Here is a 60,948-nt window from a genome sequence, read left to right as displayed (position 1 = left end):
GTTTTTCTTTCAATGGCTGAGGGTATAGCTCAGTGGCTTGCCTAGCACCCATGAGGCCCTGGATTTGATCCCCAGCACTGAAAAAAGAAAATAAATGTGTTATTCAAACAATTTTTTAATTAAAACCAGTTTTATATAGCTCAAAACTACTCTGAAAATGTTCATATTACATATATTTGCTCTTCTCGTAAAACCAGAAGCCATTCTCATTTATATATTAATTTCTGCTTGTTCCAAAAAATTTAAAACAGCTGAACTCACCCTCACAGTACCTTCAGTAGAACCAAGAAACCAGCTGCCCTGTTGCCAGTTGATCTGTCACATTCTGATGTGCAGCCACACACACTGCCACACATATTTATATATGACCTTGGGCAAGTTTCTTAATTGAAAAATAAGGATAGTAGGAGCATCTACCTCATAAGACTATGAGGATTAAATGAACTAACTCATGGGGAAAAAAAAAAAAAAAACGGTGCCAGCACAAAAGCACCACGTGCAGTTATTGCTGAGGCAGATGCATCAATGACAAAGCAGCAGTCAGATGGAAAGATGCTTTCTATTTATCTATCCCTGGAAGAAACTCACCCAGAATCTGATTCTACACCTGAAAAATGGGTTAACTCAAATAGGATTTAAAATAGGGAAAAATACCTAAGGGATCTATCACCTGTGTCCAAAAATATACCTATAACTTTAAGATGAACAAGCTGTAGTTTAATTGTCACAATTTTTTTTTTAATATGCTAGGTGTTTATCGCTTCTCGGCCTTTTGGCTAAGATCAAGTGTAGTATCTGTTCTTATCAGTTTAAATATGCTAGGTGCAGTGGCCCACATCTGTAATCCCAGTGACTTGGAAGGTGGAGGCAGGAGGATCACAAGTTCAAGGCCAAGCTGGGCAACTTAGTGAGACCTTGTCTCAAAAAAACAGAAAGGGTTGATGATGTAGCTCCAGGGGTAGAGGATGGCTGGGTTCATTTCCGAGTACCACAAAGAAATCATAATCATTATAATAAATAAGTAAAACAAATAGAAATTAAAAAATAAAAAGGCCATTTAGTGGCTTAAGTGGTATCTTGTCCATAGTGTAGTTGTGCCAGGACAGTGGAATAGGTTGCAGACAAGTCAAAGAAAGTACCCAGAGACAGCATCGGAGGCATGATTTATCAGGAAAAGTTTACAAGAGATCAGTGACTGCTCCAAGAACAGTTCAGTAGTAAAAGGCTGATGGCACCTCTGTCCCTCACAGTGATTTGTCAAGCAGTGCCTCCTCTCCCTTTGTCCGGTGACATTCAGCTGGACAGATGACAGGTATCCTTTCTACAGTGCTCTCAGTTCGGCCTGTCTCCACTCGGAGAGGGATTTCATATCTTGTACTGCAGAAGCAGTGACATCATCAGCATTAGCTTGCTAAGTTTGTTTGTATGACCAGCGTTCCAAGCAGCAACTGTCTAAGTGTACTTGCCAGAAAGTGACTTTCTACAGATAACGCTAACTTGCTCCGCTTCCTAGTGTACCTGAGGGACAGCCAGTGTCCTTCAAGATAATATGTATCTGGACTTTCTGGCCCATGCTGGCTCTTTGTTTCCTTAACTTGGCTAGGTTTGGGGGACAAGGACTTGACATTCTATCTCCCCTTTCCTTTAGGAACTATACAAGTGGGTAGCAAGCTTATTCAATATGACAATAGTAAGCTCAGTATGATGACATGTGGATATCAGGAGATTAATGTGACTCTAGATACAGCAATAGAAGTATCTCAGAGATGGGAGGTAACAGCCTTGCTCAACTGTGAACAGATCAGTCCGCAACTGGGATACTGCCTACATTTCTGGGGGTCATGGTCTTCATGGGATTATAACTACATTAGCATATGTTCAGAACAGAACCACCAGGATGTTTAAGAACCTGGATACTGCTCTAAAAAAAAAAAAGGACAGGCAGAGGGAAAAGGAAAATGCTAACTTCATTTAGTCATTTAATGAACATGAATTCCATACCACATCCAGGAAAGACTGAGAAACCCTATTTCATTCTGAGAATGACCCAGAGATACAAACACGAGATGGGCTGTCACTGCAAGAAATTCCTATTATATATTCAGATGTATTTATTGGAAGGGTCAAACAGCCATGATCAGAAAAAGAATTAGATGGTTCTCCATCATTTAATGTGATACAAAAAGGACCAGTGGAAAGCAGTTCGAAAGTAACTAAGTTCAGCTCACTATAATGAAGAGTATTTTTAAAAATCAAGACTAATAAAGGAAGAGCCTGTCTACTAGATTGTAATGGTTCACTGGTTACTGGCAACCAAGCCAGGGAACACACTGAGATCCCAGCTGGCTGGATTCTGTTGCCTGCCTGCAGAAGAAATAAAAAATGTAAAAAGAAAAAAAAAAAAAGACTTTAGGCAGTTTGGTCAAAACTTGGAGAAACAGCAAATTTGCTTTCCCCCTAGTCCTATAGAAGTGATTACAATTTATAGGAAAATTTCAGGAAATAAATATATGTAGATTTAGGTAGGCTGTGCCAGCCAGAGAATGTGTTACAATTCCTTTCCTTGGTGCTAGGACATGCCAACCTCTCACTTTCCATTGTCAGGTAGAAACTCCAGAAGCAGAAAAGCAGTTTTCTGTAAGTTGCTTTTAATTTTGAAGAAGCTGCTTCATATTTACCAGGGATACTGCTGAGATGAAGCAGGTACTGACTTTGACTATATTTAACCATCCTCACATTCCACACTGATCTGTACTCTCCCAGGAAATGCACTCATCTACTTGGGTACTTCAGCATTCCAGGTTTCCCATAGTTTCTAATTCCAATTCTGTAACCTCCCCTCTGAAGCGTTTTAATTTGGAACATTTCTGAGCACAAATAACTATAATGAGAGAAAGGAAGAAAGGACCCATCAAGCAGATGGGACACAAAAATAGCAATACTGTTCCATGTGGCTTGAATTTGTAAAAAAAAAAAAAAAAAAAAAAAAAAAAAAAAAAATTCAAGGATTCTCCATCCTTTAATTCATGAATCCAATTAACAGTATTCAACCATGTTCAATTAATGTAAATAAGAATTTGTTACTGCACCTCCAGTTGGGAGCTATTTTCTTCTAACCAACAAGAAAAAAAAATAATTTTCACTTTAGTTAACTTGGAAAAAATTGTGTCCTAAATAAAAGCACATGAAAGAGAATACAAAAAGAAAAAGAAACTGGGGGAAGACCTACTCACCGAGGGGTACATCTTGCTGGTAGGGGGGAATGGCAGTGGGCCATCATGAGGGATTAGGTTTTATAGGGCCTTAGCAGAGCCAGGTCATGGGAACAGTTATTTTTGCTGGCCCTTTTGGCGGGCAGAGCCAGGTCAGGAGAGGGGTTTTGGTGGTGGATTCATTTAGGGAGGGGCTGGGCAGGTGGGGGAACTGTACCTGAAGTTCCGTCCCTGGGGCTTATTGTCCATATCCTTCACTAAATAAGCATGCCAAAACCCTCTATTCTAAGATTATGTGAAAACTGACCTAGGAATATATTTAAAAAGAAATGATTCACCAGATATAGCAGGCCAAATGTCGTGGGCTAATCAAATTGTGGAATTCTGATTCAATGGCTACTTAAGTTTAATCTACTTAAAAACGAAAAGCAAGAAAAATACAGAGAAAGACCTAGGTCGTTTACTTCTGGCTTTCATACTTTCGTTTAAGATCCTTTAAGTGCACCTTAATTTGCTTTATTTTGTAATTCTTAGACACTATATTGTCTAAATGCTGTAACTGGGTATCTAAAGAGTGTGCCCTCCAAAACGGTTCCTTTAAACTTCCTGGAAGCAATTCCTCACATTTCAGCGCTTTCTCAGTTGGAATATGATCAATGGGACAAGTTCAATTTCCAAGACTCTTAAACAACAGTTGGGAAGCCAAGTGAGGAGAAAGTGAGGCGCTTCTGGCACCACCGACCCCGCAACGGAGGCTTCCCCTCCGCTGGCCATCAACTAACTCCGCCGACCATCAACTCCGCAGTCGCTCTGCCACTTCTCAACACACGGCCTGGGCGTTTCCAGTACCAAAGAAAAAGGGAGTCCGATCTTGCCGGGACCAGGGCATCCCCTTTCGTGCCAGTGTCCAGAGCTAGCTTCCACCCCCGGGAATTCCTCTAGATGCCAAGGCAGCGCCAACCCAGGCGTCGCGCTCCAGGGCAGTTCTAAAGACCCCGAACCCAGCGCGGCCCCCGCCCGCGGCGCGGCATCGCGCGGAGACAGCGGAACCAGCGGCCGCAGCGCGCGGGCAGCAATCTGAACAGCCCCGCGGGCGACCCCAGGACCGCGGCTCCACTTACAGTGACACCATCCTGGGTGACAACAGCACTGCAACTTGAAGCACTGGAGAGCCCGTCGCATGGTTGGAGGACGGGTGTGCAGGCGGCTCCGGCTCCAGGGAGCATCTCTTCTCTCTCCACCCCACCCCGCTCCAGCCTCACCCTCTCTGAACAGGTCTCATATATCCCTCCTAACATCCCTTCCAGAATCAAGTAGAGTCCCTGGAGGGCGCACACCCTCCACGACCAGCTTCCCTTGCGTTCCAAAGCTACCGCTCTGGTGGGCACATCTCAGGGACCAGCGACTCCCTTGGCACCCGAGTTCACCAGATCCTTCCCGAGCCCACCCAGACCAAACTTGTCTAGTTCTGCAATGAGCTAGCTGAGTGCCAGAGCAATGAGCTGGGTGCAGACTCTCTCTCTCTCTCTCTCTCTCTCTCTCTCTCTCTCTCTCTCTCTCTCTCTTTCTCTCTCTCTCTCTCTCTGTGTGTGTGTGTGTGTGTGTGTGTGTGTGTGTGTGTGTGGTGGGGGGCGTGTTCTTCTCCTTCTAGGAAATGGGAAAGGGTAAAAAAGTCCAGGGCCCAGTCGCTACCTCCTCCCTTCAGGACCCATTGTGGTTGGGAAAGGATGAATGGTGGAGATGCTGGGGATGAGCTCCTGAAGGGGTGAATGTTTGCTTTTTCCTTTGGGGCCCATTGTTACTGGAAAAGGATTTACTGGGAAAAGATTAATAGTTGGCTAATTTCCCTCCTTCCTCCTGAGCCACATTATCTTTCTATTTTTCTCTGTGGCTATCTTGTAGAATTATCATTTTCCATAACCCTTCATCTCCAACCCTCCCAGGGGCGCTTGGTCTCTTGCAGAGACAACATAGCTCTAGCGCTTCCAGTGATGTTAACTGGATTGAGGCCTTTATTAGTACTACATTGCAGCTAAAATTCTCCCTCTTCTATTTTTATTTTAGGCTGGGAATTCAACACAGGGCATCCCGCATGCTAAGTTATTTTCTTCTGCCTGCACTTCTATGCATCATCTTTTACACCTCCTTGGGTTGGGATCCCATTTTAGAGATCTGTGATCTAGTGAGAAGGTTGGTTCCCCAAAATTTGGTATGTCCCCTTTGGTCCTTGCTGAGAGGTACTGCTTTTCCAATTGCTCTTCTTTCCCATTGTGACATTGTTGACCATCTCTCTGATAATGCACTTTCACTGTGAGTGCTTTTCTCTCTCAGTATGTAGTGGGCAATTTGAGGTTCAAGTATGCCTCTGAGACTTTCCTACTAAATCTACTAAATGTTGATGTAGAGTTTTACTCTCAGGTTCATAGTGGACAGCTCCCCAAACTGCTTACAACAATTATATGCTGAGTATGATATAAAAATGTGCATTCGACATAAAATTGAAAAACAGGTTGGCAAAAAAAATTAAAGGAAGAAATTGTTTTATAAGAATAGATTCTCAAAATTGCCAGTGCATCAGAATTACCTATGGCACCAAGAAAAAAAAAAAGCAAAATGAAAACAACAACAACAAAAAACACTACTTCTCAAACCCACCTGCATTAGTTTAGATTCAACTTAACTGTGAGTAAAGACTTACAGTAATACTGACCCACCCATGATAGGAGCTAGATCTCTCTCTAGTAAATGACTATGAGGGAAGGTATTTGTAGTGGCAACTATGCTCCCTGAGGTCTTTGGTGATCCATTCTTGTTGTTCTCCATTCTATGGAGTGGCCTTTGTCTTCACATTCAGTACAGTGGATAAAGCTCCAACCATCACATTTGTGTTCCAGGCATCAAAGTGTAAAAAGGAACAAAAAAGAAAAAGAATGCACATCTTTTTTTTTCCCCCTAAGGGAGAGTCCTGAAGCTGCCACAGGAGACCCCCAGATAGATTCCAAAAGGCTCTCAGACCCTATTCTAACAGGTTATCTTACACTGGGTAAAAGACAACAAATAAATACTGCAATGGAGAAGACTTAAGTTTTCTAGGGAGAAGAATGAAAAGCCCTGATTGCCAGGTTTTGTTCACAACTAAAACACTCAGGGGTCACTCCAGGGGAACTGGGCTAATTGGGCTTCGTGAAATAACCACACAAGAGACAGAAATACTTTCTTCTTTGGGGTTGCTGTGACAGCTCCTCTGACCTTAAGGATCCGCAGGGAGAGAGAGAGAGAGCATGTGCTGACCCCTTTTATTGAGGAGAAGCTATTCAAATGAGGCAGAGGGTCAGATTTCAAGGGGTTGAATCTAGCTTCATGATGTCTGCTGTCAGCAGGTTGACTGACATCTAACAAGGCCACACCCAAAGGCACAATAAGAGAAAGGGACACACAAAGGGTGTTTCCATGGAATATTCTATCCCAAACAGGGCAAGGGGTAATATTATAAAGGAACAGGTGAGCGTAGCTCCACCCATGGGATGTAGGAAGGCACACCCATGCATGAATACACAGTTGCTTGCACCCTAAAGATTAGGGCTATCATCTGGGTTGACCCACGATGTCGCACCAATCAGAAGGGGAGACAGATTCACAAGCTAGTCCAACTCCCACACCTGATCATCTCTCTCATTCTTTCTTAGGGGGCTTTGGTTGGGGAAGCTATTAAAAAGAATAAACAAGATGCAAGTTCTTCCCAAATATTCGGTACCATTGGAAACCCACTTCAAATGGAGATTTTCCCACCGCGTTGTCAATGAACATTCTTTTAGAATGATATTTACAGTAATCAACAGAAGACTTTTGGTCATGAAGAGAGAGCCCTGGACAACACTGGGTATTCCACAATGCTGAGTGGAGTCTTCACATTTTTCTATCTGAATGACCACCCATTGGTATACTATATGAATGGTGTCCCTCAGAGTGGTATGATGCATAACTTAACTGTTAAACTCAAAATATACATAAACTGACAAGAAGAGCCGATGGTACCAACTTTCCCAAGAATAATCTGTTCTCTTGTGTTTTTTTTTTCTTTTTATTAAGAATCAGTTTTTTAAAAAATATTTCAAACGTTCAAAGATAATGGGTTCCAACCAAGAATCTTGTATCCAAAATTACAACTACTTTATATTAGATTATCTAGTGAGCCTGCAACATTTCATTTTAGGATATAAACCTGAAATTTGTAGGTCTTACACTTGTCTTTAAAATAGGCAGTTAGAAATCAGAAATTTCATGGACCCTGTTCCCACTGGAAATGAATGACTACTAGCAACTATAGCAGCCATTAGCTTTATTAATTTGAGATGTATCATTAGTCTCATCTTTAAAGCTAGAGTCATACAAAAAAAAGTACAAGGATGTCACCAATATATAGTCCTCTGCAGAATCAATTACCATTAAAACACATTTTAAAAATGAGGTTTGGAAGGTTTTTTTCCCCATAAAGATGGGTAGCTTAAAAATTAACAACAGCAAAATCAGCTTTTTAAGCAAGTGCACTTTCAACGACAGGACAGAATATCCTTAAAAGCTTCATCTTATTAATACAATTATAGGTAACACCAGACAAATTAGAATCAGTTTTGCTTCCTTTGATTATAAAATAAGAATACATGAGCCCATCCTTGTTTTCCCCATTGTTGATATAAAGTATTGATACTTAAGTTTTAGTGGGTCGTAGGCCTCTTCCAAGTACTACACATATACAAACTTCATCATAAAATATTATTGACTCATAAAATCTACTCATAGTCCCTCTAGTTTCAGAACTTCAAACTAGAAGCTAGCGCAGGGAGGAAGTTTTAAGAACTCAAAACAAAATTCATTCAGGGTTGTAGGAGAAAAGTGAACGTGCCTGTCTTCTGTTCTCCTTCTTGGTAGAAGTCACAGGCTTTTTGTAGTTTCACACTTCCAGATGCTCATTCACAGCACACTTCAGAAGCAGCGTGGAAGCAGTGTGGGAGCCGAAGCCATATTTCTTGTGGCCCTTGAGCCAGCCAGGACCCTGAGCTGAGACTTGCTCCCTGGCCAGCACCAGTAGCTCAGCCACCAGCAACCGCTCCCACGACTTGCAGTTGGCTCACCAGATGCTGGATCCTGGTAGCCAGGTCTGATGGCCTGAGGGCAATCACTGCAGCTGGTGTGGCAGTGGGCTCTGCTCTGGGCACACACTGGGCATGCCATCACTGGGGCTTCAGTGGTGGAAGTAATGCTAAAATGACCAGGAGTCTCAGGGAACCCAGCCCACACAGTAGCAGTTGCTTGGTGGCCCTCGCTTTTATGAGGTAAAACAGTTTTTTGATGTTCGCCCAGAACCAGGGTGATGTTAAGCTCTGTGAGGGTTTCAGTGAGGTGCTAAAACAGTGCAGAATTTCAAATGGTTCGTCTAATCAAGAAGTTCAAATTGCCAGGCGCGATGGCACATGCCTGTAATCCCAGTTATTTGGAAGGCTGAGGCAAGGGGCTCCAAGTTCAAGGCCAGCCTCAGCAACTTAGTGAGACCTCATTTCAAAATAAAAAATAAAAAGGGCCGAGATGGAAGTGACTAAGTGGTTAAGCTTCCCTGTGTTCAATCCCTGGTATGGCAGCAGGGGTGGGGGTGGGAGTTCAAATTGAAGAAGTAGAAAATCGGCATTGATAACCAAGTTACTTTAGCATAAAAATGTAATTGATAGCGAAAGCATAAAATGTAAAACCATAAGTTAAATCTCTCTTAGTAGCTTCATGTTTCCCAATGGCAATGGAAGGATGTTTGTTTTTTTTTCTTTTTTCCATCCACCTTTATTAAAGTATAATTGACAAATAAAAACTGTATATATTGATGGTGTACAACATGATGTTTTGATACATGTATACATTGTGGAATGACCAAATCACGCTAATTAGCAAATGAACATGTCCATAACTTCACATACTTATCACTTTATTTTTTGGTTAAAACTTTTAAAATCTACTCTTAACAATGTTTAAGTATTCAATACATTACTATTAACTGTCATCACCTCACTCTATAATAGGAATATAACTTATTCCTCCTGTCTAACTGAAACTTTGTACCTTTGACCAACATCTCCTCATCAACTATTTTAATTTCATGTACAAGTAAAGTAATGTAGCACTTTTTTTGTATCTGGCTTATTTCACTTAGCATAATGTCCCCAAGGTTTATACATATTGCCACAAATGATAGTTTCCTTCTCTTATTTTTAAGAATTGTATTAAATTGTATATACATGTGTACATGATTATGTGTGTATACACACATGCACGTACACCACATTTTCTTTATCCACTCATCCATCAATGGATAATTAGGTTGATTCCCTATTTTGGCTATTGTGAATAGTGTGGCAATGAATATGTAAGTATAGATATATCTTCAACACACTGATTTCAGTTTCTCTGGACATGTAACCAGAAGCAAAATGTCTAGGTCATATGGTTATTCTATTTTTAATTCTTTGAAGAACTTCCTTACTGTTTCCTATAGTGTCCATTCTAATTTACATTCCCCTGAGCAGTGAAGAAAGGTTCCTTTTGTTTGTTTGTTTTTGCTAATAGCCATTCTATATGAGTGAGGTGATATCTCACTGTGATATTAATTTGGCTTTTCTTTTTCTTTTATTTATTTATTTATTTATTTATTTATTTATTTATTGTTGGTTGTTCAAAACATTACATAGTTCTTGATATATCATATTTCACACTTTAATTCAAGTGGGTTATGAACTCCCATTTTTACCCTGTATATAGATTGCAGAATCACATCAGTTACACTTCCATTGATTTACATATTGCCATACTAGTGTCTGTTGTATTCTGCTGCCTTTCCTATCCTCTACTATCCCCCCTCCCCTCCCTTCCCCTCCCCTCCCCTCTTCTCTCCCTACCCCCTCTACTGTAATTAATTTCTCCCCCTTGTATTATTTTTCCCTTTCCCCTCACTTCCTCTTGTATGTAATTTTGTATAACCCTGAGGGTCTCCTTCCATTTCCATGCAATTTCCCTTCTCTCTCCCTTTCCCTCCCACCTCTCATCCCTGTCTAATGTTAATCTTCTTGTCATGCTCTTCGTCCCTACTCTGTTCTTAGTTACTCTCCTTATATCAAAGAAGACATTTGGCATTTGTTTTTTAGGGATTGGCTGGCTTCACTTAGCATAATCTGCTCTAATGCCATCCATTTCCCTCCAAATTCTATGATTTTGTCATTTTTTAATGCAGAGTAATACTTCATTGTGTATAAATGCCACATTTTTTTATCCATTCATCTATTGAAGGACATCTAGGTTGGTTCCACAGTCTTGCTATTGTGAATTGTGCTGCTATGAACATTGATGTAGCAGTGTCCCTGTAGCATGCTCTTTTTAGGTCTTTAGGGAATAGACTGAGAAGGGGAATAGCTGGGTCAAATGGTGGTTCCATTCCCAGCTTTCCAAGAAATCTCCATACTGCTTTCCAAATTGGCTGCACCAATTTGCAGTCCCACCAACAATGAACAAGTGTACACTTTCCCCACATCCTCGCCAGCACTTGTTGTTGTTTGACTTCATAATGGCTGCCAATCTTACTGGAGTGAGATGGTATCTTAGAGTGGTTTTGATTTGCATTTCTCTGACTGCTATCGATGGTGAGCATTTTTTCATGTACTTGTTGATTAATTGTATGTCCTCCTCTGTGAAGTGTCTGTTCAGGTCCTTGGCCCATTTGTTGATTGGGTTATTTGTTATCTTATTGTCTAATTTTTTGAGTTCTCTGTATACTCTGGATATTAGGGCTCTATCTGAAGTGTGAGGAGTAAAGATTTGTTCCCATGATGTAGGCTCCCTATTTACCTCTCTTATTGTTTCTTTTGCTGAGAAAAAACTTTTTAGTTTGAGTAAGTCCCATTTGTTGATTCTAGTTATTAACTCTTGTGCTGTGGGTGTCCTATTAAGGAATTTGGAGCCCGACCCCACAGTATGTAGATTGTAGCCAACTTTTTCTTCTATCAGACGCCATGTCTCTGATTTGATGCTGTGCCCCTCCCCTGACTCAGGCAATGGCAAGGCCCTGCTGAGGTGGATGGCGCAAGGCGTCCATCCTCTGGAGGAGCGCAGTATATTTCTGGGAATGGGCTGGGTTTTTTTTGTATTCCTTTAATAAGTATAGTTGTGACTTCTCATATGACCATTAAGTATGAAGGAAAAAACATGAATTTCCCAATTAATGCAACTACTTCTAAAGCATAGATCTGTTTGCTCTAAATGCAATGATTCAGCTGTGGAGTGTAAATTGTTAATGTCTAATGAAAAACTCCCTGTATTCCTGTCAAGGAAGTTTTTGAGAAATTAAATTAAAATCTAGAGAAGAAAAATTAATGTTAAGAAGACAGATTAGTGCTTAGTACTGGACAACTTGTTCTTGTTCCTGTGCACAATGGTTTATGCTCTTACTTTTGTTTGATTAAAAGTAATGACAAATCAACCACTTGCCGTAACCATGGCACCGGTTCCAGTCAGTAAGTCAAGAAACAATAGTCAAGGTATAGGCCAATTGTTTGGGACATTTGTAACTATTATTAAAAGTTAACTAAGCAGAAACAGCTCAAAACAAAACTTGAACTGAAAGTACAAATGCTTGCTTATGCATAAGCCAAGATACATTCTTCTATTCTAATTGTAGCTATGTAATATTTTGTTTCTTTGAATAATGATTCCTGTTTTGTAACCACAAAGTACTGTGAGCCTGCCAAAATGAAAAGTATATATGATCAACTTCACAAGTAAAGATTGGGATCAACACCTTCACTTTGGTGTCTGTGTTGTTTCTCCACAACTCTTTCGCCAACTCCTCACCATCCGTTCGTCTCCTGAGACCCCCTGTTGGAGCTGGTCTCCGACAATTTGATATCAAGCTCCTTGATCCATTTTGAGTTAACTTTGGTGCATGGCAAGAGGAGGGGATTCAGTTTCATTTTGATGCATATGGATTTCCAGTTTTCCCAGCACCATTTGTTGAAGATGCTATCCTTCCTCCATTGCATGCTTTTAGCCCCTTTATCAAATATAAGAAAGTTGTAGTTTTGTGGGTTGGTTTCTGTGTCCTCTATTCTGTACCATTGGTCCACCCACCTGTTTTGGTACCAGTACCATGCTGTTTTTGTTACTATTGCTCTGTAGTATAGTTTGAAGTCTGGTATCGCTATACCGCCTGATTCACACTTCCTGCTTAGCATTATTTTTGCTATTCTGGGTCTTTTATTTTTCCATATGAATTTCATGATTGCTTTATCTATTTCTACAAGAAATGCCGTTGGGATTTTGATTGGCATTGCATTAAACCTATAGAGAACTTTTGGTAATATCGCCATTTTGATGATGTTAGTTCTGCCTATCCATGAACAGGGTATATTTTTCCATCTTCTAAGATCTTCTTCTATTTCTCTCTTTAGGGTTCTGTAGTTTTCATTGTATAAGCCTTTCACCTCTTTTGTTAGGTTGATTCCCAAGTATTTTATTTTTTTTGAGGATATTGTGAATGGAATGGTTGTCCTCATTTCCGTTTCAGAGGATTTGTAGCTGATATACAGGAATGCCTTTGATTTATGTGTGTTGATTTAATATTCTGCCACTTTGTTGAATTCATTTATTAGCTCTAATAGTTTCTTTGTAGACCCTTTTGGGTCTGCTAGGTATAGAATCATGTCATCTGCAAATAGTGATAATTTAAGTTCTTCTTTTCCTATTTTTATGTCTTTAATTTCTTTTGTCTGTCTAATTGCTCTGGCCAGTGTTTCGAGAACTATGTTGAACAGAAGTGGTGTGAGAGAGCATCCCTGTCTTGTTCCAGATTTTAGAGGGAATGCCTTCAATTTTTCTCCATTCAGAATGATGCTAGCCTGAGGCTTAGCATAGATTGCTTTTACAATGTTGAGGTATGTTCCTGTTATCCCTAGTTTTTCGAGAGTTTTGAACATAAAGGGATGCTGTACTTTGTTGAATGCTTTTTCTGCATCTATCGAGATGATCATATGGTTCTTATTTTTAAGTCTATTGATGTGGTGAATAACTTGTATTGATTTCTGTATATTGAACCAGCCTTGCATCCCAGGGATGAATCCTACTTGATCATGGTGCACAATTTTTTTGATATGTTTTTGAATCTGATTCACCAGAATTTTATTGAGGATTTTTGCATCTAGGTTCATTAGAGATATTGGTCTGTAGTTTTCTTTCTTTGAAGTGTCTTTGTCTGGTTTAGGAATCAGGGTGATGTTGGCCGCGTAGAATGAATTTGGAAGTTCTCCCTCTTTCTATTTCCTGAAATAGCTTGAAAAGTATTGGTATTAGTTCCTTTTTAAAGGTTTTGTAAAACTCTGCTGTATACCCATCCGGTCCTGGGCTTTTCTTAGTTGGTAGTCTTTTGATGGTTTCTTCTATTTCCTCAATTGATATTGGTCTGTTTAGGTTGTCTATATCCTCCTGACTCAATCTGGGCAGATCATATGACTTAAGAAATTTATCGATGCCTTCACTATCTTCTATTTTATTGGAGTATAAGGATTCAAAATAATTTCTGATTATCTTCTGTATTTCTGAAGTGTCTGTTGTGATGTTGCCTTTTTCATCCCGTATGCTAGTAATTTGAGTTCTCTCTCTTCTTCTCTTCGTTAGCATGGCTAAGGGTCTGTCGATTTTATTTCTTTTTTCAAAGAACCAACTTTTAGTTTTGTCAATTTTTTCAATTGTTTCTTTTGTTTCGATTTCATTAATTTCAGCTCTGATTTTAATTATTTCTTGCCTTCTATGTCTTTTGCTGTTGTTTTGCTCTTCTTTTTCTAGGATTTTAGATGAAGTATGAGATCATTTATTTGTTGGTTTTTTCTTTTTTTTAAGGAATGAATGAACTCCAAGCAATGAATTTTCCTCTTAGAACTGCTTTCAATGTGTCCCATAGATTCCGATTTGTTGTGTCTGTGTTTTCATTTATCTCTAAGAATTTTTTAATTTCCTCCTTGATGCCTTCTATAACCCATTGATCATTCAGTAACCTATTGTTCATTCTCCAAGTGATGCATGATTTTTCCTTCCTTCTTTTATCGTTGATTTTCAGTTTCATTCCATTATGATCAGATAAGATGGATGGTATTATCTCTACTCCTTTATATTGTCTAAGAGTTTCCCTGTGACATAATATATGATCTATTTTTGAGAAGGATCCATGTGCTGCTGAGAAAAAAGTGTAACTGCTTGATGTTGGGTTGTATATTCTATATATGTCAATTAAGTCTAGGTTATTAATTGTGTTATTGAGTTCTATAGTTTCCTTATTCAACTTTTGTTTGGAAGATCTGTCCAATGGTGAGAGAAGTGTGTTGAAGTCTCCTATGATTATTGTATGGTGGTCTATTATACTCTTGAACTTGAGAAGAGTTTGCTTGATGAACATAGCTGCACCATTGTTTGGGGCATGTATATTTATGATTGTTATGTCTTGTTGTTGTATGGTTCCCTTGAGCAGTATGTAGTGTCCCTCTTTATCCCTTTTGATTAACTTTGGCTTGAAATCTATTTTATTTGATATGAGTATGGACATTCCTGCTTGTTTCCAAAGTCCATATGAGTGACATGATTTTTCCCAACCTTTCACCTTCAGTCTATGTATGTCTTTTCCTATCAAATGCGTCTCCTGTAGGCAGCATATTGTTGGGTCTTGTTTTGTGATCCATTCTACTAGCCTGTGTCTCTTAATTGGTGAGTTTAAGCCATTAACATTTAGGGTTATTATTGAGATATGGTTTGTTCTTCCAGCCATATTTGTTTATTTATGTTACTAAACATGGTTTGTTTTCCTCTTTTTTTTTTTAAAGGATCCCATCAAGGCAGAGCATAGTCACTCCGACCTTCTTACAGCAAATTCCCATGTTTCTGTAATGAAATCCTCTTTTTTTAAAGAGAGAGTGAGAGAGAGAGAGAGAGAGAGAGAGAGAGAGAGAGAGAATTTTTTAAATATTTATTCCTTAGTTTTCGGTGGAGACAACATCTTTGTTTGTATATGGTGCTGAGGATCGAACTCTGGCCGAACGCATGCCAGGCGATCGCGCTACCGCTAGAGCCACCTCCCCAGCCCTTGTTTTCCTCTTTGATTATTTTCCCCCCTTTACTGTCCTACCTCCCACTGTTGGTTTCATTGTTATTTTCCATTTCCTCTTCCTGTAATGTTTTGCCAAGGATGTTTTGAAGAGATGGTTTTCTAGCTGCAAATTCTTTTAATTTTTGTTTATCGTGGGAGGTTTTAATTTCATCTTCCATCCTGAAGCTTAATTTCACTGGATACACGATTCTTGGTTGGAACCCTGCTGGGGTCCAGCCCCAGTGGGGTCCAGGGAGTCCTGAAGGAAGAGTGGCGTCGGCGAAAAGATGAGACAGGAGTCGTTCCGTTTGAGCAATCTTCAGAGAGAGAGCTAAAGCTGCTTTCTCTGGGTCCCCTTTTTATTACAATTTTTTTCATCATTATAGATTCACAATACGTCATTGATTATATAACTTAAAACTTTGCCAAGACATGACATTTCCTTAACCATGATTAAGAGTACACCAATCTACATCCTTCCAGGATATGACCCCCAGCCATACAATCATCAAAGTACAGAATCATCAATAAAACATGTCACCAATTTACATCTTTCAGATTTTCCCAAGATTTACTATTTTTCCCAAGATATGTTATTTCCTTATTAACTAATGCCAAACTACGTAACCAGACTCTAAGTCTCCTAGCCAATCATTAACCTAAAGTACACTTGTACTTTATTTTTAATCTAAAATTCCCATCTAAAAAAGTCCCTTTAAATCTTATATTTAAAATATCCTAAAGTTTATGAATCATCCTTAAAGCATATCAGAAACCTATACAACTAAAGACTTAAGAATTTCTAAACTTAGGAATCTAAATAAAATAATATTTCTAACATTATTCTAAAACTGTGTCTTATAAAGCTATTTTAATTAATTCCTAAATTTATTCTCATAAAACTGGTTGAGCTGCTTTCTCAAAGAGTTTATTTTGTTTCTCAGTCAAGGTACACTAGTTCTCAAAGAATTTGTTTCTCAGTCAAGGTACACTAGTTCTCAAAGAATTTGTTTCTCAGAGAATGATTGTTGTCTGTTATTAGGTTTGTCCACAATGTACTAAGATAGAAGAATAGCCTTTTACTTTGTCCTTGATATGCTGAGGCGTAGTAGAATAGCCTCCAAGGCATGAACTACCTGTTCTGTTCTAGCCATCTGAAATTTAATTTGTTTGGCATTTAACATACTCATGCCTCCTGTGAGAAACATAAGCATGAAAATGCAAAGTCCCAATTACATAAAAAAGGGTCTCATGATTTTGGTTACCCACCAACCAGCGTGGCTTTGCCAGCATTCATCCTCACTGTGACCCTGTCAAGACAGTGGGAGAGCGGCTTTGCCAACACTTTTTCTCACTGTGACCCTGCGAAGACAGTGAGTGGGGGATCGCCTTCACCAGAACCCATTTTCTTTCAGGGTTTGAAATATGTTATTCCAGGATCTTCTTGCTTTCAGAGTCTGTGTTGAAAGATCAGCTGTTATCCTGATTGGTTTACCCCTAAATGTAATCTGCTTCCTTTCTCTTGTAGCTTTTAAAATTCTCTCCTTATTCTGTATGTTGGGCATCTTCATTATAATGTGTCTAGGTGTGGATCTCTTGTGATTTTGCACATTCGGCATCCTGTAGGCTTCTAAGATTTAGGATTCTGTCTCATTCTTCAAGTCTGGGAAGTTTTCTCGTATTATTTCATTGAATATATTGGTCCTTCCTTTGGTTTGGACCTCTATGCCTTCTTGTATCCCAGTGACTCTTAAGTTTGCTCTCTTTATGTTATCCCATATTTCTTGGATGTTCTGCTCATGGTTCCTTAACAGTCTTGCTGAGCTGTCTATGTTCTTTTCAAGTTGAAATACTTTGTCTTCATTGTCTGATGTTCTATCTTCTAAGTGTTCTACTCTGCTGGTAGTATTCTCAATTGAGTTTTAAAGTTGGTTTATTGCTTCCTGCATTTCTAGGATTTCTGTTTGTTTGTTTTTTATTACCTCTATCTCCCTGTATAGTTAATCTTTTGCTTCTTGGATTTTTTTATGTAATTCATTGTCAAAGTGATCTTTCATTGTCTGATTTTGCTGTCTAATGTCTTCCTTGAGACTCCAGATCATTTGAAGCATGTATATCCTGAATTCTTTATCTTACATTCCATCTGTTGCAGCTATTGCCTCTTCTAAAGTTGAGTTGACCTGCATTGCTTGTGGTCCTTTCTTTCCTTGTCTTTTCATACTGCTTGCATTGCTTTCTGCTTGGTGAAACTGTTGTGTTTTTGAAATTTTCCCCCTATATATTTATAATGCTCTTGTATAGTTGAAAAGTCTCCCTTGCAGGGCGGGCAGCAGCTGTGCTCCTCCTCCAATTGGGGTGATCTGTCTACCACGCTGGTGGGCCTCTGGGTCTGTTCTGCCGGTCGGTCGCAGGTCTGCCTACCTTGCAGGCTCGGGCGGCGGCTTTGCTTTGCCCTTACTCCAATTGGGGTGATGTGTCTACCATGCTGTTGGTTCGCTGGGCCTGTTTCGATTGTGGGAGGCGGCTCTGCTCTGCACCTACTCCAATTGGGGTGACGTGAGTTCCATGCTGACGGGCCCCTGGGCCTGTTCAGGGTGCGGGCAACGGCTCTGCTCTGCCCCTACTCCAATTGGGGTGATGTGTCTACCACGCCGGTGGGTAGCTGGGCCTGTTTCGAGGGTGGGAGGCGGCTCTGCTCTGCCCCTACTCCAATTGGGGTGACGTGAGTTCCATGCCGATGGGCCCCTGGGCCTGTTCAGGGTGGGGGCAACAGCACTGCTCTGCACCTACTCCAATTGGGGTGACGGGACTACCACGCCGGCGGGCCGCTGGGCCTGTTCAGGGCACGGGCGGCAGTTCTGCTCTGCCCCTACTCCAATTGGGGTGACGTGACTACCATGCCGGCAGGTCGCTGGGCCTGTGCTGCCAGTCGGTCGCAGATCTGCCTACCTTGCGGGCTCAGACGGCAGCTCTGCTTGGCCCCTACTCCAAATGGCATGACGTGCCTGCCACGCCGGCAGGTCGCTGGGTCTTTTCCGGGCGCGGGTGGAAGGATGTTTTAACTGAGTTCACTGAGTTGATACTGAATTTGGGGCTGGGCAATTGTGTGGCCTTCTTAACCAGCTGTTTTGATGTTATTCTTAGTGAAATAATTAGTATAAGGTGATTTTTCTTCCAAAAAAATAGATTCTTTTTCTATATTAATTTGAAAACAAATCACCTTGGAGATAGTTACTTTTTTCAAGAACTTTTCCCATGATATCTTTAATTTCAAAAAGTGAACTATATAAAATCTAGTAGTATATGACTCAAAAATTAGTCTTAATTAAACCACAATTAAAGAAAAGCTCTTGGATTTTTTTAAAAAATATTTTTTAGTTTTACATGGACACAGTATCTTTATCTTGTTTGTTTATTTTTATGTGGTGCTAAGGATCGAACTCAGTGCCTCACATGTGCAAGGCAAGTGCTCTGTCATTGAGCCACAACCCAAGCCCCTGGATTTTTTTTTTTTTTTTTAATGGAAAACTTGTTCTCAGTTCATTCAAGATTTCTCTATCAGGACTTTTTTGTTTGAGCCAAGAGTTTTGCTAAATTGCCTAGGCTTCTCCTGGGATCAAGTGATTCTCCACCTCAGCCTCCTGGATAGAGGGTGATATAGGCTCACTCCACCACATGTGGCTCCGGATTTTTGATGATTTTATTAAGGGTCACAGGTGAAACTGTGGTAAAAACATTTCATTTATACTACCCTGAAGGACACCTTTCCCACCATTTATTAATAACTTTATTGAGATATAATTAACATATCCAATAATTCATCCCTATAAATTAACAACTCAACAATTTTTTAGTTTACTCAGTTATACCACCACCATCACAATTCAATCACTTTAGAACATTTTCATAAAACCCAAAGGAAATTCTGTACCCATTAGCATTCAATCCCCATTATCTACTAAACAAAAATTCCAGTCTTGGGAAACCTCTATTTCTGTCTCTATTTGTTTACCCTGGACATTCCCTTTAATGTCTATATAACATATGGTCTTTTGTGGCTGCCTTCTTTCACTCAGCCTGGTATATTCAAGGTTCCTCATGCTGTAGCAGATATCTGGACTTCATTTCTTTCTTTTTTAAACAACATTTATTTTTTAGTTGTAAGTGGACACTTACAACTTAATGTGGTTCTGAGGATCGAACCCAGTGCCTCATACATGCTAGGTGAATGTTCTACCTCTGAGCCACAACCCCAGCCCAGGACTTCATTTCTTTTTGTGAGTAATAGCTGACTGTATGAACAGACCACATTTGTTAGTTGACATTTGGTTAGTGGACATTTGGGCTGTCTCGAATTTTTGTCTGTGTAATTCTGACAAGTTTTTCTGTTGCATAGTGCCTTAACTTTGAACAACACAAGTCAAAAAGTCAAAAAGAGAAGGATATTAACAGCAATAACAAAACTATACATGATCTACTTTGCCATAATTTTAGATTTTTCAAATTCAACCATTTCCAAATGCATATTCATAGGTCCTTGTCTTGACAGGGAAACTGGCATTGTTACACTGCTTAAGAACTAAGAAATCCTTGAGCTGGGGCTGTAGCTCAGTGGCAGAGTGCTTGCCTAGCATGTGTGAGGCACTGGGTTTGATCCTTAGCACCACATTTTAAAAAATATACAAATAAAGGCATTCTGTCCATCTACAACTACAAAAAAAATTTTTTTAATTAAGAAATCCTTGAACATTAGATGTTCACTAAGATCCCTTCTTAAACTAAGGGAACAACTTTAGTCTTTCTATTACTTCTCCTTGAATAGAAAAGACCATAAAGACCACGTTGCATATGTTCTGTGTCCTGGGGAATAAACAACAAATATCACTGAGCCGCTTGCAAGCAGCAAGCACAGGAGACTGAGCCTTGGACAGAAATGATCTCATGAGCATGATTTGCCAAGCTGCCCTGGAGTGCCCTGTTTGGGTCTCAAATACTTGGAGTCCTCACCAATTTCCAACTCTGATGGGCCTTCTTTCTTGCTCCTAATCTGCTTGTCCTTAGGCAGTGTTCCATGCCCCCGGCCCATAGAGACCCTCATTGCAGACTCTACCCTGCCAATGATCTCCATCTCTGAAAGTATGGACCCAACAGCAACGCAGGCTTCTATACTAGTTTAATATCCTCTGGGCTCTAGGTCTTCCATGTGCTCTCAAGTGGAGCAAGAAACTCAGGGGGTGCTCAGTGACTGTGTGGGCATGTATGACCTATAGGATTTGCAATCAAGAATACGTATGTGAGGTTAAAAAGACAAAAGAAATTTTTTTGTGTATGTGTGATGCTGGGGATTGAACCCAGGGCCTTGTGCAGGGGAGGCAAGCACTCTACCAACTGAGCTATATCCCCAGGCCAAGACAAAAGAAGTTTATGATTTAGCTACATTTATATTTTATTAAATGTTGAACATTGCTCCAACAATCAAAGCACTTGGGAACCTCAACATATTCCTAAGGCTCTCTCATCAGCTATTGTAGAATTATGTTTACACAACTTCATTCACTAAATTTATCTGAAAGGAACACATTCAGAGGCATAGAAAGCACTTTCATAAAGATTTCCTTCATTAGAATCAAGAAGAAAAAACACCAAAAGGAAGGTTTAAGTAACCAATTTCTTCCTTTGCTTTGCATTTCAGAGTACTCTTACTCTGGATTCTTGGAATTAACTTTATTGAAATCCAGTGAGTTTTACCCGATGCCAGCATGGGAGGCACAGCCTGAATCACAATTTACTGCTGGGGGGCCCTGCCAAGCTTTGCCATTCTTTCAGAGCAGGGTTTCCCTGGGAGGCCAGCTTTTTTAGGTAGTCGCTGGGCTCCAGGTGGGGAATATCAGGATTCTGCCTGTAGTACTTCTGCAACTTCTCCAGAACTGTGGGCAACCCAATTGTGGAAGCATAGAACATGGGCCCACCCTTGTGCCTTGGCCAGCTACACCCATTCAAGTAGATGGCATCAATGTGCTCTGGGCCAGCAGCCATCCCTTCTCCCAAGATACGGAACCCTTCATTGATGAGTGCATACAAGCAGCGCTCAAGGATCTCATCCTTGCTAATGACACGGGGTTCAATATGATGGGTTTCTCTGTACTGTGACAGAAATTTGGAAAGCCAGGGATCAGGTTTGTGAATCCTTCCCAATGGCTTGTCATATTGATACCACCCCTGCCCTGTCTTCTGCCCATAGCGTCCTGATTCACAGAGCATATCAGGAATTGGGCAGTATCTTCTAGTACCCCGCTTTCGGACAGGAGTACCAGGAGGCAATGTGGGTCCAGTAAGACCTTGTTCCTGGCGAACTTTCCAACTCACATCCAACCCAGCAAGATCAGACCCTCGAAAGGGTCCCATTTTAAAACCAAATTCCTCCAGCACCTGATCTATCTCCTCTGGCTTGCTACCTTCTTCTACCAAGAAATATGTCTGGTCAAAATAAGGGACTAGCATTCGATTACCAACAAAGCCATGGCAGTTGCCTACGACTACGCCAATCTTCTTAATCTTTTTGGCTAAGTTCATAACAGTGGCAATGGTGCTGGGGGAAGAGTGTCGGCTAGGAATAACCTCTAACAACTTCTTTACATGAGCTGGTGTGAAGAAATGCATGCCAATGACCAAATGCGGCCGATCTGTGGAAGAAGCAAATTCATCCACATCCAGGGCTGAAGTATTGGTGCACAAAAATGCTTCTGGCTTGCACACAGCTGACAGTTCAGCAAAGACTCGTTTCTTCAGCTTCATATCCTCAAATACTGCTTCGACAACTAAGTCTACGCTAGCAAGCTCCTTCATAGATGAACTGAACCTGAGTTTTGGTCCTGACCAAGGCTGGTCATTCTGTGGCATTTCGGATGCTGCCTTTTCCAAGCTGGAAGTTATTATCTTCTTTGCAGTTTTGAGCTGCTTTTGGTCTACTTCTACAGCAACCACAGGAATTTTTGCCCTTAGAAAAGTAATGACAATGCTTCGGCCCATGGTTCCCAAGCCTGCAGAGACAGTGAAGGAGAAAATGAATGATTCAATGGATGGGGAATTCGAAACTAGCTTATTGGACCACAGTTTCTATGGCAATGTGCCATACTGATACCAGCCCTACCCTGCCTTGTTACCCATATCGTTCTGATTCACAGACCTTATCAGGAATCGGGTAGTATCTTGTATTATCCCACTTTTGGGCAGAAGTTCCCAGAGGCAATGTGGGTCCAGTAAGACCTTACCCCTGGCAAGATTTCCAAACCACATCCACCCAGATAGATGTCAGAGCTTTCTAGTGGGCATAAGAGAGCAGTGGAAGACTACATCACAAAGTGATGGTGGTTTTGAGGTAGGAGGTGTGAATGCATCCAGGGACCAGAAAGACAATAAAATTGATCCCAAATACTTAGCTGCAAGAGTGAAAGGCCATGCTTGAAATATGTTACAAATATCAATCACTGTTTGGAAATCCTGGAGCGAGAGATTCATATACAGAGAAGGGTTAGAGAGGAGGAGTAAATAGTGCCCACAGTCTGGAGACAGACAGCCAAGGTTAGGCCCTCACACCACTACAGTTTAGCTCACTCTGGAAAAGGTTAGCATCTCTAGGCCTCACACATAAGATGAAGGCAGTTTGAGGACTTGGGAGAGAATTACTGGAGCTAACAGAAGTAGTGATTTCAGCATAGAACCTGGGACCTGGTGTCCTGAAGTAAATGTTAGCTCTTGACATGCACACATTTGGAGAAGCCCATGAACTGCCCCCACATGCTTACCAAGGACACCAACGGAGGAGATGGGTCGTGCTGATGCTGTTTTCCATGAGGCCCCAGAGGGAGTGGACCATTTACTTGCATTCTTTTCAGCAAAGAAAGCATACTGCAGGGCTCTAGCCTGCCCTGATCCCTGAAGGTACATAAACAGCTCCGCTTCCTCCTTGATGCCCACTTCATAGGGATACTTCACAGAGGCCTGGACTGCACGGACACAAGTCTCCGGAGCCAGGCACCCAGGGTACTGCTTCTGCATCTTTGCAAAGGCTTCCCTGAAAATGGTGTCCATGTTTGGTAAACTTGGCACTGTCTTGTTCAAGATTCTTCGAGATTCTAAAGGTTGATCTGAAAGGAATAAGCATGATCAGAGATTTGAGAATGTTACTTAAACAAAGGAAATTGATTATATAATAACAGCAGCAGCAGCAACAACACCTGGTTCAGATTCAAAGTACAGAAGTACATACTGTTCATCAAGATATTTAATGGAACACCAATACCATATTTCTGACATTTTTATAACTTAGTCCTATAAGAGAATCTAAGAGAATCAAAGGATTTTTAAGTTACCAAATGAATGCATAAAAGTTATATTTTCTTTTATCCCCTATTATTTTTAGTTATAGAAAACAGTTCAGAATTACTATTTGAGATCTGAAATAATCTGAACACTGTTCTTAAAAATATGAAACCTTTCGATTACCCATGATAGAAGACATTGTAATATGGTTGGAAGGGTAGTTATACATATCAATGGAAGAGAACTGAAAGTTCATTATAAATCTTTCAAGATTGGCTATTTGATTTTCAACACATAGAAAAAAATTAATCAAGTAGTGCTGGGAGAACTGAATACCCGATTACAAAATTGATTAATTAATTAATGAGGTATGCATAGATCCTTACCTAGCACAATCTATCAATGAATCATAGATCCATTGAAGAATAAAAACTGAGCTTTGGGGGCTGAGGCAGGAGGACTGTGAGTTTAAAGCTTGCCTCAGCAGCTTAGCAATGCTCTGAGCAATTTAGCGAGACCCTCTCTAAGTAAAAGATAAAAAAGGGTAGGGATGTGGCTCAGTGGTTACCCTGGGTTCAATCCCTGGTGTTAAAAAAAAGGTCAGGGGGTGGGTACTGTAAGAATTTCTAGAAGAAAACAGGAACATTTTTGTGTTCTTAGGCTAAGTGATATCTTATATAACACCAAAAGCACAATCCATAAAGGAAAAGTAATTAATTAATTGAACAAATTAAAATGAAAGACTTTTATACTACAAAGGACATCATTAATAAAATGACATGAAGATCCATAGGAGAAAATATTAGAGTGGTGGGCAGAAAGTGTCATCCTCTAGATGTCCATGTCCCAATCCCCAGAAACTATGAACAAATCAACTAATCTGGCAAATGGATTTATACATGGAATTAAGATTAAAGACTGAGATGGGAGGTAACCTATTATTTGTGTGGCCCAATATAATCACCTGGGAGAAATTCAATAAACAGAAAGGATCAGAGATATACCATGTGATAGTCTGGACCTGCTGGCAATGCTGTGGATTTCATATGGAAGAAGGATTCTAGTTACTCCATATTATTATCAAATGTTAATACCAAATAACACTTGGTATTGATGTCATTTTTACTACACTCATTCCAGTGATTCTGTATCAGCTATCTATAGCACATATTTCATACAAAGCTGTGATCCAGATTTGGCTTCCAGCTATTGTCATCTCAGGGATAACTGGGGGAGGACCTGCTTCCAGACTCACTCAAGGGGTTGTTAGTTGGATTCAGTCCCTTTTGTGCTTTTGGACCAAGAGCCTCAGTTCCTCCCTCACTATGGGCTGAGGTCACCCTCAGTTCTTTGCCACCTGGCTTCTCCTCAGGGCTGCTCACATCCTGTCACTGGCTTCTGTCAGTGTGGGCAAGTGAGTGAGCAAGAGATGGGCAAGACTACAGCCAGAGTCGTTGGTAACCCAGCCTCAGAAATGACGCCCTATTATTTGAGGCTGTCTACACATTCACTGTAGTTTTAACGTGCATTTTCCTTCATGGTGATATTGAGCCTTTATCACATGCTTATTAGCTATTTGGATATCATACTCTCATGGTTATGTATGTGCTCAAGTTTTACTAACATTTGTATAAAAGAGTAAATGTGTGACAAATTGTAGATGCCAAATGTCCAGCTATTACAGACACTATTTTCTATCAGTGCTACTATTTCAAGAGTAAATCATTGTATGTAAAATGTATGTCTTAGTTATGTTCACAGGAATCATACCAAGCTTATAAAGCAGCTCCATTACAAAAAGACCTCTGACTCTGGCACTAGTGTGGAGCCTGTGTCCCAGGGAACGGATCATAGTCTGGATGTCATCATGTGCACAGGGGCATTATGTAATCTCATCCCTTGTTGTAAGCTATGAGGCAAGTCTATTCCTAATACTTGATTACTTGCAGAGTTGAGAAGAATGCTTTTCTAAATGAATGATATCACGTGGTTAGAGCAGCACTCAGGAGAGGAGCAAAGACAGTGGTTATTAGCATGAGGTCCCTGCTGACCCTACTGCTTTGGAGAAATGTGAACTGTACTCAAGAGACCCACAGATTACTTGCTCAACTATTCAGTCCTCAATGTGAGGAGAGGCAAGCTCAGCAGAGAAGGATGGGACAAGCTACAGTCCATTGCTGGCTCCATTCATTGGTGGCCTAGAAGGGAGACAAGAGAGGACAGCGGGGAGAGAAGGAAGGGGGGGACACGTGTGTAGAGAGCAATGCATGAGGAAAGAGGCCCAGCTGTCTGCATTGTGACCTGAACCTACTGCTGGCATAATTCACACCATGGAACAGGGAAGATGGATCTGGATGTCCCAGAGCTGGAGCTCTGTCCTGCCACACTGCTGCTGCTCCCACCATGCCTGGGGCTGCCTCTCAAAGCCCAGTCATATCAGATTTCTTTCAAGAGTTGAAGATGCCCACCCAGGGCCCACCACAGATTTAGTTAAGAATCTTTAAGGGTGGGGCCTGAGCCAGGCAAATTTTTTTTAAACAATTAATGACTATTTAAAATAACTTTATTTATTTATATTTTTATGTGGTGCTGAGGATTGAACCCAGTGCCTCACACAAGCACTCTACCATGGAGCCACAACCCCAGCCTGAGCAGGATGATTTTTAAAAGAGTTTTTTTTTTTTTCTTTTTTTTTTTTATTGTTGGTCGTTCAAAACATTACATAGTTCCTCATACATCATATTTCACAGTTTGATTCAAATGAGTTATGAACTCCCAATTTTATCCCGTATACAGATTGCTGTATCACATCAGTTACCCTTCCATTGATTGACATATTGCCTTTCTAGTGTCTGATGTATTCTGCTGTCTATATTATTCTCTACTATCCCCCCTCCCCTCCCCTCCCCTCCCCTTTTCTCTCTCTACCCCTTCTACTGTAAATCACTTCTTCAATTTGAATTATCTTGTCTTACCCCTCCTTTCCTCTTATATGTCATTTTGTATAACCCTGAGGATCGCCTTCCATTTCCATGCGATTCCCCTTCTCATTTCCTTTCCCTCCCACCTCTCAACCCTGTTAATGAAAATCTTCGTCTCAAGCTCGTCGTCCCTACCCTGTCCTTGTTTCCTCCCCTTATATCAGAGGAGTCATTTGGTATTTGTTTTTTAAAGATTGACTAGCTTCACTTAGCATAATCTGCTCTAATGCCATCCATTTCCCTCCAAATTCTATGATTTTGTCATTTTTAAATGCAGAGTAATACTCCATTGTGTATAAATGCCACATTTTTTTAATCCATTCATCTATTGAAGGGCATCTAGGCTGATTCCACAATCTTGCTATCGTGAATTGTGCTGCTATGAACATCGATGTAGCAGTGTCCCTGTAGCATGCTCTTATTAGGTCTTTAGGGAATAGACCGAGAAGGGGAATAGCTGGGTCAAATGGTGGTTCCATTCCCAGCTTTCCAAGAAATCTCCATACTGCTTTCCAAATTGGCTGCACCAATTTGCAGTCCCACCAGCAATGAACAAGAGTGCCCTTTTCCCCACATCCTCTCCAGCACTTATTGTTGTTTGACTTCCTAATAGCTGCCAATCTTACTGGAGTGAGATGGTATCTTAGGGTAGTTTTGATTTGCATTTCTCTGACTGCCAGCGATGGTGAGCATTTTTTCATGTACTTATTGATTGATTGTATGTCCTCTTCTGAGAAGTGTCTGTTCAGGTCCTTTGCCCATTTATTGATTGGGTTACTTGTTGTCTTATTGTCTAATTTTTTGAGTTCTTTATATATTCTGGTTATTAGGGCTCTATCTGAAGTGTGAGGAGTAAAGATTTGTTCCCAGGATGTAGGCTCCCTGTTTATCTCTCTTATTGTTTCTTTTGCTGAGAAAAAACTTTTTAGTTTGAGTAAGTCCCATTTGTTGATTCTAGTTGTTAACTCTTGCGCTATGGGTGTCCTATTGAGGAATTTGGAGCCTGCTCCCACAGTATGTAGATCATAACCAACTTTTTCTTCTATCAGATGCCGTGTCTCTGATTTAATATCAAGCTCCTTGATCCACTTTGAGTTAACTTTTGTGCAAGGCGAGAGATAGGGATTCAGGTTCATTTTGATGCAAATGGATTTCCAGTTTTCCCAGCACCATTTGTTGAAGATGCTATCCTTCCTCCATTGCATGCTTTTAGCCCCTTTATCAAATATAAGATAGTTGTAGTTTTGTGGATTGGTTACTGTGTCCTCTATTCTGTACCATTGGTCCACCGGCCTGTTTTGGTACCAGTACCATGCTGTTTTCGTTACTATTGCTCTGTAGTATAGTTTGAAGTCTGGTATCGCTATACCGCCTGATTCACACTTCCTGCTTAGTATTGTTTTTGCTATTCTGGGTCTTTTATTATTCCATATGAATTTCATGATTCTTTTATCTATTTCTACAAGAAATGCAGCTGGGATTTTGATTGGCATTGCATTGAACTTATAGAGAACTTAAAAGAGTTTTTAACAGTTGTTTTGAGCTATACCTACAAAAGGTTCAAGATCAGGGGGTGTGTCAGCCACTGCCTCTGGGACAGCCGCAGGGTTTGGCAAGTTTTCTGAGGCCAGAAATTGGAAAGAATAAAAGGGAGAAAATGAGCAAACCAACCAGAAAAGAAAAGCCTGCTTAATGGAATGAAGCAATTATTTCTGACCCACATAATCCTGTTATCCTGGGATCCTCAGAACCTCTCAGGCTGTGCTTAGTCATCCTGGGAGCTCTCCCAGGCTCCTGTCCAGGACAGCCTAGCGCCAAATGAAGCACATCCATGGGACAGGTTTGGTCAGGGCGCAGTCAGCCAGCTTTTCCCTGCCTCGTCCCCTGTCTCTCTCTTTCTGTGGCTGTAGTTGAAGGATGCCGTTTTCTTCCACTGTTGGGTTATTAGCAAAGAACACAGGTAGAACTTCCCCTTTACATCGATAGGGACAGTGTTTGGAAAGTATTTCTTCTACACTTGGTAATCTTAATGTCACTCAGAGCAGTGTTGAGTGGAATATTTTTTCTTTAGCCACTGTATATGGTTTAATTTTGTTCTCCACATACCATGGTGAGAAGTATCATTTTTGATCTTACTAAGTTGTTAAATAAAGTTATGACACAGTTGTAAATGAGTCACTCAGCAGTACCTACAGAATAAGAGCCGAGTGTGGGCAGGTCAGCAGTAGCTGCCCAGGGAAAGCTGAAGAGAGGCACTATGTAGTGATTCAAGTGTACTCATAACTGAACTCTTCATTGGCCCATTCACATGAATTTTGACTTCATTCTATTCAGGATCATAAAGATAAAGATGAAGTATACTCAAATTTTGATAAAACAATGTGCAAAATTGTACTTATGAAAGAAGAAAAGAAGTTGATTATTTCTCCTTCACCCTTCTGCTAACTTGACAGGAACAGATTCTCTCTGCCTAAGCTAAAGAGCGACTCAGCATGGAGTTCATAGAATTCCCTTCCTCAGACACACAGGACCATCTGTCTTCTCCCTAGCTGTGATAGGCAGTAGCTTCTGTGCACCCTTGAGGCTCTGCAAAGGATGAAACAACTGCACAGTCACAGGCTTCAGGGAGATCACCCACAGTAAGTGACAAAGAGGAGGCTCAATGTGGACATGTGCTCAGGCCTCCAATGTGAGACAGGGTCACTCTGTATTTTGAAAGTTGTTTATATAAATGTTCAGAGAGAGTAAAAAGAAATTACAAAGAGCAAAAGGTAAAATGAGGGAGAAGGCCCAGGAAACCACTAAGGTTTTTTTTTGCCCAAGTTCTTTGGGCAGAATTTGAATTATTCAAACAGCCAATAGCTCAGCACAGCCATAGCCAAATAGACAAAGAGAAAGCACCAACTTGAGGATCCCAGGTGGATGTGCCCTGGGCCCATCCCTGCTGGAAAGGGGGGCACAGAGCCACAGGGTGTTGGTCTTTGCTCTCACTTGCAGCTTCATGCCAGAAATGCACACATGGGGACTAGGAATTTTCACTCAGTTCTGGGACAAGCAAGCTGCTGACCACATGCAAGTGCAAACAGATGGCCTCTCACAGGACCTTCCCCTTTCCAGGTGAGCCAAAGCAAGCAGGTCTGGCCCAGGAATCCTGCATTCCTCCACTAAATCTATTGTACCGCTGTAGTCTAAGGTGCTTCATATAACAAGAAAATTAAGATGTGTAAAGCTAATTAGTTAAAACAGCCAACTCTCCAGAGTATGTTGTAAAGTTTGTAGAGAAATCTGCAGCGACTTCCCAAATCATATCTGTAGATATGTAACCTTCTATAGTCCTGTCTTACCCATAACTGTTTCCAAAAGTATTGACTAGAATATTGACCACTGGGAATCCCCTTCCCTCTCTCCTTTCCTATAGGATGTGGAAATTAAATAAGTCTTCCTAATCTTTTCCTTTTGTGTCTTTTAATTTGTTAATTAATTTATTTATTAACTGAACATTTGAGCAGTGAGAAGGGGAACAGGCTGAATTAATACAATTTTTTTCAAATGAAAAATGGGAATTTAAAACATTTACATACATTATTTAAATTGTGATATCATTCACAATTTAATGTGAAGTTTTTTCACATTAAAAGTCACATGGCTTTTTAACCACACTTTTCATAACTGACTTACTGATGTCTTTAAGACCTTAAGCAGTATTTACAAGCCATGTAGAAAAAGTAAATCCCAGAAAATGTTGTCTCCATTCTTACCCTCCCTTCCAATGGTTCTCAAAGAGTGGTCCCCAGAAGGTAGCATTATCATCACATAGGCACTTGATAGAGATGTAAACTTTTGGTCCTTACCCTCTATGTAGTGAATCAGAAAATAATGAGTGGATCCCTGCAATCTATGTTTTAAGCCAATCAAGAGATTCTGATACACAGTAAAATTAGAGAACCATTGCTCCATATGAAGATAATTACACTAGCTTTATTGAAAAACAGATTAACACACATGCATGTATTCATTTATAATAAATTTATATGTATTTAATATTAATTAGTGCATTAGTATTTTGTGGATCCTCCCCATCAAGTTTATACCAATTTTGTTTTGTCAAAAAACCACATTCCTATAGCTACCTTTAAAAGCAAATAAAGGAAAATTAAACAAAAAAAAGAGGAAAGCATTGAGAGAGAGTGCACAAAGACAAATAAAAGGAAAAAAATCAATAAGCACAGCTAAACATTTTGTGAACTAACAAGCAGCAAGTGTAGATAAGATTCCCTGAGTCAGTCCTTTGTTGATCAGCCCCATTTCTCTACCTTCTGACTCTAGCATTTATGTATGACAAAGCAGCACCAAGATATCACAGAATTTCAAACATTGGTACTCATTAAAAAATAAAAGTAATCAGTAAGCATCCTAGAGTTTCCCAAGGGATTTTAATTACTAAACCCCAAAAGAGATGCAGGACAGCCACTTCAGTTGTAGTTAAGAACCAAACACTCACCATCCTGCCCACCCCAAAGAATGGGGTCTTAATTAGAATAAGATTTATCCTATGCTTGTATGATTTTATCAAAATGGATTCTACTGCCATGTATAACTAAGAATAACCAATAAAATAAAATTTAAAAAAAAGAACCAACACTGAGAGCTCGCTTATAGCCTTTGCACTCTTGCAATATGATTTGAAACCAATTAATTTTGAGGAGCACTTTCCTTTTATGAATAATGGAAATAAGACCCCAAAGAAGAGATCTGTTGTGGTCCACATGACTCAGGCTGAGATCTGAATCCAGGTCTTCTATCACCCAGTCCTGAGCCTTCTCTATGAGACTGCACCCCTTCCACATTGGTGGGACCTCCATTTTTTCTTCCAGTAAATTTAATGACTCAGATACTAGGAAAAGATACACACACACATACACATATATAGATAGGTACATAGATATTTTTTTAACCAAGAATCTCAGTTACCTACAACTCCAGTAAAACTTCTGTTAAAAACCTATTATATCTTCTGATAAGAGTTTTCCTTATACAAATAAGTATATGAACCAATCATATTTGTGAAATTTCCTTTCTGGGTTTTTTTCTTAATATTATATGTAGCAGAGCTCTGTGGTGCATGCCTGTGATCCTAGAGGCTTGGGAGCCTGAGGCAGAAGGATCACAAGTTAAAAGCCAGCTTCAACAATTTAAGAGGGCCTAAGCAACTTAGTGAAACCCTGCCTCAAAATAAAGAAATAAAAAAGGCTGGGAATCTGGCTCAGGGGTTTAGCACCCCTGGGTTCAATCCCTGGTATCAAAAAAGGGAAAAAAATATATATATATATACACACACACATATATATAGTATATAATATAATATATATAATGTGTATCTGTATTTGCAAGTTTTTCATTTCTCTTCAAAAATGGAAGTTCCAATGGTTAAATGGAGTTGCTTCTTTGATTTCTATCATTAATTAGGTAACTAATCCTATAAAATTAAGGTAGAAGTTGTTTCCAATATTTTATATTGACAAAGCTTCAGTGATCAATACTATGCTCAAATCTTTGTACTTCTGTTATAATTTCTCTATAGTAAATTACCAAGAATAGAAACACTAAGTCAAAGATATGAGTAATTTCTTTTTATTTTATTTCATTTTTTTTTAACTTTTATTATTTTATGTGGGGCTGAGGGTCAAACCCAGTGCCTCATGCATATGAGGCAAGCGTTCCACCACTGAGCCACAACCCCAGCCCCTCTTTTTATTTTTTAGTATTGGGGATTGAACCCAGAGGCACTTAACCACTGAGCCACATCCCAAGTCATTTTCTATTTTTTATTTAGAGAGAGTCTCACTAAGTTGCTTTAGGGACTTGCTATGTTGCAGAGGCTGGTTTTGAACTTGCTATCCTCCTGCCTGGGTCTCCCAAGCCTCTGGGATTACAGGCTAGCAATGGCATGCCTGGCAACCATATGAATACTTTAAAACCTCAATACCTGAGTGCCTAATTGCCCACTTAATCGGATGTATTACAATCAGTACAATGAGCACTTATTTAAACTTAATCTTGCCCCATTATTTTTCTATCTTTTCTTATTTGCTTTGCAAAATTTAGTGACTTTTAATGATTCTTTCATTAATCAATTTTCGAAAGCATTTCACAGTTAAGTATGCACTTACTTTATAACCTGGTAATCCTATTCTTATTAATTTACCCATGAGACATGATAATATACACTTACAAAAACCTGTGAAATTCTGGAGTGGAAACAACTTAAATGTTCATCAGGTGATGAACAGATAAAAAAATTGGAGTTTACCCACATTATGGAAATTTTTCAGTAATCCAGTGTAACTTAACTCAAGATACAAAAACATATGAACTCAAAAGCAATGTACTACATGAAAAAATCCAGACACAAAGACACCTTCTATATGCAGGATTCCATCTACATGAAATTCTAAAAAATATAATACTTCAGTGATAGGAGGCAGGTCACTGGTGGCCTGTGGCCAAGTGAAAGACAAGGGGACATACCAGAAAGTGTCTTGAGAATACTTTCTTGGGTGACAGAGCTGCACCTTGGTGTGGCACTGGGCACATGACTATGCACTGTCACCAACACTCACCACTCTATACTTGGCTTGGATGAATTTATTGTGTGAAAATTACACCTCAGTGAAGCTGAGGGGGCATTCTGAGCTGTGGGTGGTCTAAAAATACTACTTGATTCTAGAGTCACAAAAGAAGCCAAATTAGATCTGCAAAATAAATAAATGAATATGTGAAGCTGAAAAAAAACAGAAACAGAACCAAAAATAATTTTGGAATGCTTGAGAAAATTAGCATACTGCAGGCTTGAAAAAAATCAAAACAAGCAAAGACTAAATGTTTAGGAAATTGTGGGACAAAATATCTTTACTTCGTGCCTATTTCCTTTCAGTTCTTGTGTGTATTCATACATATTCTATGTAAGTATAATTATAAGATATATATGAATTTAAGATAGATAAATAGATAAAGATAGTTTTTATTTTGCTTTGTTTTTTGTGTGGCTAAACCTTGAACCCAGGGGTAGGCCTTGCTCTTCCACTGAGCAATTATGCAGCCATGTACTTTAATATCTTAAAACATTTCTGGATCACAAACACTTGACTTTATGTGTATATTGTCCTCATGGCTATAATTTAAAATAGTTACATGTAATTGTTCAAAGCCAGAACTATTGGTGAAATTAACAAGTTTTAAAGCACATGAACCTCAATGTTAGGATGCCACCAAGTGGACAAGTGATGTAAGCTTCAATTCAAGTGGCTAAAACAGAAATGTTACATGTCATTTGAATTTTTAAATTTAACACTTAAAATTAACTTTAAAACAGAGTAAGAAAGGAAAATCACACCATTTTATAAGTACACTAGACCATGATTTTAATTTATTTCTTGAAGAAATCTAATTCTCAAATCAGAATCTAGAGAAATTCAGGAAAACAGCTGAGGTGTTTATAAACTAAAGCCCCGGGAGTAAATGTTGACCTGGGTATACCTTGAACCCCAGTGCAAAGAATAATACAAGGACCCCCAATTGTACACAGCCTTTGCTCTGAGTCAACCAAATGACTTCTAACAAAACAAGCAGCCCCCTCAGGAAGCTCTGTGGGGCAGACCTGGTGAAGACAGCCTGGAGGCAGAGGACAGCAGGGAGTCCACCTCCATTTGGGTGGGAACTTACCAACTCTGTAGGAGCTACCAGTATTCTCTCCCCACAGTCCCTGGCCTCCCCATTGCAAGCCTTACCATTGCATTGGAACAGTAACTGGCTGGAGCCACACTCACAAGAAAACAAGACTTCAAGAGAGTGTTGGCCTGGGTCAGCAAAACAATGACTGGTTTCCCCAGGAAAGCTCTGGAATTACCCTGAGCCTTTGCTGCCACCAAGCGGGAGACCAGCACACACTCCATCCTGCCTGTGGCCCAACACTCCTCCCAGTTATTTATTTTGGGATTTTTTTCCCCACCCTGTTCCTTGCTCATTTAGAGCTCACCACCTCCACAGACTGAAAAGGAACCGTTAAAAATCAAGCAAATGAGCAAGCAAAGGAGTTTGCCATGAAAGGAGGTCTTAGAGTTCCCTTCCACACTCCTGAGTGTGTAAGGCAAGAAGGCCTGAGGGATGGAACTTGCCTTGCTGAGACAGGAGTTTCAAAGGCCAGGGCTTTATTGTGGGGAGTTAGAGAGCGTAACTTCTATTGGCTGAAGTGTGTGTGCTCCTCTATCTGTTTCAGCTTTAATTCTATTTCTTCACTGAAAAACCACTTCTGATTATAAAAACTCCAATGGCACAAAAGGGTGAACTGTAAAAAGTCTCCTTTAAACTGCTTCTGCTGGCTGACAAGAACCTTTCCCAGAGGCAACTACTCATTTCTTGTGAGATTCTAGCATAAATATTTTGTGCATAGGCCAAAAGTGACATCTATCCAGTCTCCCCAAATATACATTCTATACCATCACCCCTGACCATTGGCAAACTACCACAACTGATGTGATATCATTAATAATGCAATATTTTATGGAATTTATGCCATGTTAGTACATTCATTTTTAAGTTTTATCATCCTCTATCACATGGGTGACCCCTAAGGTATTTAAGGAGTGTCTTATTAAAATGGACATTAGCTTGTTTCCAATCTTGTGCAGTTATCATCTTTATCTTCTTACCTAAAATTCTCAGGGCAAATTTGATTGCTGCTTCTACTGGATCTGAATCCACAACTTCATCTAGAATGCCCAGCTTAAGTGCTTCATCCGCCAAAATGTGTCTCCCTAAAACAAAACAAAATAAAGCAAATCAAAGAGTGATGTGAGATTAAAGTGAGAGCCCTCCTGTCTTCCCCAGATATATAAACATCTGCTATTAAGAGAAAAGAACAAGGACCCTTGATGGCTGGAGTTGAAACATCATGCAGATGCAGCCAGAGACCTTGGATTCAGGGTGTAGCCCCACATTTCCTGTTTTTGTGACCAGGAGGAGGTGCACCAGGAACACAATTTCCTCACCGATCAATAGGAATAATTATGCTTATCTCAGTAATTCTGAGTATTAGGGTGAAAATCATATATTCTATTCTCTTAATAGTCTCTAAATAACTATAGAAGCACTTTACAACCTACAAATCTCTATAGAAATATAGAAGATGGTGACTGTTGGATAAACTTAATAGAAGTGGCAGCAGCACTACTATCTATCTTGTACCTACCACACACCAGGACTGAAGCTGGTTTACAAAATGGTCACCAAACACACATGTAGTTGAGTAGATGGGGAAAAAAGTACTATACCAATTAAAATGATGTTATATAGGTCTAATGAAAGTTACACAGGACAAATGGTATAGTATTCCAATAGTTATTGGCTACCAAGACTCTCCACCCTTCCTTGGTTTGTAGAATATATTGTATGTGGTTGGGAGCCCTGGCTCCTACTATGTAAGCTGAAAAGAAAGCAGAGCTGAAAGGTAATTGCTCTTCTAGTCCCAAGAAGCAATGGTGAAACAAGTGCTCTGTTGAGGGTCTGAATCAGTCTGGTGTCAATGACACTAAGCAATAGCGACAGTTTAAATCTCACCTCACACAAGTGGCAACACTGGGTGTCAGGAGTGGCAGTGCTAGCAACCTGCTGTGTTCAGGGTCATCTTGGCAGCCTCAGTATGGAAAGTCAAGGGTGTTACAAAAGTTTATCAGGGTTTGCATCACTAAAGATCTATCCTGGCAGTTCTTTATCTTTGTCATCCGATGTGCATATTCTGAAGCAGGGGTTGTGGCCTTAAGCACAGGGCCAGTAAGAAGGAGACAATGACAAAGCATTTGCGTACTTGCAACTTTGGAAAAGGGTTCATCAAATCAGTCTTGGTGGCAATAATTCCTGGGTCTTCCCTGCCCTTCACGTGTTGGTAGATGCCGCCTCTACAACAAAAACCTCCATTCCTGGGTCCCGCGAGTGCTTCAGAGAGCTACAAATGGATTTTCTTGACCAGGTGAACAGTTCAGTGATTTTCCAGGGGTCCTGCTGGAAAGCAGTCTTGGGGCACTTTTCTGGAAGCGCCTTGAAAGCAGACTTCCAGATCCTCTCCTGCAGTGCGGAGGGGGTGTGGAGTAGGTGAGTGGTGTCAGGGGTCAAGTGTCCCATGTACACAGTTACTTGGGTAAAGGTTAAGTAAATCAACCTAACCAGGTTAAGGGCTCTGAGGGGACATAAATGGAAGATGGAAACCTGGGTGCTAAAAGGATCTCTAGGACAGCAAAGCAGGGAAATGTGAGCCACCCACAAATAGAATGAAAAGCTCTTCATCTGTACTGATTTCTTCTGGCTTTAATTTCATGAAAAAGAGAGTACCACTGCTGTTCTTCCAGTGTCAATCACGTTCCAAGCATGCTTATTCTGTTTCAAAGAACAAATGTAACAGTGGTCCACTTTATGCTTTGAATATAGCCCTTGCTGCTCTGCCACTGCAGTTTATTTTTATTTTATTATTTTTTTTAGTTGATGATAGACATTTATGTTATTTATTTATATGTGGTGCTGAGAATCAAACCCAGTGCCTCCCACATGCTAGGCAAGTGCACCAGCACTGTGCCCCAGCCCCAGCCCTACAGTTTATTTTTATAATGGACTGTTTCTTTTTCTTCCTCTCTCCCTGCTCCTCCCTAATCTCTCCCTATCCCTAATCTCAGGAGGGACAGGATTACCTTTCTTCCCCATTTTAAGCAGATTTATCTTCTCTGGATAGGAAAAACCAATGCAGACTTTGGGGATGGTACCAGAAGATATCAGAAATAACTGATATCTCCCAAATTAACAAGTGAAATTATAGCTCCAACAGAGAACATGTGGAATGTAGCATTTGAGTCGCCTCTTTAAAAGTTCCCTGTTCCTGCCGATGGGCAGAATCACAGCCTTTCAGACAGGAGTCCCCTGTGTTTCTCCTTTGCTAGCAAAGCAATAAACATTTTTCCTTTTTCTCAAAACTGTGTCCTCATTATTGGATTGGCATTAGGGACAAGGACCAAGCTTTCAGCAACACTAAGGACTTAAGATGTGCAAATCAAATCCTCGGGCTGTGCTTTAAACTTGTTTTTTCTTGGGCAGCCCTCAGTGTAGATTGAAAGGACACCCACAGAGTCCATGCAAAGTCCAGAGATCACACCACACACTGGAATCTCATGCAAGAGATTTATTGTCAGTAGCATGAAGCAAACCGACAAGGCTGTCCTTTGAGGAGAGCAGCAGTGTGTCAACCCTCACAGAGAAGCTTTATAGCCCACAGAGGAATTTCATAAGCTGCTTAGGAGTTGTGTTGTAAACCGGGGTGGGGTTGATCATTCAGCAGGCACATGTTCTTATGGGAAGTTAAGCAGCATTGCCTTAGAATCAAAACTTTGGAGCCTCTAGATAAAATGGCTCCCAGCCTACAATGGCAAATCTGATGCCAATATAGTTAACAACCCTTGTCCAACAGGCTCCAAGAAGAGCTCTGTGTAGGTCAATGTCAGGAGATCCCATGGCAACTGAGTTAGAAAACATTCTCTTCAAGCCAGAGAATCTCAAATTTTTCCTGTTTTCTTCATCACTTCTTTTCCAAACTTTACATTTTTTTTTCTTCATGGAAACTTCCCAGATGTCAATCATAAGTTTCCCTGAAATTATACAGTCTACTCGAAAAGACAGGTGTATGATTCTAATGGTAGCTTTCTTTTAATTCACTGTGACCTTTTCTATGCAAATCAAAAAATCTGTCACCTTCTTGCTGTTTTTACTTGTTCTTCATCATGTTAAATATGGTGGCATTTCTTGAAGCGGTGCTTTAAGAATAGAACAATTCTAGTTTGCTTCATTTCTTCTTATCAAAGAAGCCAGTTTTTTTCCTGATTTTCCCTAAGATACTATCATCTTTCAGACCAATTACTGAAAACAGGGTCACAAAATTCTTCAATGTTCCCCTATATGCTTAATTCAGTAAACTTTAGGATTTACAGACTCATTTCACACCATTGCAACTCTTGATATATTTCATGCTGCTTTGTTTCCTTTCTGTTTTGTCTTTTGCTCAATAAACTCTGTCATGGGCTGTGAATTTCTCTAATATGTTGGATTTGAGCATCCTCTAAAGAATTCTAAATCAGACACTTAAAAATGACTCACATTATTTAAAATGTACTTATCATTGTAAATTAAAACAATTTTCATTAGATTTTTTAAATAAATTTAATACTTCAGTTTTTCTAAGTCTCCTCTCATAGTCTATAGGACTTATAACACCACCTCATCTAAAACAACAAAGCTATTTTAATGCATATAGAATCACATTATTGTTGATATTGTCTCATATGCAGTTTTTATATCACAGTCTCTTTGTCAACACATACAGATATCTATTAGCAATTCTCAAACACTGCAGTCTTAGAACCCCTATGCATTCTTATATATTATAAAGAATTCCAAAATCCTATTGTTTATATAGGTTATATCTATCAATATTTACTGTATTAGGAATTAAAATTGAGAATTTAAAAAATGTTTATATATTAAATAATTTTAAAATAATAGTGATAAATTCATTATAGTTTAACATATCTTTGGGCAAAATAAATAATTTTTTAAAATTTAATAATTTGCTCTTTTTTCTCATACATTCTTCAGGGTCAGTCTACTACTAAGATTTTCATCTTAATTTTACTCAGAAAAAAGACATATATGAATAACAGTAAATAGCTAAGTTCTGTCATATCTACGAGGGTTTTAAGCACACTGTATGTATTAACCTACCTAGTGTTCACCACCACATCACCCCTACTATTAAATGCATGTTTGAGAAATCTAAGGAAAAGAAAGATAAATTGCCTAACATGGGATCTCATAATTAATTATACTTGTTTAGAGTAAATTCAGGTTTGTCTTACAAACCTGAATATTTGGTAAATCTAGAAGGGGGTGGACAGTTACTGCTAAAGAATACCAAGTTTCTTTTTTATGCTGATTTAGTGTTATATTATTCATAATCCCTATTTAAAAAGAAAAATTTCCACTTGTAGCTGATATCTTAATACTTGAGAAATGAAAATTTGTCTTGAAAATTTTGATTTTCAATCTTTTCTTTTAAAAAAACTTATTATGAATTTTTTATACTTTTATTGTATTTACTTACTTTTATGTGATGTCTCACACATTCTGGGCAAATGTTCTACCACTGAGCCACAACCCCAGCCCTTTGAATCTTATTATTATTAAAATTTCTAAACCAGATCTGAATATAATGTTCCCTATGTGAACAGCAATAATTCAACAAACTATAATACAACTCTAAATTTGATTATTGCTTTGCATATACTTTCCTTCCATGATTTGCACATGGGATCATAATAGTAACATTTGAGAAGCTGTCAAGAGAAATACTTTTATAGATGAGAAATACATTTTATAGATGAGAAAATTTGAAGACAAAGTTAAACTGTCCCCTTAAGGTTATATAGTAGATACTGGCCAGGCCAGGATTTTCCTAAATGCTGGTCCAGTTCCTCAGGTTCGTCTAGACAGTCACAGGCAAGGTTTACACTGACCTGATGTAATTAAGTCAAGTGCAGCAGGAATTCCAATGAGTCTGGGGAGAAGCTGGGTTCCTCTTGCACCAGGAAGAATTCCTAATGTGACTTCTGGGAAGCCAATATGAGCCTATCAGATTGAAGGCCGACAATGAGGTAATACATTCATATCTAAGATTAACAACCCCTGGATTTCCTATACCCCCCAAAACATTGTTTCATTGGATTCAGCAAGAATTTCCACCTGGCAAACTAAAATATATGCTCTCCTTTAATTAACAGCATAACCAGAGCTGTTCTAAGTCTTCATGCTTAAACGTACTTCTAGCTCTGGCACATTTTTTTAGTCAATTATGACCTGTCTCAGACAATAAAATTTTAATATCCTTCAGGAAAAGCTTTCTGGGAACTTGCAAGAGCCAGGAAGCATAGGTAAAGGAAAAGGAAACTCGCAGAATGGGAGAGAGTATTGGCAGATTATAGATCTGATATAGGACTTGTATCCAGAATACACAAAGAAATTTCATAACTCCAAATAAAAAGACAACCAATTAAAACTGGACAAAGGATCTCTCTAAAGAAGGGATAAAATGCCCAATCAACACATGAAAAGATGCTCAGTATCATTAACTATCAGGGAAATGCAAACCTAAAGCACAATGAGATACAACTTGACACCCATTAGTATGAATTCAAGAAAAAAGGCAGACAATATGGAGAAGACAAAACACTCATACATGGATGACAAAAAGGTAAAATGTGCAGAAATTTTGGAAAACAATTTGGCAATTTCTCAAAAGTTAAACATGGATTTATCATGTGACCCAGCAAGGTCACGTAGTATAAACCCAAGGGCAATAAACACATAAGCCCACAAAAATCTCTTATGTGTGTTTTCAAAGCATCATTGTTCATAAAAAAAAAAAAAACAAAAAAATAGAAGCAACTGAAACATCCATCAACTGATGAATGGATAAATAAAATGTGGCATAGCCATACAACAGAATATTATTCAATACCAGAGAGGAACAACCAACTGATTTTTGCCACCATATGGATGAACCATAAAAGCATTATGCTAAATGAAAGAAACCAGTCATGAAAGACCACATATTGTATGAACTCATTTATATCAACTACCCAGAATAGGCAGAAAGGCAAAATTAACACCTTCCCAGGTAAATAAAAACTGAATTCATTGCTAGCTGTCCAATCCTACAACAAATCCTTTTAGCTGGTATGAAAGGATACTAGATAGTAACTAGAATTTACATGAAGAAACAAAGGACTCTGGTTAAGCACAGCTATGTAGATAAACATAAAAGACAGTGCTAACACTTCTTTGTTTGCAATCCATTTTTATCCTCACATTTAAAAGACCACTACAAAAAACAATACGCATAAACATACTAATGAACATCCAATGTATAAATTTATAATTTGGGACAGTAACTGCATAAAGGGGTGGGTAATAGCAATAGTGGAGAAAATGTTTACATACTATTGAAAAGGAGTTAATATAAATCTGAGCTAGACTGTTATAAATTAGGATATTAGTTACAATCACTAAGGCCATCACCACTAAGAATATAACTCAAAAGAATACATTAAAAGATATCAGAGGATAATTAACAGGACACACTAGAAAAATACCTGTTAATCACAAGTGACAGTATCAACCAAGGAACTAAGAAACAAAGACATAAAATGTAGAAAACAAAGAGAAAAATGTCAGAAGTTAATTTTTCCATATCAGTAACTATAGCAAATGTAAGCATATATTAAACTCTTTAATTTAAAGGTAGAGATGGAACAAGGGATATGGCTCAGTGGTAGAGCACCTTCCTAGGAATGCTTAGGACCTGGGTTCATCCCCTGTAATGTGTGTGCATACACACACACACACATACACAGGCACACACACACCCAACCCCTCAATAAAAAAAAAAAAACAAACAGAAAACAAGGCAGGATAAAGAATGTTTAATAATGAAATAAATATGATATCAATATATTTGTAATAGAGTATAAACCACATATAATAAAATCCCAATGTGATTTTTTGTGTGTGTCAAGGGAGGGTAGACTATTAAAAAAAATTACATAGGGAAAAAACCTGTAGGAAGTACAAGAGAATGGAGTTTCCCTTTAGTTAGTGGATCCTGGAGAGGTTAAGGGAAGCAAAGAGACAGAAGGCTCAGAGCAGCAGCTATTTACCAACCAGAATGCAAGTATTTCAGCCCCCAAACAATAGCTGGACCCCTACAGGACAGCTCAGCACCAGTGCTGGAGATACCCAGGACTTGTAACCAGAGAGCTCACCATTCAAAATGCCCACCTCTGATGCTCATGGCTACAGTTAGAACTTGCCCTGAAGAAAAGTCCCACACCAACCTCCACAAGGAGACTCAGCTGTTACCTCTGCATGAGCAATCCTATAGTGACAGCCCAAGGCCAGCTCCAGTCCCCCTCCTAAGGCCACGCCTTGGATAGCGGCTACCACGGGCTTCTGATATCTCTGTAATTCATCGACTAAACTTCCCAAATCAAAGCCAGAGAATCCAGGAGTGCTGAAGCTGTGGATATCCACACCTACAGGACATAAAGACAAGGAGAAAAGATGGCTGAGAAGGACACATGCTTCTGTTATTAATATGTAGGGACCTGATCACCTTGAGATCTCTTTGGGCCCAGGAGACACTTTGTCCTCAGGCTGGACACACATGAAACAAGTAGTTTGAGAGATGTAGAACAAAATGAGATCTTTAAATATCTTCCATGAACCCTGTAACAGTCTAAGATCTTTCTTTCCACATACTACCTAGCAATTCTAGCTCGAGGCAAATTTAAAATATCAGAGAAGGAAGACAGGGGTCTCCACCAAAGACCATCATTCTGAGACTGAGTTGGCCTCTGGTTTTTTGCATTATCTGTTTATCAGCCTTATTCACAGAAGTTTAGTCTCTTATCTTTGCTAATATTATGAGCCATAATACAAAATGTCAGGGTACAATGTACACATATTTGTGAGCTGTGTTAATTGACTGGCTTAGAATTATACCTTGATAGATTTTTTAATGATTGGTGAAAATAACAATATTTCTTGCTTTTCCTGATTATAAAAATAACACATGCATTTTGGGAAGTTGAAAAATGTACAGAATTATAAAGAACATATGGATCACCCTAAATATCACCACACAGAAATAATAATTTAAGACTTGGCAAATTCTTAGTCTTTTCCCTATGAATATGTGTAATTTGTTTTATGACATTAAGTAAGTTATTGAATCTTTTGTCTCATGACCTATCTTAAATGACTGATGTGAGAATTAAGTAAAGGTTGATAAATATATTTATTATTGAAAGAATACTGTAAAATCTTAAAAATTATCATAAACTCTTTTTATATAATTTTTTAATTTATATATGACAGCAGAAAGCATTACAATTCATATTACATATATAGAGCATAATTTTTCGTATCTCTGGTTGTATACATAGTATATTCACACCAATTCGTGTCTTCATACCTGTACTTTGGATAGTAATGATCATCACATTCCACCATCATTTCTAATCCCATACCTGCTCCCTTCCCCTCCAACCCATCTGCCCTATCTAGAGTTCGTCTATTCCTCCCATGCTCCCACTCCCTACCCCACTATGAATCAGCCTCCTTATATCAGATAAACATTCGAAATTTGGTTTTGGGGGATTGGCTAATTTCACTTAGCATAATCTGCTCCAACTTCATCCATTTACCTGCAAATGCCATGATTTTATTCTCTTTTATTGCCGAGTAATATTCCATTGGGTATAAATGCCACATTTTTTAATCCATTCATCTAATGAAGGGCATCTAGGTTGGTTCCACAATTTAGCTACTGTGAATTGTGCTGCTATAAACATTAATGTGGCTGTGTCCCTGTAGTATGCTGTTTTTAAGTCCTTTGGGTATAGACCAAGGAGAGGGATAGCTGGGTCAAATGGTGGTTCCATTCCCAATTTTCCAAGAAATCTCCATATTGCTTTCTATCTTGGCTGCACCAATTTGCAGTCCCACCAGCAATGTATGAGTGTACATTTTCCCCTACATCCTTGCCAGCACTTATTGTTGTTTGTCTTCATAATAGCTGCCATTCTGATTGGAGTGAGATGAAATCTTAAGAGTAGTTTTGATTTGCATTTCTCTAATTGCTAGAGATGTTGAACTTTTTTATATATTTGTTAATTGATCGCATATCATCTTTTGAGAAGTGTCTGTTCAGGTCTTTGGCCCATTTATTGATTGGGTTATTTTTTTTTTTTGGTGTTTAGTTTTTTTAGTTCTTTATATACCTTAGAGATTAATGCTCTATCTGATGTGTGAGAGGTAAAAATTGGCTCCCAAGATGTAGGCTCTCTAATTACCTCACAGAGTGTTTATTTTGCTGAGAAGAAACTTTTTTGTTTGAATCCATCCCATTTATTGATTCTTGATTTAATTCTTGCACTATAAGAGTCTTATTAAGGAAGTTGGGGCCTAATCCCTCATGATGGAGATTAGGGTCTACTTTTTCTTTTATTAGATGCAGGGTTCCCTGGTTTTATTCCTAGGTTCTTGACCCATTTTGAATTGAGTTTTGTGCATGGTGAGAGAGAGGGGTTTAGTTTCATTTTGTTGCATATGGATTTCTTTTTTCTTTTTGGTGCTGGAGTGTAAACCCAAGGCCTGAAGAACATGAAACACAAGCTCTATCACTGGCTATACCTAAGCCTAAGACAAACTTTGATGATCCAGGCCTTCCTTGCTCAGTATTTTTTTTTTCAGTATTGGAGATGGAACCCAAGGATACTTTACCATTGAGTTAAACCCCTACCCCTTTTTATCTTTTACCTTGAGGCAGCGTCTCACTAATTTGCTAAGACTGGTATCGAACTTGCCATCCTCCTGCCTTAGCCTCCCAAGTACTTAGGACCTGCTTAATTTTTGTACATGTATTTAAGAAAAACACATATTTTCCAATGTTTGGGTACACTATACTAGACCTTTCTATTATGTTAACTTTGAGAATTTCTAATGTTCTTCTAGAAGAATAATTTTTTCTGCTCACAAATTCTAATTACTTTCTGTATTTTCCACCTCTTTCTCTTTTTTAATATTTATTTTTTAGTTGTAGTTGGACACCATACCTTTATTTTATTGATTTATATGTGCTGCTGAGGATCGAACCCAGGGCCCCGCACATGTTAGGCAAATGCTCTATCACTGAGCCACCACCCCAGCCCCTTTCACCTCTTTCTTACAATAAAATATAAAGTTCTCATAATTCTGATCTCACTTTTTGTGCCCCCAAGTCATCATGTTAGCTGCCCATCAGGTATAAGTGTCCAGGGCTGGAGGCATAGCTCAGTGGTAGAGTGCTTCGCCTAGCACGTGTGAGGCACTGGGTTCAACCCTCAGCACCATCAAAATAAATAAATAAATAAATAAAAAGAAGATTAAAAAAAAGTTTCAGTATACAGTGAGTAAGCCATTTCATGGTTAGTCAATGCTCACCTCACCCTCCTCATCTGTAAATGGGGAGTGTAGGATTTACTCAGCTTAAAATATAACATGTAAACACTACTACTATCTTCATTATAATTAATAAATAACTTACATAGCCCTAGTAGGAAAAATTCACCAAACCTTAATATCCATGTGCCTTTTGTCAAAGAATTCCATATATACATTGGGGGAAAAAGGAAGAGGTGCTATATCATTGAATAAATCACCACTTCAGATATTATTGCCACATCTGAGCGTCTTCAGACAATGACCCAATAAAGCAGTGCCACAGGCACTGAGGTGGATGCCCACCAGAAGGAAAAAGAACTTCATTTCAAGACTATGTGTGAACAGTAACCCTTGCTGATCACCTTCTGTGTGTAGATGCTGCATGAAGAGAGTTCAGAGAAGGCATCTCACTGGACCTTTCAAACACCCCTAACATAGACAGTACTGTCCCTACTTCATAGAGAAGTTGAAGTTCAGGAGATTATGGAGATAGGGTGGAGATGTACAAAGCCAATATATGCATCAGCATGTGTATAGCAGCAGGTGTCACGGCCATCAAGCCTGAACTAAATGTTCACCAAAGTCTCAATTCAATAAAAAAGAGTCAAAGCCAGAGTCTTCTCTGGGTCTCACTTGGGACCTGTCCCTTTCTCCACAGTGTTTCTCAGTCCCACTCTAGTCTCCTGTATCTAACACACACATTACTTTATTACTCATATTATTACCCAGAGGGACAGCTAATGCAGTGTGGATCTCAGTCTGTGACTAGATTCTATAGATAATGGGAGAGTGTCAGACAAGTGTTACCTGCACAGAATATTCCATTTTCTCCAGATATCACAATGGCTTTTACTGTATGGTCGGATATGGCTTTCTTTAGTCCCTCTTTTATTCCATTGAGTACAGCCAAACTAAAAGAAAAAAATTTACATGATGCAAATTATTCATAATTAAAGTTCTGCCATCTCAGAGTTTTTCGTTTCTTAATCCTAAAAGATTAATCGCATGCACGTTGTATAAAAGCCATAGAAACTTACCATTAAGGCTTTCACTAATTTTTTCATCATACAGTATGTCTACTGTGAATTAAGCAGTGAGCAAATTAAATGAGTCCCCTTGAAAAGTAATATTATTTTCTTCCACTCTGCTCTAATGTTAACCACTTAGAATCAGCACTAACCAATTTTAATATATTCTTACACTTAATATAGAAAAGTGCAAGGGATTACCTGATTAACCTATACAACTATCATGTAAGGTGCAGTAAGGTAAGTGCTACACTAAAAGTACAAAGAAAGTGATGGGGGTGCTGGATTGTGGCTCAGTGGTAGAGCACTTGCCTAGCATAAGTGAGGCACTGGGTTCAATTCTCAGCACTGTATATAAATAAATAAAATAAAGTCCATTGACAACAAACAAATATTAAACAAAAAAGTGGTGGGGAAGTTCAAAGGCAAGCACGTTACTTTTAATTTGCCATGCTGACAGAGACAGAAGGAAAATAGCAGAGAAATGGCCCAGGAGATGTGGCAGAAGCTGCTAGTTACCTCAGCTACCCATTCCTCCAGATTATGAAAATGCCTACATTTTAAGAGAATACATGATATCCCCCCCCCCCAAAGACTACATTTTCCACCCTGCTTTAAGTAAGTTCTGTTCAAGGCTTTAAGTTCTGGTCAATTAGATGGAATTGTATTTATGCGATTTGGGGGAAGAGTTCCTAAAGGACTGGGTATGCTTTCCTCTTTTTTTCTTCTGTCCCCTTTCTTGACAGGAAGGCAGATGTGATAGCTAGATGAGAAGCAGCCTTATTGGACCAACAGGTAGAAGTCAAGTATTGAGGATAACAGAGCAAAAGAGAGAATTGGGGGAATGAATGTTCGTGGAGTATCAATACCATTCCAGGATACTGCTGTTGAGAGAAAATTTTTGCTTGTTTAATTCATTATTACTATCAGTTTTCTACCACTAAAATTTGATCTAATCCTAGATAATGTGAGGGCATGTATAGCAAAATTTGCCAAATTTCGGTATATGAGGAAGTCATCCAGAGAAGACAGATAAAGCCAAGATTGGATGAGTCCACTAAATGAAAACCAATGTAAACTGAGGGCAAATTCTCTGGATATGTCTTCATTTAAGACACAGGGGGTCCTAGCACAGTGATCCAGCACCAGTGAAACCTAATTCATAATGATCAAGGAGAGGAAGTATTCCATAAATCACATGATTAATAGGGCCAAGAGATCTAGCAAGGGAGAACTACAAAACATAGTAAAAAACTGCCTAAAAAATTGATAGAAGCAGACCATAATCAGTTTTGCCTTAAAATTCTCAGTATTTTGGGTAATCTCTGTATACAGAGTGAAAACAATCTTAAAACAAACAACAAACCTCTGTAAACCCCTTATTGTTAAAACCAGCAACTATGAGTTAAAACCTCAGAGCATAAAAGAGATACTTGCTCTCTTGTATGATAATTATCTTCTACTTCCTTAATTTCCACCTCTTAACCTAGATGAAGTCAAACAATACCACTTGCTTTCCACCAGTTAATTAAAAGTCAAACCTGACCATGAAAACAGATACTACACCATTATGTAATATTGAAAAATCCATAAGGCATATGCAGTTCTCTTGGTATCTATGGAAAACTGGTACCAAGAATTACCCACCCCAATTAGAATACCAAATTTCTCATATGCTTAGTCCCTTATATAAAATAATGGTAGGATTTGTACATAACCTACTCATCTCTAGACTACTTAGTATACCAAACAAAATGTAAACGCTATGTAAATACATATTACACCACATTGTTCAGGAAATAATGATAAGAAGAAAAAGACTACATGTTTATTAGAGACTCAACCATCATGTACCAAAGAACATTTTCTATCCACAGTTGAATGGCAGGGGATATAGAGAGCTGACTGTATTTTCTTCTGGGTTAAAGGATGACCACAAAATGAGCCAAAATTATCTTCATCATGGTCACTGAGGAAAGAAGACTAGCTTTTCTCATTCCAATCAAGCCTTCCTGTTTTATTTATGTTCTTGTTAATTTTGAAAAACTCAAAAAACAGGGGGAGGGGCTGGGAGTGGGCTCAGTGGTAGTACCCGTGCCTGGCATATGTGAAGCACTGGGTTCTATTCTCAGCACTATATGTAAATAAATTAAATAAAGGTCTATCAACAACTAAAAAATATATTTAAAAAAGCGGGGGGGGGGGATAAAAAAGGAAAATGGCTGTAACAGACAGTTTTACTAGATTCTGCTGATTGACAGGGACCACAGCTTCCCCGTAAGGTAAAGGTCACATGGGCTAAGAAAGTATTTTCCCCATCTTAACACCGCCAGGTGTGGAGCATGGAGTGTGGGGGAAGATGACATTCCTGAGTGCTGACCACGAGGCTTCAGGTTCTTTGTCAGAGTAGGTCTTGGCCTTTTTCTCACACCTCTCCCTCTCCCTCTCTCTCTCTCTCCTCTCTCTCTCTCTCTCTCTTTTTTCCAAAGTTCATCAAATCAATTAGTGGCTTGTTACCAGCTTTTTTTCTTTTCTTTTCTTTTTTTCTTTCTTTTTTTTTTTATATTTATTTTTTAGGTGTAGATGGACACAACACAATGCCTTTATTTTTAATGTGGTGCTGAGGATCGAACCCGGGTCCTGCCCATGCTAGGCGAGCGCTCTACCGCTGAGCCACAATCTCAGCCCCCCTTTCTTTTTTTTTTAAGAAAGAAAATAGAATTTCCCCAATTATATACTATGAAAGATAGGACTAGTTTCAGGAAACTTTCTTGTCTGTTTTGCATGTGCAGGCAGGTATACATATCTTGAGTCCTGTACAACATGAGATTTCTTACAGCCATTGTTCTGGGTAAATTTTGGGTCATCTCTGTTCTCTGTAATGAATAGGCCTAATATTTATGCACATCCTACACTCAATGAATGGGGCTGACACCAAAATAAGGAAACATGGCTGGCTAAATTAGAAATTGTAGATTTAAATTGAGCAAAAAAAAAAATTGTTATTCAAATAAGAATCAGTGAGCCTGGAAGAAAAAACTTCCAAAAAAAAGAAAAAAAAAAAAAAAAAAGGACCTGCTAAACTTGGTGAACACCAGCATGTATACCCTAACTAAAATAAAAGGTCAGAGAAAGACAAATGAGTAAGGACAGGAAAGGATTTGTTCCCAAGTGGAGTAATTCTTTTTTGTTTTTATTGGTTGTTCACAACATTACAAAGCTCTTGACATATCATATTTCATACATTAGATTCAAGTGGGTTATGAACTCCCAATTATTACCCCAAATGCAAATTGCAGAATCACATCGGTTACACATCCACAATTTTACATGATGCCCTATTAGTAACTGTTGTATTCTGCTACCTTTCCTATCCCCTACTATCCCCCCTCCCCTCCCCTCCCATCTTCTATCTCTACCCCATCTACTGTAATTCATTTCTCTCCTTGCTTATTTTCCCATTCCCCTCACAACCTCTTATATGTAATTTTGTATAACAATGAGGGTCTCCCTTCATTTCCATGCAATTTCCCTTTTCTCTCCCTTTCCCTCCCATCTCATGTCTCTGTTTAATGTTAATCTTTTCTTCCTGCTCTTCCTCCCTGCTCTGTTCATAGTTGCTCTCATTATATCAAAGAAGACATTTGGTATTTGTTTTTTAGGGATTGGCTAGCTTCACTAAGCATCATCTGCTCTAGTGCCATCCATTTCCCTGCAAATTCCATGATTTTGTCATTTTTTAGTGCTGCGTAATACTCCATGGTGTATAAATGCCACATTTTTTTTTTATTCATTCATCTATTGAAGGGCATCTGGGTTGGTTCCACAGTCTAGCTATTGTGAATTGTGCTGCTATGAACATCGATGTGGCAGTATCCCTGTAGTACGCTCTTTTAAGATCTTCAGGGAATAGTCCAAGAAGGGCAATAACTGGGTCAAATGGTGGTTCCATTCCCAGCTTTCCCAGGAATCTCCATACTGCTTTCCAAATTGGCAGCACCAATTTGCAGTCCCACCAGCAATGTACAACCAAGTGGAGTAATTCTTGATAAAACAGAAGTGGATCCTGGGCATCAGGTCTGCTGACAAGGGCTTGTAACAGGCCTTCTCACTAACAGGAAGTTTAAAACCTTCATATCATTTAATCCTCACGACTATACATATTTTTTATTTTTTTGTGATTGAATCCAGGGGTGCTCTACCAGTGAGCTGCAACCTCACTTATTTTGTAAATTTTGTTTTGAAACGAGGTCTCACTAAGTTGTTGAGGTTAGCCTCAAACTTGCAAGCCTCCTACCTTAGCCTCCCAAGTAACTGAAACTACAGGCATGAATACTGTGCCTGGCTCCACACAACCATTTTGTGAGGTAAGTATATACATTACTCCTGGGTGGGTAGAGGGGCTATCAGGTTAAATGCCAGAAATATATCAAGCAGTTATCACAAAACATTGCTAGTTATGAGTATTAGGCTATGAAACCTTCCCCCCCCCCTAATTTCTTGATGGGAATAGCTGTCCATTATGAGCAGAAACTCCGGTAGCAGCAGAATCCTAATATGTAATAATCCAATCAGTGAGCAGTCCAAAGGGCTATGGAATCATATTACTTACATGTTTGTCAAAACCAACATAATGATATTTTACATTTTTATGGGAATGACAATTAGAGATTTGTGATTTAATTTCGTCTCTTTTTGTATAATTAACCTACCTTCATATTATAAGAAGGGTAATATGAAAACTAAGACTGAAAGTCCAATACAACGACAATAGGATAAAAGCTCAGTTAAAATTAGCAGGTCTCTTTTCATCTCTATTTGCTCCCGCAACATGTAATGAGAATTTCATCAAAGACCTTTCTATCTGTTCATTATATTCTTTGTAAATTATAATTTTCACTAATCTGACTCTCAGAGGATGGGTGGCTTTATTCAGAGATCTAGAAGAACCACACCAAATGAACTTCATCAATTTTCAAACCGGGAGTTTTGGTCTTACTTGTAAAGTAACACTCTACATGCACTGCAGAAATAAATCAAATTAAATAAAAGAAGTTAAAATGTAATCTTTCAGAAAATGCTACCTAGTGGTTACTCAGAATAGATCCTCTAAGGATGCTCTCTGGCCCTGAGATTTAGAACAGATCAGGAGAAATAATTTAGGGTTTCCTACGCAGGGACAAATCTCCTTTACTCAGTGTGTTGGCATTCACTGGGACTTACTTTATTTTATGTGTCTTCCTATTTTCTGTTGGGCCAGGGATGAACCCGGGCCTCACGCATAGTTAGGCAAGTCTCTGCCCAAGAGCAAGTCCCCCATCCCTTTTCCTTTATCTAGCCCCTTTACTGTAGGACACCTGGAGCTTTGGATCACGGTCCTGCACTCACCCAAGAACTTTGCAACTGAACGTTTGAGAAGTAGATGTTGCAAGCAAGCAGAAAGGTTTAGCACGCCCCTCTCCACCGCTCAGTTCCATCTCTCGCAGTTTGCTCCACCCCGCTTACCTGGTCAAGCATAACCCAGCCAACTTAGGTTAAAAGGCCCTGCTGTGAGCCATGGCCCCTACTGTTAGTGTCTTCAGTTTCAACCAGCAGGGCGAGTCAAAGGTGGCAGAGCCACAGACCAGCGACGCTGCGCGCCGAGGGGACGGAGCCCGTTACCTGATCGCGTTGACCGGCGGGTTTCGGAGGCGGATCTGCGCCAGGGAGTGGGGCAGCCGCAAGTACTCAGCCATTTCCCTCGGCGGCCTGTGTTGCTAGTGCCTCCCGCCCCGAGGCACGGCCAGTTGTGTAGGCGTGCCCGGGCTCCGCCTCCCGCCGCCCCTCGGCCTCCTCCAGTCAGCAGTCCAGCTCCTTCCCGGGACACCCTACCATCACCACGCCCCAGCTCTGGCAACGCTCCTAGCCTTGTTTTCTTCGCTGGCTCCTGTCCTGTGGAAGGCGGAATTACCATTCGCTTCGCAAATCCCGAGCGCAGAGGCGAGGGCTCCTCCGTCCAAGTTCTAGCGCTTGGATTTGGCCAAGCTATCCTCATCCCAGTATCCATCCATCCTCACAATCCTTATGAATTGGGACAGGTACCAGGTAGCTGGCGCCCTGACAATTAGGTGAAACAGTGCACACTGGAACTGAGGTAACACACACATCGTGCGTATAACCCACAGGAAGAACGGTACTAATATCTCCTAAGTATTTACAAAAATCATCTTCCCTGTCTTACAGAGCAACCTAGCAACGCATTAGGACCTCCTTGTTTGCCTTCTGTTTTTCTTCTGCGGCTCTTCCCAAGGGCTGGGGTTTCTAATACTTCACCCATTCATCCAGGAATCAAGTACCAATCATGTGCAGGACCTAGGCTGGAGACTAAACAAAGCCCAACCCCTTCCCTCCCAAAGTTCCAGGTGGGGAACTGGCAGAGCGCTTGCATGTGAGGCACTGGGTTCGATCCTCAGCACCACATAAGAATAGATAAACAAAATAAAGATATTGTGTCCATGTATAACTAAAAAAAGTTAAAAAGAAAAAAAAAAGTTCCAGGTAGGACATTGCTGTTCTAAATTGTCAAGTAATCAGAAAGTTTTCTGGAAGTTTCCGAGGGGGGGAAAAGTGTGTGTATACAGGTATATATGAAAATTTGCTTCACTGATGTTTTATTAATTTTAAAAGGTTTAAGGACTAAAATACATAGGTATTCTTTTACCTATAAAAATAGAAAAAGGTTCCCATAACTAGAGAAGTAATGATGGTCCTGAAGCCGTAGTAACCAGTAGCAGTAAGGACCTCAGCAATCCAGCAAGGCCAATAGCTCAATGATCAAAGCCAGCCTTTTAAGGACAGCCAATCTCCAAGAGCTGGGTGTGGTACCTCTGAGAGTCAATAGCCTCATGGAAATAACCAACTCCTTGGTTGTTTGTACCAATCTCTACCTAATGCCTCTGAAAATGACTACTATCTAAACATCTCTTTGCCAAAAAAAAAAAAAAAAAAAAAAAAAAGTCTAAGATCAATAGTTTGTTCTGATTGGAGAGAATGTGCACGATCGGTCCAATTCTACTTTCCTACAGAAAGCAATAAATTGAGATTTATCATTCTTCAGATACTAATCTCTAGGGAAACAACTCTGTGGTGGCATCCCAGCAACCTGAGCATCTCCACTAAGTCCACATAGGTAAAGCCGAATAACTCCCAATGGCCTGATTCCTTCTGCAGTCAGGGAGAGAATCAGCCTGGTGTGGAGCCGTCTTGGGGCAGTGACTCATCTCTGTCTTTAGGAGTCTGTCACAGGTCATCTCTCATCTATCTCCCTAGTTTCGGTTGAAGGCAGAACTCTTTGCCTTGTGCTCCCACCTTAGGGTATGGTTAAATCTATGGTGTAAATCTACAAAACTGTGTGGCAGTTGTTTAAAGTTGTTCCTCAACTGGACAATGACCAAGATGAGACAAATGAGGTACCTAGGGGACAAAATTTAAGAGGACACTCACCCTCAGGTTTATGCAACACTGGCCTTGGCCTGTTCCTCCACACAGAGCAATTCACCATTCCTGATATGTTAGTCTCTTTTTTTGGTGTCATGCTGTGGGATTGGGGATATAGGGAGCTAATAGCATAGTGATTTTTATTTTGCTGTTTATGTTAATAATAAACTGTCTATATTCCTGTGGGCTCCTTACATGTTGAGTCTGTTGGAAGTATGAAAATCTAACAGCAGGTGCCACTATGTTGCTGCTTAATGCTTGCTTGGTCATTGGTATGAGTTGTTGTATTCTTAAATTATCTTCTCATTTAATGTCACGGTACCATGATATTTAATGGGATGCCATTCCTTTTGGCTGATGTACTTCCATATCATTTGAATGACATTGCTTTTCCTTGTTTCATTGCCTTTATATTGCATTATATCCCCATTTCACAAAAATAGGCAAAGTGTTCAGAAGTGATTTATTAAAGCTTAAAAGAATAATAAAAGAATGTAAACACTACAACTTAGCATAATACCCAAAGGGTAAGCAGAGAACTGGATTCCAATGCAAATACAGAACCTCTGGATGCTGGATCATGCAAATCTTATTCATAGTAAGAACGGAAATGGCTATGAAACCTACTTTCACCTGCATTGATGATCCATTGGCTCTGGAACCCAGAGTGTTATGTGTGAAACTTCATTTGATAATGACATAAAGGCTTCAAAGCTGACTTCTCTGGTAAACCAGTCAGGTTTTCCTGAACCAAACAAAATAATGCTTTCCTGACTCGGTGATAAAATCTCTCACACACTGTTTACCATGCCCTTTACTTCACTGTGAGATACAGATGCACTCAAGGCCCAGGGGAGGACACAGCCACAGATAAAAGAAGCCTGACTTTCCAAATAGTTTGAGGAGGAAGGCTGTTCCCTGACAGCACCAGCGTGGACTATTACAGAACAATACCTAAATTTGGGTTTACTTGTCCTGAGACAACAAACAAAGAGCTGGGAGTTTGCACTTCCAGAACAAAGCTGGCTGACAATTGAGAAAAAAAAAAAAAAAAAGTTGCTTACAGAAGTGTTTGAAAGAGAGATGGAATTGAAAAAAGAACTTCTTCACTATACCAATAATATTCATAATGACAACTTGCATCATTTCATTTGGCTCATTCAAGCCTCAACTGTTGAAACTTGGGAGGAGAGAGAGAGAGAGAGAGAGAGAGAGAGAGAGAGAGAGAGAGAGAGAGAGAGAACATGATGTGTGGTGTGTTCAGTATTCAGTGATGAAGATAAGCCACCAGGCCACCTAAAAAAGACCCGCCTGTTGATTATCTTCACTGGGTGAAATAAGGTACAGCTCCATGATGCATTATTGAGCACATTTAAAGATCACACCCATATGCTGCATGCAATAGTCAGATTTCTGTTACTCTAACAAATACGTAAGTTACTTAATGCTAAAAGAGGACAGGTCTAGTTTGACTCTCAGTATTGGAGGTTTCTGTATAGGGTTGGTTGTCCCATGGCTGTTGGGCCTGTGGTGATGCAAAACGTCATGATGCAGAGCACATGCTAATGCAAGTTGCTCACCTCATGTGGCTAGAAAGCACATACAGAGAGAATCAAAGACCAAATCAAATCCCCTTTGGGAGGCTGGGGATTTGGCTCAAGTGGTAGCACGCTCGCCTGGCATGCATGCGGCCCAGTTCGATTCTCAGCACCACATACAAACAAAGATGTTGTGTCTGCCTAAAACTAAAACTAAAAAACAAACAAAAAAAAAAAAAAAAAACAAAACAAAAACAAAAAAACACCTCTCTCTCTCTCTCTCTCTCTTAAAAAAAAAAAAAAACCCACAAATCCCCTTTGGGGCCATGCCCCCAGTGACCTAAGACCTCCCACTAGGCCCCACCTCTTAAAGGTACAAATACCATAGCTGAGGGTATACCACTGAACTATTCAGTGAGCTTCACTTACCACCTCAGGTTTGCAGGTAGTTTTCCATGAGGTCATCTCTGATCTCTGTCAGCTTCTAAACTGAAAATCCTGCAAAAAATGTCCCTTTGCACAGCATGAGCAACTTTTTTTTTTTTTTTTAACCTGGGGGCACTTAACCACTGAGCCACATCTATGTCTCTTTTTACATTTAGAGACAAGGTCTTGCTGAATTGCTGAGGGCCTTGCTAAGTTGCTGAGGCTGGCTTTGAACTTGTGATCCTCCTGCCCCATCCTCCAGAGCCGCTGGGATTACAGGCAGACACCACTGCTGCCGGCAGCATGAGCAACTTCAGTGGCATCTCTGACATTTTCCTGTGTCCCATTTTCATTTTGTGTCAAAAGAACCATTAAGCTAGAGTGCACAGATCTTTGTCACAATTTCCCACTATGTTATTTTACTGGAAAGAGAATATTTCATTTACTAGTGGTGATCCCTTTCACTTTTTCTGACAACTGACACTATTTAGAAAGAGGCAACAGAGACATCAGTTTGAGAGATGCCCCAGTTACTTAGCCTGACACTCCTTCTAAAACAGGAATGCTCCAACAATATTCCTAGCACAAGATTACTGGCCCACCTCTGTGTGATTCCTTCCAGTGATTGTGAACCCAGTTCTCTGTATGATAGACAGTTCTACTTAAATAATGGTTCTGTTCCCTGGGAACTTCCACTCCCTGATTCTTCTTTGGCTTTTAGGAATTATACATTAGTTAATGTATAATTAATTAATCTCCCTTTAATAGTTGTATTTCATCAACTATTTCAAGATGCTAACAAGTCTATCCTAAGCTGTTCTTCTTAGGCTCTTTCTTACATGCTAAAATTTCTTGTATAATAAGGTATTTCCAGTTGGTTCAGGACACTAGCCCAATTTGTCAACGACCCTTTTTACTAGCATCCGTTCTCTGTGCACCTGTCACCATTCAGGTAGTATTCATAGTATTCCTGTTCCTTAAGTCTTGTTTTCTCTTTCCTTAACCATAATGACATTTTTCCTTTTAAATTTAAAGCAATGTGAGTTATTTTTTGTACTAGATACTGAACCTCAGGGGCACTTAACCATTCAGCCACATTCCCAGCCCTTTTTAGTATTTTATTTAGAGACAGGGTCTGGCAAAGTTGCTTAAGGTATCACTTGGTTGCTGAGGCTGGCTTTGAACTCATGATCCTCCTGCCTCAGGTATTACAGGCATGTGCCACTATGCCCAGCTGTGCTTTGTTTAAATAAAAAGATAATTACATTTTTATTGATATAAAATTCACATACCATGAAATTTTCCCTTTTAAATTGTACAATTGAGTGGTTTTTAGTTAAGTAATGATCATCACTATCTAATTATAAAATGTTTTGATAACTCCAAAAAGAAATCCTAGACCCACAAATCAGTCATATACCATTCCCCTTTCTCCCTATCCCCAGGCAACCACAAATCTTCTCTAATAAAGGAATTGGTATCTATGGATTTGCCTATTCTAGATATTTCATATAATTAGGATCACACTGTATAGGCTTTTGTGCCTGGCTATGTTCTTTTATTTTATTTTAATTTTGAGACAGGGTCTTGCTAAGTTGCTGAGGTTGGCCCTGAACTTGCAATCCTCCTGTCTCAGCCTCCAAGCTGCTTGTGCCACTAAGCCCGTCCAGCCTGGCTATTTTCATTTAGCATAATGTTTTCAAGTGCCATCCATGTTGTAGCATGTATCAGTACTTCATTTCTTTTTATGACCAAATTTTTTTAAAAATATTTTTATTAGTTATTAATGGACCTTTATTTATTTATTTGTTTATATTGGTGCTGAGAATCGAACCCAGGGTCTCACACATGCTAGGCAAGCACTCTACTCTGAACCACAGCCCCAGCCCAAAGGAAGAGCATAAACTTTTTTTTTTGGTACCCTTATTTATTTATTTATACATGGTGCTGAGCATCGAACCCATTGCCTCAACACATGGTAAGCAAGCGCTCTACCACTGAGCCACGACTCCAGCCCCTGACTAAATATTTTATTGCACAAATAAACCACATTATTTTTATCCATTTACCAGTTGAAATATATTTGAGTGGTTACTATGAATGATCTTGCTACAAATATTTCATGTACAAGTGTTTGTGTGAACCATGTTTATAATTCTTTTAGGTCTATGTATAGGAGTAGAATTGGTGGGTCATATAGTAACTATGTTTAACTTTTTGAAGAATTGCCAAATTGTTTTCTAAAATGGCTATCCCATTTCACATTGCCACTAGAAATGTAGGAGGTCTTCATTTTTTCCATGTCCTCACCAATATTTCTTATCAATCTCTTTTATTATTAGGTTAGTTGTTCCTAGATATGAGTTATATCATGTTTTTCTCTATCATCAAGAGTGGTCTTCTTCCTTTCTGGCTGAATACATATTTAAAATCTGCCTGGTTTATGGAAAACATTCAATAAAAGCAGTCATATTGTTAGCTATTATTAGAATTATGTTCATTCGAGATGAATCAAATTAGATTGTCTTTCTTCCATGATTGAATTTCTATTTTCTTTGAATAACAAAATATATATATATACCCTTCATTGTAGAGGTCAAAGTAAAACAATTTGACGTAAATCATATGTTCTAACAACTTTCCAGGGTTTTTTCCCAGATTTCTTTCCACATTTTCCCATAACGTGATTTGTTCTTAAGCATGAAGATTGTGCTGATACGATATGGCTTTAAGAAATTCCAATGAAAATGGGAGGGGCAGAGACTAAAAATGGGAAAATGGTTGGTTTTTGTAATGGGCAAAAAGATGATAAAAGATGCTGTAGACTGGTAGGTTTTATATAGATACCTTATGAAATATTGGAATAATTAAAGAACTTGTGATTATCAGAAGATATATAGTGTTCACTAAGAACAAGTTATACCAAATTAGTTTTATATCCATTTTTGAGAGGATTAACACATCAGATCAATGTTGCACTGAGGCTTCTAAAGGAATTTCACATATTTAAATAAAGGAACTCTGTGGATATTTGTGTGTTATTTGATGACCACATTTTAGGAATAAATATTTGACCAATTACATTTTTTTATTTTTATTTTTTTAGTCATACATGACAGCAGAATGTATTTTGACATATAATACATACGTGGAATGTACATACATCAATCATATTGTCTATTCTATTCTGCTGCCCTTCCTATCCCCCCTACTTCTCCCCTCCTCTCCCATCCTTTCTCTCTATCCAATCTAATGTGACACACTTTTTTTTTCTTTTTCACATTACAACATCATATATATATTCTGTATAACAATGAGGTTCTCCTTCCATCTTCCGTGCAACTCCCCTTCTCCCTCTTTTTCCCTCCCACCTCTCTTCCCTATTTAGTGGTAGTCTTCTTCTTATGCTCTTCCTCCCTATCCCATTTTGAGTCACCCCTCTTATATCAGAGAAGACATTCGGCATTTGTTTTTTTAGGGATTGACTAACTTCACTTAGCATAATCTGCTCTAATGCCATCCATTTCCGTGCAAATGCCATGATCTTTTTATTTTTTTGTGCTGAGTAATATTCCATTGTGTATAAATGCCACATTTTTTAATCCATTCATCTATTGAAGGGCATCTAGGTTGGTTCCACATTCTAGCTTTTGTGAATTGTGCTGCTATTAACATTGACCAACCACATTTTTATTGAGCAATTAGGCACTGCTGATGCAATATGAAAAAAAAAAAAAACAGACATGGTACCTGCCTTTGTGTTTCTTACAAAATAGGATTTAGAGGACTGTTTGTTTGCCTGTTTGCTTTGTGGTGCTGGGGATTGAAGCCAAGGTCTGCTCCCATGCTAGACAAGTACTCTACCACTGAGATAAACCCCATCCCTTTTTATATTTTTAATTTTGAAATAGGCTTGCTCAGTTGCTCAGGCTGGTCTTAAACTCCTGGGCTCAAGTGATGTCCCATCCCAGCTTCTGGAGTAGCAGGGACCACAGGTGCCCACCACCATTTCTAGCAATGGGACAGGTTCTTAACTGGTGGAGTGATAAAGAGAAGCATGTTTTGAATGCATATATCTGGCACTCACTCTGGGAAATTCTGATTTTGGGTGGACTCAGCAGTTTTTAAAAATTCCCCAAGGGCTGGGGTGTTCTTTAAGCAATGTGGGTGTGTTTAGTTCACTTCACTTTAGTGATAAAGTGCTTACCTATATTTTTGGTTAAGAAATTCTCAGAGGGAGGTTTTTGTACTCGACTACACTGTTCTTGATACCATCCTGCCTTGAACTATATATTTTCCAAGCTAAGCAACTAATAATGTGAGAACAACTTTGTGTATAACTGCTCACATGAGAACATAATTAAATGAGGGAAACTGTCAAGGAAATTTTCTGCTGCTTCATGCTTTATTCAAATTGGTACAGTTGGATTCTAAGGTTCGTGTCACTGAGACCCACATTTAGAGAGCTGGATTTGTAATAGTATTAATGCTGTTCACAAATGTTCTAGTTTTTCTGCTCTTCTCATCCTTGGTAGAATTGTACTTGCCTGCCTTGTTGAAGTAGGTAGCTCATATGGCATTGCTGTGGCCAATGATTGTTTTTATCTCTGGCCTGGCTACTGACAATGTTTAAAATAGTGGTTATACAGTCAGCCCAGGTTCTTGAGTGACCACAAT

At 39.4% G+C, this 60,948-nt stretch overlaps 1 protein-coding gene and 1 pseudogene across 1 annotated transcript; one reads left to right on the top strand and one right to left on the bottom strand.

Annotated features, from left to right (window-relative positions):
* The first annotated feature begins 756 nt into the window (after positions 1 to 756).
* On the top strand, positions 757 to 849 carry LOC113183184 (U2 spliceosomal RNA; annotated as a pseudogene).
* An 18,225-nt stretch (positions 850 to 19,074) lies between these two features.
* Positions 19,075 to 52,601, bottom strand: LOC113183153 (peroxisomal bifunctional enzyme-like). Its single transcript, XM_077795022.1, has 7 exons — positions 52,493 to 52,601; positions 46,611 to 46,714; positions 42,681 to 42,853; positions 40,280 to 40,391; positions 35,384 to 35,488; positions 23,178 to 23,519; positions 19,075 to 22,412 (listed from the first exon to the last, which is right to left on the bottom strand). The coding sequence occupies exons 1-7, from the start codon at positions 52,564 to 52,566 to the stop codon at positions 21,151 to 21,153; spliced, it is 2,172 nt and encodes a 723-aa protein (XP_077651148.1). The 5' UTR covers positions 52,567 to 52,601; the 3' UTR covers positions 19,075 to 21,150.
* Between the last annotated feature and the right edge of the window lie 8,347 nt (positions 52,602 to 60,948).

The sequence above is a fragment of the Urocitellus parryii genome, chromosome 2 (assembly GCF_045843805.1).
Source record: "Urocitellus parryii isolate mUroPar1 chromosome 2, mUroPar1.hap1, whole genome shotgun sequence".
In the NCBI taxonomy this organism is placed as follows: domain Eukaryota; kingdom Metazoa; phylum Chordata; class Mammalia; order Rodentia; family Sciuridae; genus Urocitellus; species Urocitellus parryii.
Note: the sequence above shows the minus strand (reverse complement) of the source record. Positions and strands in the feature narration are given on the sequence as shown.

Bases quoted from the DNA above. Each gene is read 5' to 3' on its own strand.
- LOC113183153 (XM_077795022.1), bottom strand. From the start codon at position 52,566: ATGGCTGAGTACTTGCGGCTGCCCCACTCCCTGGCGCAGATCCGCCTC. The intron at 46,715-52,492 runs GTAACGGGCTCC...TTTTTCTTTTAG, and splicing joins CCGCCGGTCAACGCGATCAG to TTTGGCTGTACTCAATGGAA. The intron at 22,413-23,177 runs GTAAGCATGTGG...CTGTCTCTGCAG, and splicing joins CTCCTCCGTTGGTGTCCTTG to GCTTGGGAACCATGGGCCGA.